Consider the following 72,089-nt stretch of genomic DNA (forward strand, 5'->3'; position numbering starts at 1 on the left):
ATTTTTTTCAACTTGCAGGCATCGCAATGACTCGATTGATTAGAAACGATGAACACATATCTGATGCGGCTAATAACGAGGTATGATTTTTTATTTTTTAATCACGAGTTCTATTTATTTAAAAAGTATATACGCAGTATATACAAATAAATTATGTTATCGTAATATTTTTCTGTAATTTAACACTATCAGGACTCGTTCCGAGTATTAAGGGGCCGTGTGAGTGTTTTAAATAAAGCTCCGGATGCACGATTGATGTCGTACTTGGAGCTAGTCGGATTTGGGTCAGTAGCATTGATCCGGTCTTCCGACTTGCGCTTTGATTTATTATCTGCGCTAGTGGAGCGGTGGTGCCCGGAGACCCACACTTTCCATTTTCCTTGCGGGGAGTGCACGGCATAAAATTTACATGGCTGAAAGCCAAAATTGGACAATTATCAACGACCGCCACTGAAGGTGAGTTGATGTGCGTTGCTCGAGCGTACATCATGCATATGGTAGGGGTAGTACTCATGCCTGATGCAAACGGTGATAGTGTGCATTTGATGTACTTGCCCCTGCTAGCTGATTTGTCCACTGCTAGGTCGTATAGCTGGGGTTCCGCCATCCTAGCAATGCTGTACCGGAAGCTTTGTCGGGCGACAAAGCCGGATGTTTCCGACATCGGCAGATGCCTCATACTGCTATAGTCCTGGGCGCTTTATCGGCTGCTGTTTTTGGCATTCGTTAGTCACCAACCGTATCTGTATCCATTGCCACTCAGGTGATAAAATATAAATTGTCATTATTTGTAGTCATAATATATTGACTAATGTTACCAACCCTAAACCCTATATTATTTTTTGTAGGTGGACTGTTCGTCCAGGCATCGGGAAGTCGTATGATGTCCCAATATACCGCCTCATGATTGAACAGCATGCCCGGGAAGGGGTAACCTGCTATTTTAATATTCATGACATCTATTCTATTTCTATATCTTACTCACATGTTATGGCTCTAACTCGTTACAATGTTATTAATCATACAGTTTATATGGATGCCATACCGGAGGCCGGAAATTACAAATGTTTTACCCTCGTCTGCATACGTTGATTCCCACATATGGTGCACTAACGCACCAATTATCAATTTCAACATAGTCGAGTAGTATCACGGAGACCAGGTGCTACGGCAGTTTGGATGCATCCAACCTATCTCGGATCCACCGTACCAGTTGGGGGAAGTTCACGGCATGAAAAAGAGAGGAAGATTTCAATTGGATTGGGGAATTCAGCATCGGAAATTTGTGGCACTGTGGAACGATAGATTGCGTCGAATACCTCAGATGGTTATGGCTACTGACCCGCAACCATCATTAGAGTACATACAATGGTATTATGGTTGCGGGAAGCCATATTTACTTGGAGGCCAATCTACTGTAATCCTCCCGCACGTGTAGTAACTTGGGGGATCGGACGCAGGGAGCCCGGTGGATCCAGATCCGATGGCATATTATCCTCCGCAACCAGCAGAGCTCGAGCAGGAGCCCCAGCCAGATCCTAAACAATCACAATCAAATGTGGATTCACACGGCTATCGTCCGGATTTGGCAGTCGGTAACTATTTTTCGAGCTTCGCAGAGGGCGAATACGCCTACGAGTATGAATTGTTTGGATCCTACCCACTGTAGTACGGTATGCTCGGCCCGTCTGACCTGTATCCGCAACATCATGGGACTCATTCTGGTTCAAGTTCGTTGACGGTAAACGAGCCACAGGATTTTTCCTCTATGTACGCCACACCCCCACCTGCGCCGAATGATGATGTTGGTCGTTGCCCAGGACGTGATCGTCGACCTCCGCGTAGGTATACCCCCAGGACAACACCATCGAACCATCAATTTTAGGGGTTTAATGCACTTTTTTTATAAATTTAATATTTCTAATTTAATTTTTTCTTACTTCTGAATTTTTTTGTATAAATAGAAATTATTCTATTTATTCTTGGCATTAAAGCTGAATCCAATTATGAATGCCTCAATTTTTGATATAATTTTAATAATTCCAAATGCGCACATGGTATTTTATAACTTAATTTGAATACAATTTGGATACAATTTAAGCATAAGCATAAGCCGAATAATACAAATTATTTCAAATCAATTATACTTTCTATAACAATATGCTTAAAAATTTTACAGCATTGGGTCAATTCCGACCCGATCCGGACGACTGTCCAACATGAAAGTTTTGGTTAGGGCATTTATTCTGACTATGACCACTTAACTTGCATATTCCACAACGCTTTCCGTCTGATTTCTCCCTAATGTCCATCTCATTACGGATTTTGCTTGACTGCGGACGACCCATTGGATTCCTCCGTAGCCCTCTGTCTGGGAGAAGCTCGAAAGTCATCGGCGGCACCTCCCACGTAGATAGGTCAGGCAGGACGGGGAACTCATTCTCTTAGACACGCAATGTGCGCTCCATCGTGTACACATCATCGACATATTGTTCAGCATCAAGGTTGACTTTAGCACACGCTGCCACGACATGCGCACAGGGATAATAAAGTGTTTCGAACCTCTTGCACTCGCACCATCTGTTCTGGAGATCAACTCCGTATGACGTAGTTGGATACCAGGTCGACGACTGATGGTCTCAGTAACTCGAAATGTTTCCAGACGTCGTGAATATATTTCCACGTTCATTGACCTCACCAACCGACGGTTTACGACCATTGCATCCTTGACATGTTCGACAAACACATGTCCCGCCTGAATCTGGTCGACTTGCTGCTGACCCATTCTTGGCATCAAAGTAGCCAGCTTGTAGAAAGTAGCAGAAAATACCGATGCAATCGGAAGATGACGTGTTTTCAACAAGATAACGTTGATACCCTCCACTAAGTTTGTGGTAATTTGGCCATAACGAAAGCCCTCGTCAAAACTTTGAGCCCACTGCCACGGCTCCATTGTGCCCAACCATTGTCAAAAAGATGTGTTTGTCTGCCCCTCCATGTCACTCTCAAGTCGGATCATTCTTTGCCAAAAAATATGTGGCTCTAACTCGTATGCTGCATACGTATTAAGGAAAAATAAGTTCTAGTAAGTCGATAACATCAAACATTACAACTTATATTGAAAAGATAAGGTTATCATTTATCCATTGCCATGACTTGTCTCTTCCAGTCTGCATTCTTATAATCTTTATAGAAGTTAGACGCAATGTGACGAATGCGAGAAGCGGATATCCACGGCTGCGGGCGCCTAATAGCTGCAATTAAACCCTTCCCTCTATCGGAGATGATGCAAATGTTATCGTTCCTAATAACAGACCTCCCCAGATTTGTGAGGAAGAATTCCCAAGACTCCATGTTCTCTTTATATACGATAGCAAATGCTATCGGGAGTACGTTTCTGTTACCGTTTTGAGCAACTGCAAGAAGTAGGATATGTGTATATTTTCCATACAGCCAGGTCCCATCCACCTGCACAAGTGGCTTGCACTGGGGAAATGCCCGCACACATGGATCGAACGTCCAGAACATCCGATGGAAAATCATTTTTGCCAGTTGTAACTAGTCATCCGGGCCGTAATATGGCATTGTCTGTAACTCAATCATAGTCCTCGGTACGTACTCTCGCATAGCAGCTATCCAACATTGAAGCTCGTTATACGATGAATCGTAATCCCCATACAGTTGCTCCATCGCCATCTGTTTAGCTATTCATGCCTTCCGATATGAGACTCGATACTGGAATCGTGCTTGAATTTCGGCAATCAGTACCAAAACTTTAATGGTCGGTATGTCCTTCACCATTGGCATGATACACGTACAAATAGTTTTCGAATCAAGTTTTCCATGATCTTCTGTCATACGTGTTGATGTGCATGTATGAGGACCAACAAATTTTTGTATCTCTCACATCTAAGAACTTCTAATGAATGCATCTCGTACCCGCCAATTGCAGCCTTCCACAGCCTTCCAACACTCCCCAACATATATTGTCGGAGTAGACACGGAGAATTTATAATCCACCGATATATTCATGCTGTACCGTTTAATGGCATATACGCACTCTTCTTCACAGCTGAATCTCTGGCCTATGAATAACTCCTCATCATCAGATGTTACGGCCAGCTCGCAAGGATGAACTATTTCAGGGTACTCCGGGAACTCAGCTACATACGCTACGTCGGGGTCTATGAGCGACATGTGTGGCCCAGGATTATTGTGTATCAAAATACGCCGCATCTGCTCCCCGACCGAAGAAGCGTTAATGCCTTCATCATCAATATCATCAGGTACATAAACCCTTCCCTCTATCGGAGATGATGCAAATGTTATCGTTCCTAATAACATACCTCCGCAGATTTGTGAGGAAGAATTCCCAAGACTCTATGTTCTCTTTATCTACGATAGCAAATGCTATCGAGTACGTCATTCTGCTTTTGCGATCGCAAGAAGTAGGATCTGTGTATATTTTCCATACAGCTAGGTCTCATCCACCTGCACAAGTGGCTTGCACTGGGGAAATGCCCGCACACATAGATCAAACGTCTAGAACATCCGATGGAAAATCCTTTTTGCCAGCTGTAACTGGTCATCCGGGCCGTAATATGGCCTTGTCTGCAACTCAATCATAGTCCTCGGTACATACCCCCGCATAGTAGCTATCCAACCTTGAAGCTCGTTATACGACGAATCGTAATCCCCATACAGTTGCTCCATCGCCATCTGTTTAGCTATCCATGCCTTCCGATATGAGACTCGATACTGGAATCGTGGTTGCATTTCGGTAATCAATACCGAAACTTTAATGGTCGGTATGTCCTTCACCATTGGCATGATACACGTACAAATAGTTTTCGAATCAAGTTTTCCATGATCTTCTGTCATACGTGTTGATGTGCATGTATGAGGACCAACAAATTTTTGTATCTCTCACATCTGAGAACTTCTAATGAATGCAGCTCGTACCCGCCAATTGCAGCCTTCCGCAACCTTCCAACACTCCCCAACATATATTGTCGGAGTAGACACAGAGACTTTATAATCCACCGATATATTCATGCTGTACCGTTTAATGGCATATATGCACTCTTCTTTACAGCTGAATCTCTGGCCTATGAATAACTCCTCATCATCAGATGTTACGGCCAGCCCGCAAGGATGAACTATTTCAGGGTACTCCGGGAACTCAGCTATATACGCTGCGTCGGGGTCTATGAGCGACATGTGTGGCCCAGGATTATTGTGTATCAAAATACACCGCATCTGCTCCCCGACCGAAGAAGCGTTAATGCCTTCATCAGGTACATCGTCTACATTGGGATCACCGTCACTATCGACCTCTTCATCCCAATGATCGCCACCACCTTCTTCTTCACCACCAACCATATCAACATTGCGTGTAATATTCAGGTCCATACTGATGCCACCCATAGTTGATTCACTATCAACGTATGATATTGGAGCCACCATCCACGGTTCTTCAGCCCCGTCTTCTTCATCAGATGCATTAACATCTTCATTTTGCTCCATACCGACTAACTCAGTAAATAATTAAATCAGTGCATTCTTCTCACTCCCATTCCCACAGTAGAGATCGACCATTGTCTCCACGTCTTCGTCGTCTACAAGTTTCATTTCGACGAATTTGATCGGATTTTTCGAAACTGGAAACTTGTAGAAAATTTTTGATATCCTTCTCCCACAACGTCTTAGAATTTTTGCATTAATCCTTGCATTCATTTCATCGAACGATACATTTCTATTAAATCTCATTGCTATTTGTTGTCGACATTCAAATACACATCCAACACTTGTTGTCAAGATGACTCCATCAAATGCATACAAGAAACTTAGCATCCATCTTCAATATTTAATCTGTCAAAAAAAATCTCATAAAAATTCTCGAACGGTAAATAAATTACTAATCCTAATAACTAACACAATAATAATATTAATAATTTTATACTCAAAATAATACACACTAAAATTATTAATTAGGGTTTTACTAAAAATAATAACTAACTAACTATAATAATAATACTAGTTTTTACTAACTAGTTTATATTGGTAAATAAAAATAATAATTAACAATAATAATAATACTAATTTTTACTAACAATAATACTACTAAGTTACATCTTAATACATTAATAACATATTAATACTAACAACAACAACAACAACAACAACAACTAAAACTATAACAACAATATAATCAACAATATAAACAATATAACAACAACAACAACAACAACAACAACAACAACAACAACAACAACAACAACAATAATAATAATAATAATAATAATAATAATAATACTAACTAAAACTATCAATTTGAGTTTTATTAATCTTAATAACTAACCTAAAACAAAAAATATTACAAAATATACAAAACAATAACAACAATATAATCAATTATTTTTTAAAAATTACCTTCTTTTTCTCTCTTTTCTCTTCTTTTCCGCAAGACATCTTTTCTTCTTTTTTTCTTCCGATTTTCTCCTTCAATTTGGACAGAGGTCATGTTTATAACACGAGTAGTGCTGCCAATCTGTATGGCCCCATTGGTGTCGCCAATGGCTTTGCTTTCATTGGTGCCGCCAATAACTTTAGCGCTTTGGTTTAAGCAATGCCATTGGCTTTGATCGACTCTTGTCATTTTGTGCGACTTTTTGCGGTTTTTTTATATATTTTGGTAAATAATAAAATAATTATAATATTTTGGTAAATAAAAAAGTTATAATATTTTGGTTATTTTTATTTTTTATAATATTATTGTAAAAACCCACTGTATGTCATTTGAGGCGATTGGATTTCATATATTTTAAGGGTAAATTACACTCAAGATTATTAAAATGTTAATAAATTTATATTTTGGCCATTCAACTTTAAAAAATTATAAAAATATCATTGAAGTATTCGAAAATTTTCGTTTAAATTACTTAACTATTTGAAAATTTTTATTTAATTCATAAGGCTGTTAAGTGTTTTTTTTAAAGTCTGACTAGTGAGCTTCAAGCGACGATTTGATAATAGATGCGGTGGATTAGTACTCATTGGCTACTAGAAGAACATACTTTAGGTCCAAGTCAATTTGACAGTCAATATCATAGATCAAAGAAAAAATTTGTTTAGATTTTGGTTTGCAGATTCGTGGCGTTCAAAACTGCTTTATGAAAAAAAACTGAAACGTAGAAAAGGAGGATAAGAGCTTTCTATTGGTGCATGCGGTGTGAACATAGAAGGCCATACAATAGCAGTTTTAACAACTCGGTGACTTAAATATATCTTTCTTCTCACATTGATACCTAAATTTTTTTGGTGCTAATTACATACTTAAAAGTTGTAAAAGAAATCGAGTGAAAGGCCATTGAGAAGAAGTCACGAATATGGCTTTTATATCTAACCATTTAATTATGAAATATATTGGGGAAATGGAAAAATAATGGGAAATGAAAAAAGTTATTGGAAAAGAAAAAGAAAATTAAAGCAAAATTAAATTTTCTGCAATAAAAATTCTAATCCAGAGAAATGATAGTGTAATTTCTTGATTTTGATCATTGAATTTGTATTTGACTCCCATAAATATCGGCACATAAAAAATTCGGTTTCTTGAAAATATAGAAAAGAAGTCAATAAATCTAAAATCATACTTTTAATTTGGTTAAATAAAAAATTCAATAGTTTTTAGGTTAGGGTTAGCTGAGGTATAGAAGATTTGGTAATTTTATTTTGTTTTAGTTGCTCTTGCATCTAAAAAGAGGGGCAGTGAGGGAGAGATGGAGATGAAGGAGATGTCAAATCCCTTTTATAATTAATTTTTGATAATTTTAAATGATTAAATATAGAAGCCACATACGTGGCATCCTCTCATTAGCGTGGTGCTTTTTTTTTTAACGGCAGTTTAATTTTTGACTAATTATAATTTTAAAAAATCTAATTAGCTCCCAAAAGAATTGAAGTATGAATGTGAGAAAAAAATTATACTTTGTAAAGTAAACCTTCTAAAACCCATGAATTTTATTTCTCTCTCTACACATAAAAGCAACCTGATAAATTAGAATGATCCCAACATTTTCCAAACCAAAATCTTAAAGTAATAATCAACCTACTGGCATCTCATTTCACAAAGTGCGGCCGCCGAAAATGTGCAGTGCATATATGAAACCTGATCCTTGTTTTATGATTTATGGGCAGTAACATCAGATAGGAGTTAGGACTGGCACAACGGCCTATTGCTTAGTTTTATTTAAAATTTATTGGCTACTTACTTTCCCACTTTCCAATTCCCCTGTATGGATACTCTGCTCTCAAAGCCTCCTTTTTTTTCTTATTTCTTTTGATGTAGCCATTCACCCTTATAAATATTATCAATAGAGTTGGCATTTGCTGGCCATTGGGTGGAACTGAATTAAAAAATGAATCGAAGAATTGAAGTAGGTGTAGGAATTTAGGGATTTATGTCAACTTTAAATATACTCTTTCTCAACACTTTATTGATTAACTTATATAATTTTAAAAGTGACACTAATTTATTTTATTAAAAAATTTACTTCTTCGTAAATGTTAGATTCATGGTGATACATTACTAACTTATTGGAAGGAAGGTTAAATAGGGTTTATTATCACTTATTAAGGATCCCTTTGTTTTATTTTGTTTATTGCTTTCTCTTTTCTTTTCTTTATATTATTTTTATCTTTAATTTTATATAAAAATCATTTTAGCACTTCATTTAAGTCCTCTTTTAGCCTTTGAATTTGTATATTTTATCAAATTATCCCAAAATAGATGGAAAAATTAACGTTTGTTAATATCGTGGATTGTCACACAAACATTTAATTGATTTTTAAATTTTAAAAACTTTAAAAACATTTTATTTTTAAAATAATTATTGCTAATGTGTTATCTCGCATAACAATCCATGTGTGTGCAATATTAACAAATTTAAGAAAATGCAAACTTTTCATTCATTTTGAATTGATTTAAAAAACACACAAATTAAAAAATTAAAGAAGATGAAAAAATATAAATCTAAATTTTTTAAAATTGGAGGAGAAAAAATCATTATGCCTCAATTAAAATCTCACTACTCTTGTTGAAGTGAGGCGTGAATAAAAAACAACATAAAAATATTGAAGATGAAATGTATCATTATTAGAGGTGAGTAAAATTCGATTTGAAAAATAAAAATAAAATCAAATTTTCAATTAATCTAATTGAGTTATTCGAATAAACTCGAATAAGTAATTCAAGTTTCAAGTTCAAATTGAGTTAAATTTTACAATTGAAATAACTCGAATAATTCAAATAATGATTGGTGTAAATGCCCTTTGGTCCTTATCAATTTTGAAAATGAGTAAATTTGTCTCTCTCAACAAAAATTACAAAATAATTTTCAAAATTTAAAATCATTTTAAAATTCAAAATATTTATATAGTTTTTAAAAATTATAATAATTTTAAAAATTCTAAAGAATATATAAAAAGTTAAAATTTTAAAATATTCTAAAATAATAATTTTGGGACCTAAATAAGTTAATTAATTATTTAAGTTTATCATACTAAAGTATCTTATTTATTATTATTATTATTATTATTATTATTATTTTGCTTTGAAAAACTTTTCAAATATATACGGTTTCAAATTTATGTGTTATAACATGAAATTAGTTATATTGTAACAATATTTTAATTTGACATGTTTAATTTTTTAATTTAACTCAAACAATTTCACTTGATTCGATTCGGCTCAATTCGGAAAATTTTCAAATCGAGTTAGGATGATAAAATAGGACTTGTCAACTCGATTAACTCGAATTTTTTTACTCAATTCAATCGAACGCTCACCCTTAATCGTTTTTAGTAAAGAAAGTGAGATTTTTTTTTATAAAAATAACATCAAAATATTAAATAATTACAAAAATGACATGGAGAAAAAATTATATATGAAATTACTCATTTGCTACAATAGAAGTCGGTGCCGCCTGACCAACTGGCTGCACCACTCCCCTTTTCCCCTTAATAATTACCCAATCATCAGTTTGTAAAAAAAAAAGAATTTTTTTGGTGTCGCTACTATGTCAGGCGGCACCCTATGTATTTTTCAAAATACCCATGAAAGATACGGGTATTCACGGTGGAGAAAAACAAAAAGAATTTTTTTAATAGGTGTTGTCAGTTTATTAGGCGGCACCGGTCAAATTCTTTTTTTAAAAAGTATTCTGTCAATGATAAAAGAAGAAGAAAAAATTAAAATTCTTTTTTGTGCCGCCGCCATGTTAGGCGGCATCGGTGGTTGTTAGGAAAAAAATTTTAATAGGTGTCGTCGGTCTATCAAGCGGCATCGGTAATTTTTTAAAAAAATATTTTTTAATTGGTGTTGCCATGCTGTCAGGCGGCACCACCCACTATATATACTTGATCCCTGATGCAAAATTTGTATATGTTAAAATGTTTGGTTTTTTTGTTGAAATATTTTTCTATTGAAGAGAAGGAAAAAAAAAAGGAAGAAAGACTTGTGGTCAATAGTAGTGGAAAAAAATATTAGTGTTCAATAGAAGGGGAGAAAACATAATTTTTTTGTGTTCAGTGTTCGAAATTGGGGGAGAAAGATTTATTTGTGTTGGTATTTTAGGGAGAAATTGTGATAGTTTTAAGCTATGTTTGAGTTCACGGTGATGTTGTAGCGCTCCGAGACCCACATATTTCATTTGACGTGTGGGCAGTGCACCATCACTTTAAAAGATGTCGCATTGGAACTTGGACTCCCAGTTGACGGTGGTTATGCGATCATAAGTTCAAGTATTGTGTTCAAACCTAAGCATGGAAAGCCTTACTAGTTGACGGTGATTATGCAGTAAAGTTTAATGCCACCAAAAGATGATGCTTTATAAACTCCATACATAAGTTTGAGATCATAATCAACGGAAAAAAAAGGGTTTAATCAACTTATTCTTTTTTCTCCATCAAAGTAGAATCCTTAACCTCATTGTCCAAAACTTGTGTTAGAGGTGTGGGCAGGGAGGGGGAGTGATTGTGACGGTGGAGAAAAGCTGAAACGCAACTTGGGGTGGCAGCGGTTGTAATTATTAAAGTGGTGCATGAAAGGAAGGGTAGGGTGAGAAAATAAATTTGAATAAAACACTAAGAAAAAAAAATAAAATATGGGGAGACCGTGACCGCCACAATGTCGTGTGATTATTCCAAATATAGTTAGTATCATTATCATACAACTTAAAATGCTAGTGGAGATTATATTTCGATCCATTATTTATGTAACTAAAATTACGATAACTATAAAAAAAAAATTCTAGTTCACTCAAATAAGAATGATCGTTGTTAAGTTCAAAAAAATGCTTTTTATTATCAAAATATATGGAATAACGGTCTTGACCGTTCAGTGAAACTTTCTTTTCACTATCACTATCACCACTATCAAGTTAAAATGTTTTTTTCTTCACTATCACTACTATCAAGTTAAAATTGTTTTAATAGGTGAGAAATATTTTAATGGGTATTCATGGTGGGAAAAAATGGGTTTAAGAAAAAAGCTAAGAGAGGAAAAAAATTGGGAAAAAAAGAATCGAAAATAAGAAAGAGAATTTGGAAAAAAAAATAAAGGGTGTGGATTTTCGACCCATATCGATGTTCCTCCATAATCACATTGCTCTGCTCATCCAACATTCAGATAAAAGTCAAACCTGTGTACAGACGATCGTCTATCAATAAATACTCTCAGAACCTACGTACATGGGTCTTCAACTCCATATTGTTGACTTAATTGAGTGACATTTTGAATTGGTTCCACATCCCTAACTCAGTAAACAACTGAACTAGTTAAACGTTCATGTTGCTACTCGAGCAATAAAGTGTGATCATTGTCTCCAAGTCTTCATTATCTACAAGTGATGTGTGTTTTTCGTACTAAGTAAAATTTATGACAAATGCAAGGGTACCTATCGAACAATAATATAGCTACGGTGAGTAGAGATATCATATCCAGGAGGACTAAAATTATTAGTAATTACTATTTTCTTATTATTTAGCCCACAATTTGGAGTGATGAGTTTTAATCTAAAATTACTAAACTAATTTAACTAAGAACGCATCAGAGAACGAATCAGGAAAATAATCGAAAGATAACTAATGAGAGAGACAATACCTAAGAAAGAATCCACCTAGACTCCTTATATTATTATTAATCTGATTTAAATGATTTATTCACTTGGTATCTTGATCTGTAGAAATCCCTAAATTATACTAATATCTCTTTTGAGAGTAGAAGCAACTGACTCTAGATTGATTAATAGAAATCTCTTTCTATTTAAAACCCTATTGTCGCATTGACTCGATCTATGGATTACCCTATTAGATTTGACTTTAATCCGATAGATTTATGTCATCCTATTTCTAGGATTGCATGCAACTCCACTCAAATATGCTAGATCTACTCTTAAACAGGGGCTTTTGCTCTATTGAATTAAGCACATTAAACATGAATTAATATCCCAGAAATATTAAAACAAGAAATAAACACATATAATTGAGAACAAAAATAAAGTATTTATCATGTAAAACAGAAATTAAATAATAGAATTCGTCATAAGTTTCATCCTCCCCAGGTATCTAGGGAATTAGTTCATAATTCTGAAATAAAACATCTCAAAGTCAGAAAAACCACAAGAAACAAAGAAACTCATAAAAACTTTAAAAGAAATTAAAAGGAGGTCTTTGATCTTGACGAAAATCTACTTCAGAAGTGGCTCCAATGGTGTTCCTTAAGTGTTTTCTTCAATCTTCCCTGATAGCTCCCATATCTCTTCTTCTATTTGACATATAGACTTTAGAATGCTCAGCAAGCCTAAAAATTATGTTTTTTCTGTGTGTTTGGGAAGCAAGGTACGAAATCAACATAGGTTGGCACATGGGCGTGTGTCCAGCCCGTGTGGCTTACATAGGCATGTGCCCAACCCTTGTGGGTTACATGGGCATGTGCCCAGCCCGTGTGGCTCTTGAAATCTACTCTTTTTCTCTAATTTTTGCTCATTTTGCTCCCAAATGCTCACCTAAGTATAAAATCATGAATTCGAAGGATTAGAAGCATCAAATTCACCAATTTGCAGAAATAATAATCCAAAAATGCATTAAGAATGAGATTAAAATATGTTAGTTTTGTCATTTGTCAAATATCCCCACATTTAAGCATTTGCTTGTCCTCAAGCAAGATCCTCAACTCTTATTAAAATTAATCTTTCTCAACTTATAATTCTCATCAATAATGTTTCAAAATAATTTGCAAATAATCATGCATTGACAATTCAACTAAAAGGGCATTAAATATTCAAACAATCCAAGTCGAAATTTAAAGCATGAAAACATAGGTATCTCCCATTATCTGAGTAATTACCTTTTACTCAAAATTGACAAGAATTGACATCCTCACTAAAGATTCACTCAAATCACTCAAAGTGTTTAAGGTTCAAGAATAAGCACTCAACAGTCGAACAAGAAATGTCATTACCATAAGCTTGCTTAAGAATCAAATCTCCACCACTATAAAATGATATGACACACAAATCAAAATGTCTTTAAGAGCTTGCAATGGGGCTTAGGTTAAGGGTGTGAAGAAAGGCCAAAAAAGTGGTTAAAATCAAGATCGAGTTGATAAATTACCAAACTAGAAAAAAAAAAAAACAAATGCTAAATTAAAAACAACTGCATCAATCAAGAATATTCAAGAACAAAAACAAGGTTCTTCTCAAAATATGAATTTAACTGTTCAAGCTCAATCAACATAGAACTAAATGATAATCAATATTTTTTTATTTTTTTTTTATTTTTTTAAGAACAATAAGAAATAATTCAGCAAATCAAACAGAAGCGCATAGCTAGGAAACTAACCAAATCAAATCTCAACAAAAAGGGAGTCAATAAAATGAGAAAAAGTCATAACAAACAAAAAAATAGATTATGGGTTAACATTAATGGGTTAATCAAGAAACGGTGTGTTAGGCTCAACGGGGACTACTAAGGGTTAATTAAAAAGATAGGCTTTTTATGGGATAAGTGGGTTAAAACCTAAGTGCCTTTATCATCTAGTATATCAAATCAAAGCTGTGACCTCAACATGCATAATCGAAGCAAGTTCTAGAATAACAAATGAAGTTGACATACTCATAACCAGTAATAGAATGAGCATGAAAAATGTATGCTCTATAGGCTCAAAATCTTACAAAAACTCATGGTTTTGATGTCAAACTTATAAATTTCAAACTTCAAGATAATACCTCAATTCAAGGAAACAACCAAAAATTTTTAATTTCTAAAAAAAACTTATCATGCTTGGTTTTCTTATGTCTTAAAGTTTAAATCAACCAATGCACAAATATCTGCAAATTAATCCAAAACACATCAACAAAAATCTCAAATCGACAAAAAATATTTTAATGGAAGTATGAGAAAATTAATTAAATACAAGAAATAATTGAGAATTTCTAATAATTATCTAAATAACCTCCCACACTTAAGATGTACATTGTCCTTAATGTACAAATAGATATAACCACAGTATAAGCAGAATATCATAAGAGAGGGAGAAAACTAAAATTATCCTGAATATTGGATAAAATCGCCAAAATGGTGAAAATCGAAATTGTAGGCAATTCTAAATATAGTGCATGATCCCGAGCAAACTAATAAGAAAATAAACACAAATAGTGAAGAAGATCAAAAGGTTACAACTCAATTAGAAACAACCATAAAAATAAAAATAAAAATAAAAATAAAAATAAAAATAAAAATAAAAATAAAAATAAAACTAAAACTAAAACTAAAACTAAAACTAAAAAAAAGAAAAAAAATAAAATCAATGATCCTCATCATCAGAGGCATTAGTATCGTGAGTTACCGGTGCTGAAGAGGATATATGGAGGTGCTGACAGATCTACTACAAGGTTACGTCAATACTGTCGAACCACTAAAGCAGCGCTACTCGAAGTAAGTGAACTGCTCGGAGAGTTTCGTTTAGGTGGTAGCAGATGTAACAGGATGGTGACTCTGAGATGGAGAATAAGGTGGATCCTCGTGGTGGAAGGGGACATCATCAGTGAAGTCTACATGCACATCCTGAGGGTCAGAATGAGATACTTGGCATTGAAGAGGATCTATTCCACGCAATTGCTTGATCATCCTCATGTGACTCATACTAGATAATCCCTGCAGAGACATATGTACAACTAGTGCAAGGGAGGAGAACTGCTCTGGTGTGTCGAGGAGACCGAAGTGACGTGCAAGTCGAGTCACGTAAGGGACTAAGTAGATAGGACCCTTCCTACTACACTCTGTTTGATGGCGGACAGCGAAGGCGATAAAATAGGCAAGATCAAAGGTACGCCCCGTGGCCATGCTCTACAAAAAATATGCGTTGGTTGCACCAATGACGCCAGTGCTCTCCCTCTTACCAGTTAAAGTATGAGCCAAGATGGCATGAATGTAGCACAAGGCTAGAGGAAGGGAAGTCGCATTCAACCTACTCGGTTCATAAAGCGTTGTACTCGCCGTGAGGCCTACCCAGCAAAGAGATGGCGAGTAGTGAATGTGCCGGTATAATCGGAGAAACCCATTGGTACCTATGAAGTACTCATTATAGAGTCCCAATGCAGCTCTAAACTCTCAGATGCTCATATAATGCGCTATACTACTAAGTCGAAAAGTAATAGCGCAGCTCGTCATTGGTTGACATCACCTACTGTAGGACAAAATGTCGAACAAAAATCTAAGGCCAGCTTTGAATATGTGGGTTCGATGATGGGAAAGAACCTATCCCAATGAGTTGTAACAATGATGGCACAGACATGATCAGCTAACTGGACCTGCTCTAAAGTAGCCCAATCAATACATTCCAAATGGCCTCAGCCGAAGATGCTGATATAAGTCCTTTTGGGGACCTTGTGGAATAGGGGTGACATGCATCGACGGAAACACCTGAAGAAGAGGTCGCACCAGGAGTATTCCATTTTTCAAAGCGGGGATGGCGACCTTAGATTTGTTGTGTGTGTTGGTCGTGGTGTATCTGCAATAAAAGTGGACCAAATAACAATTTAAATATTCAAGGTAAAAACACGAATCGACACAATTGATTAGTTCAAATAATCATAAAACTAAAGTCAATCGCGCTAAAATCCACAATCACAAGATCGAACACACAGCTAAATACTTGAATCCAACTTGCACATGAAATAAGCAACAAGAATATACAAAGAGTAATAATAATACTAATAAAATAATAATAAAAGAAAGCAAGACACGAACATAATAAAACAATAAGTCATCAACTACTAACATAACTACGAAATACCAAAATGATGCATAACTATAATAAGACTAAGTAATAAGAAGAAGAAATGAAAATAATAAAACAACCAAAACTAAAAGGAACAAAGTAATTTAAATCACTAAAACATAACTACATAGTTAAATAACATAACAATAATAAGAACAAAAATAATAAACATAATAATAAAACAAATAGAAAGAATAATAATAAAACAAATGATAATAAATAAAATAATAAATAATAAAACAAATAATAATTAAAATAAAATAAAAATAAAGAGCACGGGTAAAAGGGGAGGACCGACGGAGAGGCAGTGACGGTGATTGGAGGTGGGGTGGTTAGCGCGAGCTGGGCACGGGGTTGGGACACGGCGTGGGAGAAATCACGAATCGGGGGAAGGGGAAGGGGGCGTGTGCGTCGAAGGGAGAAGGAATAGGAATCGGGGATGGTTCGAGGTGCGACCCGACTGTGGGGGATGAGGGGAAAAGAGGTTCGGTTAGGGGAAAGTCGAGGAGGGGGGAGGTTGCGATGGGAGGGAGGGAAGATGGTGGTCTGACGAGGTGGTTCGGTGAGGGAAGAAGGGGGTTCGGTAAGGGTGGTGACTCGAAAGGTGATGAGAGGGGGGAGAAAAGAAGGTTCGGGGTTAGAAAGAAAAAGCGAGGGCGATGGCAACAAGGTTTAGCACGGAGGGTGCACGATGACGGTGGTCAGGCAATGAGAGGTAGATGTGGGTAAAGCGGCAACTAGGATTAGGAATTGAGGAAGAAGATAAAATGACAAAACAAACTAGGGTTTGGGCTAAAAAAAGGGAACACGATTGTGTAAAGGCTTGTGTTGGGCCACACGACTGTGTCACATGCCTGTGTGTCACTCTCTCAGCCCGTGTGTGATTTCATTCGCTTCTCCCTTGCCCATGTGTGAGGCCTTGTGGGGTACACAGTCTCACACATGCTCGTATGTCCCGGCCTTTTCTCGCACACGGTCGTGTCTCTTACCCGTGTAACTCATTGACTTTAAATTAAATTTAAAAAATTAGCTCCAGTACTCACACGGCCTAGGACACGCCCATGTGTCCAAGTCGTGTGTGCCACATGGCGGTGTGGACTATCTTAGGCCGTGTAGCCTTTGAAATTTGAAAAAAAAATTAAGTCTTAAGACTCATACGACCATGGACACGCCCATATGCTCAGGTCATGTGGGTTAAAAACACATTTTTTATTTAAGATTTTAAATTAGCATGCAATGGAATTAAAAAAATTAAAAAAAGTTAAACACTTAGTTGCCTCCCGAGAAGTGCTTATTTAGAGTCTAAGCTTGACTTACCTTGTATTCGCACTGTTACGGTGGTTTGTGGAGCCGAAGCTCCTCTTTCTCGTCAACAATGTTTTTACCAAAATAAGGTCTAAGTCGAGTATTGTTTACCTTAAATGGGCCGAATTTAGAATTAGTTACCTCTACTGTACTATATGGGAAGATGTTCAGTACCGTAAATGAGTTTGATCCATTTGATTCGAGTTCTGAAGGAGAGATTTGTGGATCCGTTTTGTTCAGCAGTACTTTTTCCCCAACCTTAAATTGATTTGTTCTCATCACGTGCTCATCATGGCGTCGCTTTGGCTCTTCATTGTGTTCTTTTAGTTTCTCATTAGCATGCATCCCCTATTCATCTAGTTCATCGATTTGCAATATTCGCTCTTCATAAGTTGTTCGATTTCTGTCACCTTGATTGTAGCATGGCTCAATTACGTTTTCTTGAGGGGTTCCCTGCAAAGAAGGTTGAGCCACATGGGCACTAACATTAACAGAACATTTAAAATCATCTCTATCAGTAGATGTTCTTATAGAATCACGTGTTTGGAGAGTAACCGTTTGGTTACCTACACAAAGTACGAGTTTACCTATACCAACATCTATTATAGTTCTAGCAGTTGCTAAAAAAGGTCGTCCTAAAATTAAAGGTACCTCACTACGCTCATCCATGTCTAATACAACAAATTAACGGGGATTATGAATTTATTAATTTTAACAAGCACATCCTTGATAACACCCCTAGGATATCTAATGGTTCTATCCGCTAATTGAATACTCATCCTAATTTTTTTGGGTTTCCCAAGACATAGTTGTTTAAACATTTTATAGGGCATGAAATTAATACTAGTTCTTAAATCAGCCAAAGCATTATCAACATTTAAGCTACCAATTAAACAAGGAATGGTAAAACTCCTTGGATCTTTCAGTTTGTTTGGTAGTTTATTTTGTAAGATGGTCGAGCAAACTGCATTGAGCTCCACAGTCGACGAATCGTTTAACTTCCGTTTGTTTGCCAACAACTCCTTTAAAAATTTGACATAATTGGGCATATGCGAAGGAGCTTCAACAAACGGTAAGTTAATATGTAATTTTTTAAGAGTTTAAGAAATTTACCAAATTCTTTGTTCGTGTGGTCTCTCTTCATTGTATTAAGATATGGCACTCGAGGTTTATATTCTTTGGCAACCAGCTTTTGCTCTTTCTGGCTTATCTCAACATTATCGTTATTCACCATAATTTCTTACCTCGATCTTGTTTAGATTCAACTAATCCTTCTTCACCTCAAACAATAATTGTATGAAGCTACTCCCTTGGGTTAGTTCCGGTATTTCTAGGCAAACTACCTTATGGTCTTTTTGAGATTAATTTAGCAAGTTGGCCTATTTGATTCTCGAGTCCTTGAATCGATGCTTGCTGATTTTTTAGTGCTGCCTCAGTCTTTTGAAAGCACATTTTTGACACTGAGATAAACTTGGTCAACATCTCCTTAAGGTTCGGCTTTTTCTCTTGCTGGTAAAGTTGTTGTTGGAAGCCTGGAGGGGGTTGTGCTTTTTGATTTCCTTGACCACCCCAAGAGAAATTGAGATGGTTCCTCCAACCTACATTATAGTTGTTACTATAAAGGTTATTTTGAGGCCTAAAATTATTACCCATATAATTGATTTGCTCGTTCTCTGTGCTAGGACCGAAGGGTAAACATTTTATATTATTTGTTGCACCTCCATTTGTATCGGATTGTATCATTGTATATACCTGCGTAGATATAAACCATCAATTTTCTTATTAAGTAAGTCTACCTGATTTGATAACATGGTGAGTGCATCTAAATTAAAAACATCGACTGCTTTCATTGGCTTTGTCTTCATGACTTGCCACTGATAATTATTCAGTGCCATCTCCTCAATACATTCATAAGCCACTTCGGGTGTTTTATTGTTCAGACTTTCACCAGCTGCTGTGTCGGTTAGCTGCCTAGTTGAGGGATTCAAACCGTTGTAGAAGATTTGAACTTGTAGCCAAAAAGGTAACCTATGGTGAGGACACCTTCTCAATAAGTCCATGTATCTCTCCCATGCATCATATAAAGTCTTTAAATTGATCTGAACAAAGGAAGAGATATCATTCCTCAACTTGGTTGTCTTAGCTGGTAGAAAGTACTTCAGAAGGAACTTCTTGGTCATTTGAACCCTGTAGTGATGAAACCTTGTGGTAAAGAGTTTAACCACTGTTTAGCTTTATTCCTCAATGAGAAGGGGAATAACTGTAAGTGAATTGCGTGATCAGTGGTGCCATTAATCTTGAAAGTATTGCAGATTTCCAAGAAATTGGCCAAATGAGTATTTAGATCTTCGTTTTGCAAACCATCGAACTGAAAAAACTGTTGTACCATCTGAATAGTGGTCGACTTCAGTTCAAAATTATTTTCAGCAATGATGGGTCGCACAATACTCGATTCAGCCCCAGTCAGAGTAGGCTTAGCATAATCGTACATAGTACGAGGAACAAGAGCTCCCGCAGCTATAGGAGGTAGCTGGATATTCTGATTATCGTCCATCTCCTCAGTAATAATGATGTCCTCTTGTTTGTCTACTATACTTTGTTGACTCTGCCTTGCTTCTCTACGATTTCTGCGAGATATACTTTCAATTTCACTATCAAATAGCAATGGTCCTGACGGGTTTCTTCTAGTCATAAACCAAAAGAACCTGCCAGAAGCAAACAGAAGAAAAAAATTAGAATGTAAAAATTAAACTAAAAACAATAAAATAAAATAAAATAAAATAAAATAAAATAAAATAAAAATGGCTAAATTAATAAAAATAAAGTGTTCCTAATATTTTAGTCCCCGACAACGGCGCCAAAAACATGATGTGTGTTTTCCGTACTAACTAAAATTTATGACAAATGCAAGCGCACTTATTGAACAATAGTATAGCTACAGTGAGTATAGATATCGTATCCACGAGGACTAAAATTATTAGTAATTACTGTTTTCTTATTATTTCGCCGACAATTTGGAGTGATGAGTTTTAATCTAAAATTACTAAACTAATTTAACTAAGAACGCAACAGAGAACGAATCAGGAAAATAATCGAAAGATAACCAATGAGAGACAATACCCAAGAAAGAATCCACCTAGACTCCTTATATTATTGTTAATCTGATTTAAACGATTTATTCACTTGGTGTCTTGATCCGTAGAAATCCCTAAATTATACTAATATCTCTTTTGAAAGTAGAAGCAATTGACTCTAGGTAGATTAATTGAAATATCTTTCTAATTAAAATTTTTATTGTTGCATTAACTCGATTTATAGATTCCTCTATTAGATTTTACTCTAATCCAGTAGATTTATGTCATCCTATTTCTAGGATTGCATGCAACTCCACTAAAATATGTTAGATCTACTCTTAAACAGGGACTTTTGCTCCACTGAATTAAGCACATTAAACATGAATTAATATCCTGGAAATATTAAAACAAGAAATAAGTACACATAATTGAGAACAAGAATAAAGTATTTATCATGTAAAACAAAAATTAGATAATAGAATTCGTTATAGGTTTCATCCTCCCTAGATATCTAGGGAATTAGTTCATAATTCTGAAATAACGCATCTTAAAGTTAGAAATACCACAAGAAACAAAGAAACTCATAAAAACTTTAGAAGAAATTAAAAGGAGGTCTTCAATCTTGAACGAAATCTGCTTCGGAAGTGGCTCCAATGGTGTTCCTTGAGTGTTTTCTTCGATCTTCTTTGATGGCTTCCATATCTCTTCTTCTATTTGATATTTATAGACTTTAAAATGCTCAAAAAGCCTAAAAATTGTTTTTTTCCGCGTGTTTGGGAAGCAAGGTAAAAAATCGACACGGGCTGGCACATGGGCGTGTGCCCAGCTCGTGTGGCTCCTGAAATCTACTATTTTTATCCGACTTTCACTCCTTTTGCTCCCAAATGCTCACCTAAGTATAAAGACATGAATTCAAATGATTAGGAGCATCAAATTCACCAATTTGCATAAATAATCATCCAAAAATGCATTAAGAATGAGATTAAAATATGTTAGTTTTATCATTTATCAACAAGTTCCATCTCCGTAAATTTGAATGGAATTGACGAAACTGGAAATTTGTAGAATAGTCTAGACATCCTCCTCCCACAACATCGAGCGATTTTTGCACTAATATTTTGTTTCATATCTTAGAGTTTTACATTCTTATTAAACTTCATTTCTATTTGTTGGTGAGATTTAAATATATAATCAACTGCTGTTTGTAAAATTACCTCCTCGAAATGAATGTATACGAAGAATTGATTATTCATCTTCGATACAATATCTGTAAAATAAATTAAAAATAAAAATGTAGTTTTTATTTAAAAAATAGTAGCTCCTACAAAAAATATAATTAAATACAAATAATTACAAACTAACCTTATAAACTCGAACTTGATTTTTAAAATTTAAAACACAAATCTTTCTTCTTCTTTTTGTTTGTTTTCTCCCCTCTTACTATACACATATCTTCATTTTTTTTCCTTTGTCTCTGAAACAGACACCAAAAACTTCAACGAAAACCAAAACATTCAACAGATACAATTTCTTGGCCAAGGTGGACTTATATAGTTCAGGTGGTGCTGCCTGACAGCGTGACGGGATCACTGGTGCCACCTGACACTTTGGCAGCACCACTAACAATTTTTTTTCTAGTCTCTTTTTTTCTTCACAGCTAGTTTTTTTTTTTTGTTGAAAAAATATTGTTGTCGCCAGACACACTGGGGACACCCATTAATTTTTTTTCTGACAATTTGGTGCTGCCTGATAGCATGACGACATAAATTAAATTTTTTTAAAAAAAATCATCAGTGCCACTTGACAGATCGACGACACCTATTAAAACTTTTTTCCTGATAGCCACTGGTGTCGCCTGACACGACAGCACAAAAAAATAATATTTTTTCTTCTTTTATCACTGACATAATATTTTTTTAAAAAAAAATTGACTTGTGCCGTCGATCTGATTAAAAAAAAATATCTTTTTCCTTTTTAAAAAAAAAAAGAGGTGGTACTTCTGATTTATTGGTACCAACTTTTACATTAACGAGTCATTTTATATATACTTATTTTTGAGCCATTTTCATAATTAATTAATATTTTAAAGTTATTTTATATAAAAAAAGAGCTGGCAATGTCAACAATTTGTATTGGCAACCTTATCAATCAAATTGATTGTATCTTTCATTAAAAAGTTTCACCACAATTGATTAATCATTAAAAAAAGGGTTCACTTACATAACTGTGGGTAATTAATAAATTATTTTAGTAAATTCATTTAAAATGGAAAGTTGGGGAGTCTGACAATCGTATAGCACCCCACAAAAATACATGTTCACGTTTGGCATTTCAATCTTATTTGTCACTTCTCTCGGCAATCACTAAGCTTTGGTCACACAGGAAAAAGGCAAAAAATGGAGTTTCAAACTCTAAACAACTTAGAAACAGAACTCCATGAGCCTCCTCAAGTTTTGTTTGAAGACTATGACAGCACCTGCTCCACACCTTATGTTAGTGCTCCTTCAAGCCCTGGTCGGGAACCAGGACCAGGATGGATCCATGGTGGGTTATTTTATAGTGCACCAGCTAGCCCCATCCACTTTACAATGACCTCATTAGCTTCAAAGGTATCATCAACTCGACCATCTTCACCTGATAACTCACCGCTGCCTCTTGGTTCCGAGTTTGAGTTTTCTGCAAGGTTTGGTTATACTGGGTCGGATCAAACAAGATCCATGACCTCAGCTGATGAACTTTTCTTAAATGGGAAGATCAGACCCTTGAAGCTATCAACTCATTTGGAAAGGCCTCAGGTTTTGGCTCCTTTACTGGATGTTGAACATGAAGATGATGATGGAAGTGAAGATGTAAGAGGCAGAGATGTGAAGGTGAGGGTGGATCAGAGAAGAGCAAGATCCATGTCCCCTTTAAGAAATGCTACTTTCGGCCTTAAAATCCATGACCAAAACATGTGCCTAGATAAAGATTTAGGCCATAAAACTGACAGCAACGACAATGAAACCATCAGTGATCCAATGTCAGCTTCTTCTTCTTCTTCTTCAGATGGAAGAAGATCAAAAAGATGGGTTTTTCTTAAAGGTTTTATAAGGAGCAAAAGTGAAGGGCGAAGCAACAATATTAAGTTATGGTCAACTATTTCATTCTCTCCATTGAAGGAAAAGAAAGCAGGGAACAAAAGCAATGCTGTGGTTCAGGAACCTAACCACAGGCCTGTGAATGGGATAGGGAAGAGGAGGGTTCCACCATCACCCCATGAATTGCATTACACAGCAAATAGAGCACAAGCTGAAGAAATGAGGAAGAAGACTTTTTTGCCTTACAGACAAGGCTTGCTTGGGTGTTTAGGGTTCAGCTCAAAAGGTTATGGTGCCATGAATGGCTTAGCTACAGCTCTAAATCCTGTTTCTTCCAGGTAACTGATCCACTTAATTAGGGGAATCAAAGAAATTATATGGATTAAAAAAAAAAAAAAACCCTTCTTAGCTTTTCATTAACAACTTTTATTATCATAAATTTATTTTATAGTTAGAACATGTAAAAATAATATGCAATACAATCTAATATCTATTTTCCATATCTCTTGTATTTTGCAGTGAAGATGCAATACAATCTAATATAGTACTTCCTCTGATAAATGTTTATCTATGAGCACATTATGTGTTTCATAAGATCAAATATTTGAGAATAAATTTTAATATGATGTTTTTAAAATTGTTCATACATCTAAACTGATTTTGAAATTTAATGAGCTTACTAAAGCAATGGGAATATTGTACCGATGTTGAAAAACAAATAATTAGAACAGCACCTGCCATTGTTGATGTATTTGTAATTAGATATTAAACTGAGATTATAAAAAGTTACCAGGTTTTCTTCTTTGGGGGACCTAAGCATGATCTATGTTTCATCATCATTAAACACTGTTCCTGTTAGATCATTGAAGCAATAATAATAACAATAATATCACACACATCGTTCAGTTGAGGGTTCTCAACTCTCAACTTCCCTGGTTTTCGAATCCGTGGCACCGCTAATGCCAAATGGTTACACCACATTAGCACTAGCACATCAGTTCGCTAGTCGCTTCTCTATATTATTAATAAATGATTTTTGTATTTGAATTTAGTTGAATTATTTAATGACATTTTAATATTTTTAATTCACAAAAAATATATGTGTAGTGTGAGATTTAAACTTACATTAGAAAGTTTTTAAATTTACAACTCAATCAAAATTTTATTTTGATTTACTTATAAATTTTAATTTTATTATGTATATTTTTATTTTCCAATTACGTAGTTTGATTTTTTCTTATTTATTATATGTTATTTTAAATATATATTTATATTTTAAATTTATAATTTCAATATACAAACGTATACACATATTATATCACTCATATAATTGTTTGTAGATAAACATAACTATTAAAAACTGTAATTTGAGACCATAACCTCAAACTATATTTTCGAAAACAATGATAAAAAACTACAAAAGTAGTCAGATGAGAAGACATGATGAGGTCCAGGGGCGGACCGATGCATGGGCGGGGGCGAATTTTAAATTTTTTCAATTGGTATATATAAATTTATATATGTATATCAAATTGACCCAACAACTTTTAAAATAAATATTATTATATATTAAATTAAATTATTAATCAAAATAAATTTGATAAATTTATCTATAATTTAATTGGGTCTTCATCAAATTTAAATCACATACGTGTAATTTTAAAATTATTTTATTTTATCTTTCTTAACAAGCTTTACTGAAAATTTCTCAATTTTTTCCCTCTTTCAAGCTTCAAGTTTCTTTCTCAGCAAATCTTATCCCAAAACAAAACTCTTTTAATTGAAGTTGAGGTTTGTAAATTTTTTTGAAATATTTTTATTTTTCATTTTATTTTTCTATTTAATTTCTAATTATATATATTTTTAGCGTAATAAACTCATTACAAGTTTTATGAGATTTCACGCATTTAAAACAAAGATAAAGTTCCACTTAAAAAGAAAAGAAAAAACGAGTACCAATAAGTTTGCCGTTCTTGGCACGGGTCTTTAGTCTGCCGGCTGGCACGAAAATCTTCCTTGTTTAGGGTTTTCTTTTAGGGTTTTTGTTTCCTGTCGCTTTGCGCCAGATTGTGGGATCAAGATGGAAGATGCGATGGGAAGTCTGAGATTGCTGGACGATGAAGAAGAAGCGATTCATGAAGTTGCAGGAGAGGAGAGTTTTGTTTATCAGTTTTGTATGGTGGGGCGATGCCTTACAGATAGTGTGGTCCATTTTCCGTCATTGCGCAACACCATGGCGGATCTTTGGCATCCAATCGGAGGGATTTGCATCACGGAGGTGGGGGAGAAAAGGTATCTGTTTCAATTTTTTAATGAGATTGATTTTGATAGGGTAAAAGTAGGAACACTGTGGTTTTTCAATATCCACTTACTTATTCTTCAAACAATTCTGGAAGGGGTAAATCCGGCAGTGGTGGAGTTAAAGTTTACGGAGTTTTGGATACAAGTCCATGATTTACCGCCTGGATCGATGAATGAGTCGATGGCAAAACAGTTTGGGAATTTCTACGGAAAATTCCTTGAGTACGATACGTCTATTCCTACATTGGGGACTCAGATTTTCTTACGAACCAGAGTTTACTTAGACGTTAATGCACCATTAAAACGGAAAAAAGGTCCTGTTTGGAAAGTCTCTGGTTGTGTATGCTAGATTTAAATATGAAAAGCTCAGTTTGTTTTGTTTTATTTGAGGAAGATTAGGACATGGGGAGGGTTTTTGCCCTCTTCGATTACAAATTGAACCTTCCAAAATTATATTTGGATAGGACCTATCCTTGCGTGCGGTGACAAGGCGCCGGAATATAACGGAGAGTAAATGGTTAAGGACAGATAATGGGTCAATGTACGTATCAGATAAGGCGAGAAACTCCAATCCGAATAGTCTGTTAACTGAGGAGAAAAGGTCAAGGTGGATTTCTAGGGGAGTGACTGGGAATCAAAATATAAATCCTAATTTCATTCAGTTGGGTACCAGAAATTATGATGGGAGTCGTAGAGATCGGTCGGGGTATGATGGTGGGGATGTCCGGATGGGGGCTGATGGAGCTGTGTATGGATCTCTAGAATTGGTCTCAAGTGAAGAAGATGATCTTATTGCCTTATTGGAAGGTAAGAAAAGGCAGTGAATGGGGGAGAGTTCCAGGATGCCATTGGAGACTATTGGTGGTTCAGGATTTAAGAATGTTTCGGCTAGCTCTGGTGATCAGAGCAGCTGAGCTCAATGAAAATTCTAAGCTGGAACGTTCGTGGGTTGGGGAGACCACGAACAATGCATAGGCTCAGGAATAAGTTAAGAGCCATAAATCCTCGGATTATGTTTCTTATGGAAACAAAATTGGATTCAAGAAGTGTGGAGAGGGTACGGTTGAAGTATGGTTTTGTCAATGGTATTGATGTTGGGGCTCTTGGCACGAAAGGGGGTCTATCGTTGGGCTGGAAAGGTAATGCACTGGTGCAACTCATAAGTTTTTCATTGTTTCATATAGATGTGGAAATTAACGATGTTGAAGGTGGTGATACATGGAGGTTTACAGGGTTTTATGGACATCCGGCTGGAAGAAATAGAAACGCATCATGGAATCTCCTTCGCCAGTTAAGTCATGACCAATCTATTCCTTGGGTGGTAGTGGGAGATTTTAATGAAATCACAAATTCTTTTGAAAAAAAGGGTGGGCGTCTTCGTTCAGATCGACAAATGAATGAGTTTCGTGAGGCATTGGAGGATTGCAATCTCTTGGATTTGGGATTTACGGGCAGATGGTTCACATGGGAACGTAGGCGCTTTGCCTCGACAAACATAAGGGAACAGCTGGATCGGGGAGTGGCAATGTCGAGTTGGTTGAATCGATTCCCTAGGTATAGGATTGAACATTTGAGCCATTCTTTTTCTGACCATTGTCCCATTCTCCTCGATTCTGTGGGTGTTAAAAGGAATAATGAGGGCAGCTATGGGAATGAGTTTCGGTTTGAAGCCAAGTGGTGTTTAGATAAATCCTGTGAAGAGATGATTAAAAAATGGTGGGGTGAAAACTCTGGCAATGTTCTGGGTAAACTAGAAAAACTGGGCGGTCAATTACTTCGTTGGGGGCGGTTGAATAGTAGGGAGGATAAGAAGAAAAGGCTGGCTTTAGAAGATAGATTGTCTATGTTGTATAAGCAGGATATTTCAGATGAGGTCCTGACGGAGATCACGAAGGTTCAGATAGGACTAAACTTGGAAGCGGATAAAGAAGAACTTTTTTGGGAACAACGTGCGCGTGCAAATTGGATAAAGAATGGGGACCGAAATACTAAATTTTTTCATAAGATGGTTGTGCAACGTCACCTCCGAGGTAGAATCATGGAGCTGCGGGATGATAATGGAAGGCCAGCAAACTCGAACGAAGAACTTGTTCAGATTGCCTCTAACTATTTCGGCAAATTATTTTTATCATCAGAGGTGGGCTCGGATGACAGAGTATTTGGGTTAGTTGAGGAAAGAGTAACGGAGAGCATGAATGAGAGTTGCTAAAGGAGTTTATTGAGGAAGAAATTGTGCAAGCTGTGAAGCAGATGGCGCCTTTGAAGGCACCTGGCGTTGATGGGTTTCATGCAATGTTTTTTCAACGATTCTGGCATATTGTTGGCCCGGAAGTTTCCCAATTCTGTTTAGCGGTGCTGAATGGAGAAGCTGAGTTTGGTGAAATCAATAAAACACGCATCATATTAATTCCTAAAGTTGATAAACCAAAAGACATGTCAGAATTCAGGCCCATAAGTCTTTGTACTGTGATCTACAAAATTATAGCGAAAGTGCTGGTGATTCAAATGAGCAGCAAGTTGGGACAATGTATAAACGAAGCCCAAGGGGCTTTTATTCTAGGTCGGTTAATTTTAGATAATGTTTTAATTGCTTATGAAGTCTTGCATTCTTTAAAGATGAAGAAACGTGGCAAAAAAGGTCATTTTGCGCTTAAATTGGATATGAGCAAGGTGTATGATCATGTTGAGTGGGATTTTCTAGCAGGGATGATGAAGCATTTGGGGTTTCACAATGATTGGATTGTCCTAATTATGCGTTGCATTTGCTCTGTGTCATACTCGGTTTGTCTAAATGGCTATCATGGCGACTGGTTTTCCCCTTACGAGGGTTAAGGCAAGGAGATCTGCTTAGCCTTTATCTGTTTCTGATATGTGCAAAGGGTTTTTCAGCTCTCATTAATGATGCAAGAAACAAAAGGAGGTTACTGGGAGCAACGATTGGGAGGGAAAGATTTATGGTGAACCATTTATTCTTCGCGGACGATTGTCTTTTATTTGGAGATGCTTCTTCTGAGGGAGCGAGAATTGTTCGGGAGGTTATTTATGAGTACGAAAGGGCGTCAGGTCAACGGGTGAATTTTGACAAATCGCTTATCTATTTTGGCGCTAGTGTGCAAGATGGGGAGAAGGAGGCTATTGTCAATCAGCTCAGAGTTCGGGTGGCTTCAAATCCAGAAAAGTATCTAGGATTGCCGATGATGGTGGGAAGTACGAAAAAGTGGGCTTTCGCCAATTATATGGATAGATTCAGGAAAAGGGTTGATGGATGGAGTGTGCGATATTTGTCAATAGGGGGGAAGGAGGTTTTGATTAAGTCGGTATTGCAGGCTACGTCAATTTATGTGATGCAATGTTTTCTTTTACCAAGGACTGTCTGTCAAAAACTTGAAGGAATCATGAATAGATTTTGGTGGACTAATAATAAAACGTCAAAGGGGATTCATTGGAGTACTTGGGAATCGCTTTGCAGACAAAAATGTCTAGAGGGAATGGGGTTCAAAGATTTGTTTCTGTTCAATAAAGCTTTGTTAGCTAAATAGGTTTGGCGTATTCTGACTAGTCCCAACTGCCTTTTAGCTAAAGTGTTTAAAGCACGTTATTTTCCGTTTTCAGACATTTTATCAGCCAAGGTCGGTTCTTACCCTTCATTTACCTGGAGAAGCATTTGCAGTGCTCGTAATGTGATTCGAGATGGGCTGGTGTGGAGGGTGGGGAATGGGGCCCACATTAATCTTTGGAATGACCCCTAGTTACCTGGGAAGGAAAACAACAGAATTAAAGGTCACGATATTAGAACTAGCTGGATAACGGTTGATCAACTTATTGAGGGTAGTACCTGGAACAGAGAACTTATCCATAAGCTAGTTGATAGTGAAACAGAAAACAGAATTCTCACTATCCCTATTTCTGATAGTAGACCAGAAGATATAAGAGTCTGGAAGTTCGAAGGCACGGGTGAATAAACGGTCAAGAGCGGTTACCGAGCCCTTGTTACAGAATTATTACAAAATAAGCCTAATTTATCCCCTAAAACCGAGGAGTACAGAAGGTTCTATCAGGGACTGTGGAAACTTGATATTCCGGCAAAAATTAAAATACATATGTGGAGGTTGTTTCACTACTCTGTGCGAAGAAGTAGTGTGCCCACTGTGCAAAACTGAGCTGGAAACCTCTGACCATCTCTTGTGGGCGTGTGTTATCTTGCAGGACATCTGGGATGCTTTAAAAGTGCAGATCTCCCCTTCTGATGGTTCACTGGGGCATAAAGAAAAATTTGTAAGAACTTTTTCGGAAGTAGATAACAGTCAAAAAAAGTTTATAGCTATTTCGCTGTGGAGTCTCTGGCATCGCAGAAATAAGTTAGTGCATGAATGAGTTAGTTTTTCAAAGCAGGAAGTTCTCGGTTTCATTCGTGGCTATGTACAAGAGTTAAGTTTACATAATGTGAATTCCAGCGCCGTTATTGGATTTGTTGTGAATGAATGTTGGAGACCACCGGATGATGGTCTCATTAAAATTAATTTTGATGCAGTGTTTTCACAGGATACGGGGTTGGCCACAACAGCAGTTCTAGCTAGAGGCTATAAAGGAGAGGTTGTTGGAGGGGAGACTTATCTGGTTCTAAATGTTGCAGATTCGTTCATGGCAGAGGCACGGGCTTGTGATAGGGCTTTGGTATTTGCGCACAAGATGGGATTTCGGCGGTTGGAGGTGGAAGTGGACGCACTATTTATGATAAAAAACATCAGAAGCAGGGAGGTAGGGAAATCGATTCTCAGACCGATCATTTTCCATATACATCAGTTAAGAAGGAAGTTCGAAGCAGTTACCTTCAATTTCGTGCCTCGGAAAGTGAATGAAGCGGCGCATGCCTTGGCTATTGAGGGCCGGAGGAAAGGGGTTGGTCAGATCTGGACTAACGATGTACCGGAGCTGGTTCAGATGGTGGTAAGGAAGGATAGGATTGTGTGGAACAGCAGATTGAGGGCTCGCTGAAAGTTGGCTTTGATTTTGGAGAAGGTTCTGTTGAATCTCCGAGGGTTCGTCTTCAAAGCTCTGTGTTTTCTTTTGTGGGTACAAGGGCAGTTTTTCAGAGAAAACACTTTGGCTGATTATGGGATGGTAAAGAGACACTGCATGTTTATTTATGATTCTTTGTCTTTTCAAGTTTTTTTTTTGTGTTATGTGGGACAGCTGGATATTTTGTCTTTTCTGGAGACTCCTTAGCTTCTTTTGTTTAGCAGTGTGCTATAAAATCAGCCTATATTTTACTAAAAAAAAACAAATATAAAGGAAAGAGACAAGAATTCTTTAGAAACTATGTAAGTTGATTTTTTTTTATCATATTTTTATTTGTCATTTTCTATTTTTCATGATCCACTTAACTCAAGAAAATAACAAATAAGCGTAAATTTCATAAAATATTTTTTATTTTTTAATAATTTTAAATTTTAAATAAAAGTAAATAGACTAAAAATATTATGAGTTCTTTACTAAAAGCATTATTCCAAAGGGTGTTTCTTTGATGATTAATGAGTTTTAGCTTTACACAATAGTAGGTGTATATATGTAATTTATCCCATAAAACTAATAATGTAGTGGATTATATGTAGCGGTATGTAGGTGTATATATACACACATACAAATGTAAATTTTATATCTTACAAACTTATAGTGTAGTGGGCCGATGTTATATTTCTGTTGGAAGCAAAATAAGAAATATAAATTTAATCTAATATATATGTGATTATAGGCTCTGCAAATTTATTGTTCATTAGAAAGGAAAAAATATTGAACTCTTTTTTTTTTTTGAGAGAAAGATGTTGATACCATAGAAAGTAGCATACCACCCAAATTTTCTAGGCTTGATTATCAAAGTTGTACTCAATCTTCTCTAAAATCTCTGTCTGTCGATGTTAAAGAAGTTAACTATCCTCTAATAAAACACGATTCAGGATTACATTGACCAATGATTAATAAAAAATGCTTGCAATCCTTTCCGTTCCTCGCACATATTGCTAGCCTCATCATAATCTTGTCTACGAATATTTTGAATATCAAAATTATGATGAAAAATAATAGCACATATTTCGTTCTTAAGAATTAATGATGGTGCTATGAGAAAGGTAAAGAAAAGAAAACTCCCTAATAAAGCCATCTTTACCAGCAAATCTCAAAACAAGATCCATTTCTTCTCTTTTCTATTCATCACGAGCTTCATCAATAATGATGCAAAATTTTAAGTCTCCAATATCTTCATGAATCTTCTTTTGCACTTTATTAGCAAGAACATGCAAAATCTCCTTTTGAATTGAAACAGAGACATATTTAGTTGTTTTAGGAGCATTTTCCAACACATCGTTCTTAATGTCACCATTATAGGAAGTTAAAAGTTGAATCAACTCAATAAAATTACCACGATTTTTAGAATCAAGTGTCTCATCATGACATCTAAAAGTACAAGCTTGAAATCCAAGTCAAGAACAACATCTATAGATGTCTTAACTTGTAACCTATTATTCAAAATTTGTTGCAAACTTTGTTGGTGCATTACTTTATAAATATACCGAGATTTCTTTATCAAATCCGCACAAGATTTCAAGGCATTATTATGTGGTGAACAAGGATCATCTTCAATATGATTAAGAATGCACAAATTTTCTTAGAATTAAATTTTTTCCAACTTCTAAATCCTTTAATAGTGAATACGTTCCAACTAAATCATCGAAGTTTCATCTTAAAAAGGTTCATGGTAAACGATATAGGACATCCTTAGTTGGAGAATATTCAAGCTAAGAAGAAAATTGAGTAAATCGAGAATATTGAAAACGCCTAGGATGTTCTTTTAGTGAATATAGATAACTAAATAGATGAATTTGATAGGGACATGCTCTCAAGTAAGCATGTCGAACTTCATGTCATTGATTAACTACATATTCCCGCATTGGTCGATGTTGTTGGATTTGGTGCCCTAAGTGTAGTATATTCATTTTGTATACTTTTTTTTTGAACAAATTGGTTTAACATGTATTTTTTGAACAAATTAGTTTAACAATAACATCCATTAATTACATTAATACCCTTTATATATTTTCCTCAATGTTTTTCCATGCAAAAAAAAAAAAAATAGAGACAAATATTGACTTACTAGTTATCTAACACTTAACTAATTCCAAGCAAAATTACATGGTTGGATCGTAATATAGAAAGACAACTTGTATTAGTAGATGAACCTAAAAATGTCTTTAGCCTAATCGAAAATGAGCAAATTGATTGAAAGACTAATATGTCATCTATCAAGTCCAATTGGGGAGATACTTTGTCTTGAGCATCGAAACGAATGACCCCCAGAAGATAGAGACATAGATGTGACTAGCTGGACTGATATTACATCGGACATGACCCAAGTGGAATAGATCCTGGATCTATTTATGGATTTATTCACTTGTGGCATTCATAGTGTGACATACCTTAATCTTGAGTGCATGATGGACTATGTATGTGTGACTCATATAATTTGATGTAAGCAAAAATTTGATTTCAAATAGATAAGGAACCGAAAGTTGATGTGTTGGGTATACGACTTTTGCAATACGTAGCATCATTCACAATAGTGGAATTCATAACTCAACTAATGGGTAAATGATATCCTATCATTGGTATTACATGATAGATGAAAAGTAAACGTGGTCATAGGTCATTTGTCTTTGTGATAAATGACATGATTACAGTTCGATAGTGATTGACTTTTTCAAGAAAGAAGATGTAATGGTTACCATGAGATAAAATAAGATCATATTAGGAGAACATATTTATCCCAAAGAGATTAATGATATCCTATGACGGTAAAATACTGATGACAAGGTCATTGGACGAGCATTGATTAAGTAGCTTTCATAATGATATGTAATTAGGGAGAACTCAGTCACGATACTATAGTGGAATGACATTGTGACAAAATAAGTTTATAATTAATAGGCAAAAAGTTAGAACTTATTTATAAATTATTTGAGTCCTAATTACATATGTCTAGTCAATCCTTTCGCTAGTTCGTTGAAACCAGAAATGAATTGCATGTAGAACCAAATTAACATAAATAAATAGAAATGATGAAGTTAGAAAAATGAGTTGCATTCACAATACGTTTTCTCACTGAGTATAGAAATGACATGAGAATAAATTGAAGGTTTTCAAATTATTATTTAATTAATTATAATTAAATTCAAAATAGAATTAAATTAATTAGTAGTCATGAATTCATTGAATATGAAAATTAAATATATTTCCTCATAAATTATTTTACAAGAAAGTCGTTAAGACTTTAACGAAATTAGAATTGGGTTGAGAAAATTATTTAATCGAGAGTTTAATTTACTTACTTAATTAATTAATACTTATTTTGGAAAATAGAAAAAACAAATATCGGATTGGATTAAATTATGAAGTGTTGGGTGAAAGTCCAGGAAGCACATATAATTAGACACAATATATGGGATGTCTAGTCTACCTCAAATAAATATGTGAGGGGTGGAAACTCTAAGGGAATTGAGAGAGTGTGTCGCCCCTCTCTTCTAGTTAGACTAGAAGACTGTTTTTTATTAAATAAATATTATTTTTGTTATATTTATTCAACCATGATTCTCTTATCTCTCTATATAAATAAATGACACTGATAGTGCCACCAACACAAGTTTTTATACATAAGTTTCATATATTGTCATTTTGTTAGAAAGTAGTGAGAATTAATTTTCATAGAATAAATTTTATTTTTTGGGAAAAATAATTTCTACTGGTTTCTATTTGAGAGAAATACTTTCCTACTAGAAGTAATAAATTTTTTTTGGTCCTTGTTGTTTGAGGCCACACTCGACGCAATTCGAGGTACGAAGATAGTAAAGAAGACAATTCAATTGAAAGCGAGGAATGTTTCAAATTTGTCTTGCAAAAAACACAAGTAATTTTTAGGAAAAAGTTTATTACTATAAATATCACAAAACGGTTCAATTTTCAAAATTTAAATTTTCCACTAAAGCGCAATCTTTTTCTAAATTGAATTTTTATAAAATTGGTATCGAACCGATTATGCTATGTTTATAGTATAAATCAAACCTAATTTTCTATCTTCTTTATGTTTGGTTAATTTTGACAAGATGTCATATTCTTGTAATTATATGCATGTTTTTAGGTTATGTATGTGAATAAATATATTTTATTATTTTATATATGATAAAGTAATTTTGTCAAAGTTGTGATTCTTAGAAATTAAATTGGGAGTAAATTTAGGTTTTATTAAATTTTTAGGATTTGTAGTTAAATCATGGGCAATCATCTCCACATAGTTTTATTTATTTTAGAATAATACATGTGAGTTGGAAACATACTAAAGTGTTTTTAACGAAAATATTTGATGAATCACAGAAAATCGAGATATATCCAAAATTAATTGAGAGATGCAATCCCAGCCTAGCCAACTGAAAAAAGACCGACAGTAGGCCAACCGACGAAAGCCTGTGGTAGCCAGGGGTGGTTGGAGGAGGTTGGCGATGGTCGAAAAGTGGTCAATAGTGGTTGTTGGACGGTTGGCGGTGCTCAACAACAACATCAGTAACCTGTGGTGGTGACGATGGTTTGACGGTAGATTCTTTCGGTGAATTTCTCAAAGTTTTGAGAAACCTAAAAACCAAGATATTTGAATTGACTACAAAGTATGTGCATGCATATATATGATAAACATGCCATATAGTTTAGGAAAAGAATGTCACATGTATTTGTCATGACATTTTAATTATTCATAATTGAAACCTAAAATAAAAACCTTCCATGTTTTCTAAAAGATAAAGTGGGAGAAAGTCCTTAAATAATACTTACGGCCTCTATCAATGGTCTCTTGTGATGGCGTGAAAATTTTTTGGCCCTAAGTTAGGTATTGTCATGTAGATTCCACTGAGGAGATTTCCTTAAAAGAGATATGTAACACCCCTCACTTGGTCCGGTCATCGGACCCGAGCTATAGGATGCTACAACAATTAACAAAGCATACCACATACAATTTCAGCTTTAAACATTAAATTAAGCAATAAACATTCTATAACCAGAGCATAACATGATTTATAAACAAAACCAAGTCTTAAACAAGCTTACGAAAGCTTTCAAACCAACCCGGAATCAAATGGGGACTTAATTGAAAACTTAACAAAAAATAGGGAAATTTCAAGAAAAAAAGGGTCACACGACCTTGTGCCTAGGCTGTGTGAAAAACTGAAACCATATGGAAGGGAGTCACATAGTTGTGTAGCTAGGTCGTGTAATTAATTGAAGTCGTGTGGACCTAAATGCAAAATTTTCAACTTAAAGTCACACGACTGTGTACCTAGACCGTGTAACAAACTGAGGTTGAGTGCAAAATTTAATGATCATATGAACAGCTCCACACAAGCGTCTGGCCAGCCCATATGACTGATATGCTGTAATTGGGTGTAGTAGATTAAGCTAGTTTTCGCACTTTAAGAGCTCGAACGCAAGCATTTTGGTTAAGTTTTAATTATGTTTTCGTAAGTTTAGTTAAATTCAATAAAGTGTGTAATTTGAGTCTTTTATTAACCTTAAAGGCTAAATGAGACCTAAGGGTGAGCTAATATACTTTGTGAGCATGCAGAAGACCATTAGAAGACATTCTAACTCGATACTGGTTGCTATGTTAAAACATGGAGCATTGGATGTTACAACATAGGGGGCAAAATAGAAGAATTCCAAGACTGCCATCAATGTCACAACATAGCTTGAGGATGTCGCGACATACCTCTGAAAACACCCTGAAGATAAGTATATTGCCCTTAATGTCACGACACAAGTCCTGATGTGCTGCGACATCACCGCTGTATGGGAAATAATTACGAGCTAGGGGCATTTTTGTCCATATAATGAAACGTTAAGCATGAGGAAGACAACTAATGTAGGGTTAAGGACGATAGCCACCCTAAAGTCTATAAATAGACTCATTTAACACATGTAATGTACACCTTTTTGTAGTTTATAATTTTCTCTTTAAATTTAGTCTTTAGTTTTTCTCTTTTATTAGGTTTTAGGTTTTAGATTTTATTTTCATTTTTATTATTTACTTTTGTGGGGGAAATCAGATTTGGGAGATACTGTTAAACTCTGTGAGTATTCTACTCTTAAGATTAATACAAATCAAGCTTCTTGTAAAATTTATTCTCTTGAATTGTTCTTTAGGTTTATTCTTTCTATCAATTTTATATTTTTTATTAGATCCATGAGGAACTAGTCCTCCTGTTGGGGATTAACGAGTGGATGTATGATTAGTTAACTATTCTGTAGGGATTTCTTAGTGGATCAGCTGTTCAGGTGAGGAAAAACCTAAACCCTAGGCCTGACAACCCTAGGAATTTATTAAGGTAGGGATTAACCTAAATTTGGTATGGCGTATTTGTGAACACCTTAACCCTGAACTGGTCTGGACTGTGAGGTCGAGAGATAAGTAGTTCTTGCCAACTCAGTATTTTAATAGAAGATCGAAAGACCTTGTTGGGGTATTGACTAGTTGGTTGAAGAAGAGAACCCAAAACGATAGTTGGTTATGATTACTGAAGCAAGCTAATCATGCATGATCAGATTTGATATATTTTACTCTTTGATCTTTGGTGTTTATTTATTTACTTACTTTCTTTTATTATTATTAGTATAGATCACCAAAAACTTTCTTTTTATTCTTCGTAATATAATTCAACTAAATTACTAATTAGATATATTTATGTTTAGATTAGAATTAATTTAGTGCTCACCTCCCTTGGGTACGATCCTCAAAGTACTTATCTACTCCGTTGTAACTATATTATAACCTAACTTGTATAGTTGCAGATACTGCCTTTAATATCTTTTGTGGAGGATTTTTACTCGAGACGTTGGTACGTCTGGAGGCGGTCAATTTGTTGGCGCCGTTTACGGGGAGGCAACGTCACTATATTGATTTTAATTTTTGCATATTAATAGAATAATTAGGAAATTTTTAGATTATAATTACAAATTTATTTTTCTTATTTTCTACTAATCTTATCTTTTTGAGTTTAGTGTATGACTTGTAGTAGAGGAACACCCATAGAGCCAATCACATATCTAGGAAAACTAATCTGAAGAAATTGTCGAAAGCAACAATAACAACAACAACAACAGTTAGTGCAGAATTAGTTACCTGCTGGAGGGAATTTACCACCATGTAAGAATCCACTGTTCGGAAAGGCTAACAATAACAATCTAGATGATCCAACACCACCACCACCACAACTACCCGCAAATATAAATATGGCACGTAGCGAGAGAACTCTGAAGGAATATGCACTACCAATTTTGGATATGGTTCAAGGAAATATAAAAAGGCCAACTATCAAGGGCAGTAATTTCGAGATTAAGCCAACTATGATCCAAGTGATCTAGAATAATTTGCAGTTTTGAGGAACAATGACAGAAGAACCAAGTCAACATTTAAAACGATTCCTCCAGCTTTGTGATACCTTCAAATACAACGGGGTCACTGATGACGATATTCTTCTTCGGTTGTTCCCCTTTTTATTAATCGATAACGCCTTTTGTTGGTTAGATTCGGAGGCACTAGGATTAATCACGACATGGGATGAACTTGTAGGAAGGTTCCTACAAAAGTTCTTTCCCATTAGAAAGACGGTCCAGCTAAGAAGAGAAATATCTATGTTCAAACAATTAGAGGGAGAAAGTTTTCACGAAGCATGGTAGTGTTTTAAGATTTTGATTCAGAAATGCCTACATCATAGATTGCCTAAGTGGTTACGACTGTTAATATTTTACAATGGGTTGGATGTACAGGTAAGGTCAAGATTAGGTGGAGCCGCAAGAGATGCCTTAATGAACCGAACGTGCGGAGATGCGTATGAATTAATAGAAAATATGGCGATTAACTCCTGTTAGTGGCCAACTGAACGACACACATATGGCTAGAGACCATCTACGGTAAAGGCTGTCTAGGAGGACGATAGATACCAACAACTAGTGGACAGACTTAATTGCATTGAGTCTTCAAATAGTACACCATCTATATATGGAGGAGATAAACCACTCTTCCATTACATTAATAATCCTACCAAGGATGTGAACTACATAGGGAATATGAGTGGAAACCTTTATTCAAATAATTATAATCCCGAATGGAGAGATAACCTCAACCTGAGATGAGGAGGAAATCAATGAGGAGGTAATAATTCGAACCAAGTTAAAAATACTAACTATCAACCTCCTTATTTGCAGAAACCTCAAGAAAGGACCAACTCTAATGACCATACTATATGTGATCAACATCTGGATCAAATCGAAGGGGAAATGCAGTCAATGAGGATAGACATAAAATAGGTGCAATATGAGTGCAGCAATTCAACAAGAACATTGACTAAGCTCGAAGATGAAATGAGCCAATTAATGAGCAAGATGGGAGATATAAAGGCAAATTGGCACAGGTATTCCTAGTAATACCGAAAATAATCCTCATAGATAAGGGAAAGAGCATGTGAAAGCAATAGCACTCCAATCGGGTAAGGTTTTAAGTAGCATAGAGAACCTAACTCAAGAGGTAAATATGGAGAATACTGATGATCTTCAGGAAGAACCCTTAAAAGTTGATATTGAACCGGAGTTAGAGGAAGTAGTTATACCGAAAGTTGAACAAAAAAAGAGACAATTAAAGACCCTGTTATGGTAAAGATACTGTTCTCTTCAAGGCTAGAAGAAAAAGTAAAAATGGGATGAAGACAAGTTTGTAATTTTTCTAAACTTGTTCAGGACATTAAATGTCAACCTACCTTTGATTGAACTAATCGAGAAAGTTCCTAAGTATGCCAAAATTTTAAAGGAAATCATATCTAGGCATAGGAAAATTAAGGTAGGAGAACAAGTTAACATGAGTGCTTCCTATAGTGCTATTATTTTTAGACAGGTTCCCCAAAAGTTGAAAGACCCAGCCCATAGAGATAGGGAGCATTTATTTCAATAGAGCTCTATGTGACTTAGGAGCTAGTATGAAACTAATGACTCTTTCAATATGTGAAAAACTCAGGTTAGGGGACCTTCAAAACACCCAAATAACACTACAGTTGGCTAACAAATCTTCAGTACATCTGAAAAGAATACTAGAATATGTGTTAGACAAATTGCGTGACTTTATCATCCTGATAGAATTTGTAGTTCTAGATTTTGAAGAGGACCGTGAGATACCTATTCTGTTGGGGAGACCCTTTTTAGCAACGTTAAGATCCACCATTGATATGGAGAAAATGAATTAACAATGAAGATCAATGGCGAGACAGAAAATTTTAAATGTGGTCATCAATAGAGTGGGGAAAATGAAAGGGATTTAAGGGATTATTGTAATGAATTATCTATTGTTAACCCTAATAATCCCGAATCAAGGGACATACTTCCTACAGTTAATACAGGATAAAAGAATAGGTTCAGGGAAAGAGATAAATAGAAGAAGGTGGAGTGGCACAATAAGTGATGGACTAATACTGAAAGAATCAAAAAATCATCCTTATATGAATTAATGGTGCTACCGGATGAATTAGACAGTAAAACTTGATTACTTAAATTGATATTTAAATCTTTGTAAATTATTGTATATTTAACTAACTGTGTAGTCTAGATTCTAATTTCTATCAAATTTATGTTTTATAAAAACCATGACATTCTATAAATTGGAAATTTGGGTAAAAACAGAGCCAATGTTGCAACACGAAAACTCCGTGTCGCAAGACCAAAGGAAGAATCAATGAAATTGAGAAAATCATCTTTATGTTGTGACATAGACTTTGCGTGTCGCAACACCGAAGCCAATATACCAATAAATCCAAAATTCTAGAGTGTGTCGTGACATCAAACCCCGACATCGTGAAAATGACAAATTGATAGGGATGTCGTGACATGGAGCCCCTGTATCGTGGCACCGCTACAATTTTCTACTGCGTTGATCCAACCCATTCGCGCAACCTAGTAGATTAATCCCTAATTATACCCGATTTTAAGCCCAAAAATCTTTATTTTAAAACTCCAAAACACTATTAACCATTATTTAAAACCTTTTTTACTTCTAATTCTTTCAAAATCCTCTAAAGTCCTAAAACCTTAAAATTTTTAAAACCTAAAAATCTCCTTTTTTCTCATGATCTTTGTTTTGCAGCTCTTATTTTTAGAATAGACTCATTTAGTGCAAGGATTGGAAGACGGAACAAACAGGATTTTGCAAGGGAATCGGATGAATTTCCATTTAAGGTTAAGGGTTCCTAACTCCTATTTTTACTGTCCCATTAGAAAATTTGCTTACTAGTTCATTAGTTTTTGAGTGTCAACAATATTCAAAATGCCTCCAAAAAGATCAGAAAAACTAATAAGCCAGAACCTTGGACAGTTTTGAACTCTAATTTTTCAATTCCAAATGTTGAAAACTATTTTGTAGAACTACAAGGAAAAACGTTTATGCAAGTGAGGGGATTTGAACCATCGATGGTTCTCTGTCAGAAGATGTGACCTTTAGTTGGATTTCATAGATAAGAACATTTTTGTTCGATCCCAAAAGACTCTGATGTGGTCCCTGTAGTTCAGGAATTTTATGCATCTTTACGGGACGAGGAGTATAGAAAAACTGAAGGTCGTACACAGGAATTAATTCCTGTGTGACGGAAAGATGTTTGAATCACCCCTTTGGTTATTTGTGAATTTTATAATGCTCCATTCTATGAAAAAGATTTTATAGAACAAACTGATTTGGAATATTTTTGAGACATAGATATGGGTTACATTATAAACTTCCTAACAGAGGGAATGGGTGAATGGAAATGTCGCCCAAGTACTGATATTCCATCCTCGTTTAATCAAGAAATAATTTTTCTTGAAGAAAAAATGTGGATCCAGTTTTTGTGCACTAGAATAGCTCTAACTTTGAATGTTTCTAATGTCAATACTTTTCGAGCAATTTTTCTTTATGCTATTTTGCAAAAAAAAAAAGCATCGAAACGTGGATTTACCAAAATATGAAACGATGTGTTAGTGGCCAGAGAATGGGGGTCTTCCTTCCTCACTTAGCGATGGCCTTAAATAAGAGAGCAAGCATTCTGTTGCAGTTATGGAGCAATCAATGAAGCCATCTCAAAGCATAATTGGCAACACTCTATATATATAGTACACTAAGTTGCGAGCTAAACAAATTAATGAGTGGAACAAATGCTAGCAAGAGATGATGGCCACTCCATCTTTGTCCCAAAGAAAAGAAAAACTGACTGTTCAATAGGAAATTGGCAAGAGCAGTCATCCCAAGTTAGACTGTGTAACACCCCAAATTTGGGCCCTAGAAGAAATAGGTTTTGAACAAGGGAACAGTTAGGAGACTGCACATAAATATTTAGTTGTGCAAGGAAGTGACATAAATGAATGTCTGCTTTAATGGTTAAGTGATTTAGGAGTGTTTGGGAGTGTGTAAGAAGTCTTGGGTTCAAGCCTTGGCTTGGGCAAAATTTTTGTTTTTAATTGAATAAATCCCTATCTCTAGCCAGTAGACTTAAAAATAAATGTTGATAAAATATGTTAGAATGGGTCTGTTGGTCTGGTTGTTAAGTGGAGTGTTGGTTATGTTTGAGGTCCTGAGTTCGAACCTTTGTGCAAATAAGGGATTTATTTTGCTGCTTGCGTCGTGTGAGCGTTTGAGTTCGGCTAAAATTCTGAGTAGTGGGAAGGTTGGAGTGATTTTTGGAGGAAATTAAGGGATAATGGGAGTATTTCGTGGGATTGAGGAGCAAAATAAGGGAATTCTCATATTATCAGATTATTTTTTATTTTATTTTGATTCTAGTGATTCTTTTTTTTCAAAAAAACAATCGGTTCCCTATATTGTTCCCAAAATTTTTTACGTTAGTTCTTTTTTCCCTCTAGTCTACCGTTTGTCATTTTGCTCCTCCCTTTGCCAAATTTTGCTTGGTAAATTGCTGCTGTATCTTTTGTTCTTTTTCGGCTTTTCACATTTCTCTTCCCATCGTTTTCTTTTTCTACTTCTCGTCGTCACCTCCTCTGTTTTTCCTCTTTTAGTCATTGATTCCCCTTTGTAGTTTTTCTACGCTTGCGTTACTATATTGAACTCTGCTCTATCGTCAGTTTCGTAAGTGATTCAGATGTTTTGTTGTCTCATATTATAAGTTACTGAATGAAGGGTTATATTTGTACTCTTGGGGTTTTTAATTGATTGTGTTTCTTTTCAATTTCCTCTCCTCCCAGCAAGGGAAATATCGACTCCTCCCTTACACTCTTCTTCTCTGGTTCTTTTCAGCTGGGGTTTTTCTCTAACAACAGTCGGTTGTGCTTGATCGGTAAGTATGGTTTAAGTGAAGTTTAAAGTGAAAGTCGACTAAGGGTTTAACGAGAAGGTTTGCGACTCTTGTTTTAGGTGGAGACCAAGAGTTAGTTGGTGCATCTTCAAGGAATTGGGTGGGCGATTTTGGTGGATTTCAGTTTTGAAGTTTTAGGAGTGTGGTTTAATTACTAGCGGAATCAGGTGGGTAAACAACCCACTGTAACTATAGAACGGCAAAAGCTGAAAAACCGAGAATACGGCATTTGAGTCCACACGAGCGTGCGATCGCCCATGTGGTAAGCCAAACCCATGAATCATGGGCGATAGACTGTGGAGGCTTCCATGAGCATTTTCATTGGCTTAGGCCGTAACGGGCCACGTTGGGCCGAAATGGGCCGTGTGGGCTCAATGGGCTTGTGGGCCCTCACGGATGAAATCAACGATTTTGGAAAATACTGGACTGGGCTATGTAGATCTCATAACCGTAACGGAATCTAGGCTGAATGGGCCGCACGAGCGTCTGGGCCCACTTGGTCCGAGTAATGGGTCTTGGGCCCATTTACACTGTTATGACCATTTAGGTTACCTTAGTCGCTCGAGGCGACTGCGGACCTTTCAAGAGGTCGATATCTGCACTGAGACCCTAAAATAGGTAAAATGACTGAAATACCCCTATAGGGTAAAATAACCGAAATATCCCCATAGGGTAAAATGACTAAAATGCCCCCATAGGGTAAAATGAACAAAATACCCCTATAGGGTAAAATGATCGAAGTACCCCTATATGGTAAAATGACCTAAATACCCCTATAGGATAAAATGACCGAAATACCCTTATAGGGTAAAATGACCGAAATACCCCCATAAGGTAAAATGATCGAAATACCCCATAGGGTAAGATGACTATTATACCCTTAGGAGATGAAATGACTGTTATGTTATGTATGACTTATTTGCTCTATGATATGTTTGACTATGATTGAGCATGACATTTTGAATACACGTATGATATTATGTCACGATATATTGCATGGGGATGGGTTGTTATATTTGGAGGAAGTGTACCGTACTAATAAGGTTATACGGGTTGCCCAAGATGATTGTGGACCTACTGATGGCTATATGCCATTTATTTTACTTGCAGCTTTGCTGCAATACTGTTTAGCGCCGCAACCGGTGCTAATCTTGGTGTGTCTGGCTGGGTGGGTCGATTTTATCCCCACATGGTGTGTTTGGTGGGACGGAGTGGTGTGTAGAGGCTGGATTGGGTAGGATGTCTAACTGCATATCTGCATTGATTAATGATTTTGTACTGTTACAACATCGATTAATGATATTACATATTGTTCACTGCATGACTGATATCTGTTACTGTTATGGGCCAACGCCCCACTGATGCTATTACTAAAATTGGGCAGAGGCCCTATTGATTACTGGCATTGTGATGGGCTCAAGCCCAATCGTTTACTGTTACGGGAAAGGGCTTAGGCCCACACCGAATCGGATTATTCTTTATGTGAGCTCAGCCCAAACTACATTTATTTACTGTTTAATTGACTGTTTTCTTGTTAGGGTATTACACACTGAGTTTTCAAAAACTCACCCCTCTTTTTAACTGTACATGTAATAGGTGGGTCGGTGCTGCGAGGGACTCGATGATGGCCACACAATCACATCAGCTTTTTTTTTAGCCTTTTATTTATAAGTAACTGAATATATGTATTTTTATGTAAAAAGGCCTCTTTAAAGTTATAAACTTTAAATTGGGGTTTTTATTTATTTAGTTTGATATAAACTGCTAGTTGTAGAAAAGAATGGGTTTTCAAAAGGTAACTATTCTCAAAGACACCACGTTTTCGCAATATTTCCAAAAAAAAACTTCAGCAATAAATGAGATTTTGGAAAATTTATAACGTATTAAAAGTGATTAGCTATTAGTGATGCACGCTTGGAAATGAACAACCTGTTTTGGAATCACCGTTTAATAATAAAATGATTAATTGATTTTAAAGATTTCAACGACAACAAGTTTTACGCTAAACACCTCAATGTGACACCACCAGATTCGGCCATAACTCCTAGGCCGGGTTTAGGGTGTTACAAACTGGATAATACACTGGATGCAGGAGTTAGGCTCAATCTTTCAGGATTTCGCATAGTAAAATAATATTAGGGTACCGAATTATACGCCGGATACGTTTGGGCCGACATGTTCAGAGCAGCAAGAAGAGAAACAAGAGAGTGAAGAAGAAGAAGGAGCCAAAAAGGGAGAGGAAGATGATGAGATGGATATTATAAAAGGATGATTGAACTTTTAGTTTTTGTTTTTAAAGATTATATTATTTTTGATGATTTTTCATTTATTTAAAATTGTTAGGAGTAGAAGTAGATAATAGACTAGTAGTTGTTTTTTGTTTTAATTTTCTATACAGGAACTCCACATGGGAGAAACACAACGATTTTGAGCTATCAATGATCAAAGGGGGAGGTACCCCCTAAAAGCTTATGAAACTATCATGATCAATTGGGTAACTTGTTTCCCTTATTTTTTTTACAAGGGCTACACATTGAGGATAATGCATTATCTAAAGTGTGGGGAGGTAACATAGAAATTTTTTTAAAAAAATTTTATGCTTTTTCTTGTCAATTGTATGCTTGAGCTTGTAGAAATACAAGTGATTGGTTAGGAGCATGTACATAGGTTGATTGTATTTACAATAAATTTGACATGAGAATAGGTGATTTTAAGTTTTAGATTATTAGACTACTAAGTTCTATATAGTACACTATAAATAGGTTTTAAGCAATCGAATGTACCAAATGATATAGAGAATACAAGGAAATGAGCATGCTAGTATGAATGATAAATTGTTGAAATCTATGATTATTTGGTTGACTAAATTTGTGAATGTTGAGATACCTAAGGATGACCTAAGGCATTGATTGGTATACACCCAGAGCAAAAAAGCTAACCATATTTATTCGTCTTTAGTACCTATTTTGAGCTAGAAAACCCTTCTTGATGAACCTCTATACAAAACCCGAGCTAAGAATGATAATTTGAACTTACCCTTTTCTTTGGTCCTGAACTACATGATTATAGACGTTTGGCCTTACATATTGAGGGATAAGTAGATACATTATAGTGGTTTTGTAAAAACAAGAGTGATAGGAAAGATTAGTAGAATATAGTGATTGTAGGTTAGCTTAAAAGTGAAAAAAGTAAATAAATCAAAAAGAAAAGTTAATGAGTAGAAGAAGTACATGAAAAGTAAAAACAATTGTAAGTGAGGTACCATGAAATGAAAGAAAAAAGTGACAAGCTCATAGCTATAGAAAAAATCGGTCATCATTGTATAAAAACTCGTGAGCTAACCGTAGTTACTATATAATATTTAGATTTCCTGTAAAGGAGATAAAAGGAAGGTGAGAGAAGGAGAAATAAGATGGTGAGCGAGAATGGGCCACTAAAGGGGAGAATAGGGGATAATATGTTGTGCCAAACTATTTTCGTGCTTGAAACCATTTTGATGCTTACTATTTTTGAATTCTATACCTGTCCTAAGCCTCAGAACATTAGAAGCCAAAAATCCTTATGTGAACTAGATAGATTTATTCGCAATTTGAAATCATTCTGAATAATTGCATATTATGAATGTTTGTATTCTACTAGGATAATCAAATTACTTGTATAGTTTATTAATGGACTTATACATTTGAGACCCTTAATGCTTGTATGCTTTGTAATATACTGAACTTAGGTGTTTGATATCAAAAGTGGTAAGTATATTATATATCATGCCAAGATTATATGTGAATATGGAACGCCTATTCATGTGCTCTAAAGCTATTAAACTAGTTTTGTTTATGTTTCTTGAGGATAAGCAATGAATTAAGTGTGGGGGAGTTTGATCTGCCATAATTCGGTGTAGAAGATTAAACTAGTTTTCGCACTTTAAGATCTCGAACGCAAGCATTTTGGTTAAGTTTTAATTATGCTTTCGTAAGTTTAGTTAAATTTAATAAAGTGTGTAATTTGATTCTTTTTTAACCTTAGAGGCCAAATGAGGCCTAAAGGTGAGCTAATATACTTTGTCCGCATGCAAGAGACCATTAGAAGGCGTTCTAACTTGATACTAGTCACTATGTTGCAACACTGAACATTGGATGTCACCACATAGGGAGCAGAATTGAAGAATTCCAAAAAGGCCTTCAATGTTGCGACACAGCTTGAGGAAGTCGCGACATACCCCTAAAGACATCCTAAAGATAAGCATACTTCCCTCAATGTTATGACACAAGACCTGGTGTGTCGCGACATTGCCTCTGTACGGGAAATAATTACGAGCCGGGAGCATTTTGGTCTGTACAGTCAAATGTTAAACATGAGGATGACATCTAATCTAGGGTTAAGGACGAAGGCCACCCTAAAGTCTACAAATAGGCTCATTTAACACATTTGATGTACACCTTTTCATAGTGTATAATTTTCTCTTTAACTTTAGTCTTTCGCTTTTCTCTTTTCTTATGGTTTAGATTTTATTTTCGTTTTTGTTATTTACTTTTGTGGGGGAAATCAGATTTGGGAGATACTGTTAAACTCTGAGGATTTTGCGCTTAAGATTAATACAAATTAGGCTTATTCTAAACTCTATTATCTTGAATTGTTCTTTATATTTGTTCTTTCTATCAAGTTTATATTCTTTATTAGATCCATGCGGAGCTAATCCTCATATAGTGGATTAACGAGTGGAGGTATGATTAGTTAACTGTTCTGTAGGGATTTCTCATCGGATCATTTGTTCAGGAGACGAAGAAGCTAAACCCTAGGCCTAACAAACCTAGGAAGTTATTAAGGTGGGGATTAACCCAAATTTGGTATGGCCTATCCGTGAACACCTCTGGACTGTGAAGTCGAGAGATAAGTAGTTCTTGTTGACTTAGTATTTTAGTAGAAGATTGGAAGACCATATTGGGGTATTGACTAGTTGATTGAAGAAGAAAACCCAAAACGACAATTGGTTGTGATTACTGAAGCAAGCTAATCACCCATGATCAGATTTGATATATCTACTCTTTTTATTCTTCGTAATATAATCCAACTAAAGTACTAATTAAATCTATTTATGTTTAGATTAGAATTAATTTAGTGCTTGCCTCCCTTGGGTACGATCCTCGGAGTACTTACCTACTCCGTTGTAACTATATTACAACCTTACCCGTATACTTACGGATACCGCCTTTAATATATTTTGTGTAGGATTTTTACTTTGGGCATTGGTACGTTTGGAGGTGGCCAGTGACATTCTGTAACCGTGTGGTGTTCATGCTATTAAAATTCTAACGAGCACACGGCCATCTCATTAGCCTTGTCACATGACCGTGTATCAAACTGTGTAGGGAATAAATGGGTTTTGAAATGCACAATTCAAACCAGCCATTAAGGGGATCTGTAGTGCACATTTCAACCAATAAATACCTCTTCAAAACATCCACATTTCATACCAAAAACACAACTTATAAAATCACCCTAAATGCCCAACCAATATGCCACAATTGATATCGCAATACAATAACTCTCAACTAAACCATTTACTATCAAATATACCATAACATTACCTAAACTGTCATCACATTAACATGATTTCAAAGTGTCAAGTTCATCAAATAGGGTAAGCAAAAACTATCAAATGTATATGAGCATATTCTTGATGCAAACCAACCAAAGCAATAACAACACATTGAAGCATTGCAATTATATTCACATCAACATAGCCAACTCATAAGGTTCAACTACATATATATACATAACCATGAACACCTATTTACATGCCACTTATAACCGAGACAAAATGTTTGAAAGTTTATCGAAGAGATTTGTGGGTAGTGTGAGCTCCGAAAATGATCCAATCGACAACACGATTTTTGATAATCACAAGGAAGAAAAACGAAACAAAGGTAAGCTTACTCAAAGCTTAGTATGTTCGTATGAATTTAAATACAACATAACTGACATTTCATATCTTAATAATTAAAATAACATACAAATATGGTATTCCTTATCACCGTACACAATCCATGCCATAACCAACTTGGTTAGTACATTATCACATAATGATCAACACACACACACATATATATATATAAATAACATAGTAACCATAATAGCCATATTCAATTCATGGTTAACATTTCCATTCAAATATTCTTTCATCTTAATTTGGTTTCATAACTCAGTTTCACCTGGAGAACTATAGTAAATTAACCTCGAATACTCGGGATAGCTTTTCTCACACGATATGTAAATAGGGACATTAACATTACTCGATATTGCTCACACGAGTTGTGGAGAATCCGTAAAAATGCTGGATCTCAGCCATCAGTAGGACTGTAACACCCCAAACTTGATTCGATAAATCGAACCTGAATATTGGGGGTCACGCCTTAATACAAATGTAACTTAACTCTTTTTCTTAGATGAAAATTTCTATTTATGACTATTGCATAGTTACGCTTCGAATTGAATTGTTTAGATATGTACTATAACCGATTACAAGTTCAATGCATGACAATAATAATAAACAAATAAGAATGCTATTTATATTTTTTATTTTTCATGCCATACAAACGTAAGTACTGAACACGCTAATCTGCAATCATAGGCCTGTTCCCTTGTTCACGCCACTTAACTCGCTTTGTATGCATAATAACTCATCTTGTCGCTCCTTTGGCGCAACCTTGGCATCATCTCTCTAGGCGCAAACTCATATCAGCTAACTTGAAAACACAATATACTAAAGTAAGTTCATAAGAACTTAGTGTAGCAAACATCCTTTACCTGAATTGCATTTGACACTTCCTTTTTTGACCTCCATATACTTATTCTTCAACTTAACTCGGGCATATATCATTGTAGGTTTTTCCTTCTTCATACTGTGGTGTTGTGCCTTACTCTGACATCATACCTTACATCTGTTCCTTTCCGTATTCAATACTCGTGTTCATCACTTCACCTTCTCATGTTCTTCCTTAAACATACTCATTTCAGAAATCTATTTAGGCAGAGTACTATTGTTTTTACGTTCCTATTTTAAAGCATCATTTCCTTAACTATTCATGTAGTTCATAGACACTCATGGATCTTTCATTCCTTACCTTGCCAGACATCGCCCTTACTAGCCTTAGTCCTTCAATATTAAATGACTCAATATTTTGTGTTCGCCAAATATTCTGGCGAATACTCACTTAATTACTTTATTTATTCCTTGTTAGAGATCTATTCGCCCAAAAATTTACCATTTCAACATTCATTAACCACTGGTTTTCATCTCATCAAAACTCTTTAACAATTATTCGTAGTTATTTAATACTCATTAAAGTTAACTGATTTAAGATCCTTTATTGAAATTACGCTCCCATAAGTTAGCTTATAACTCATCTATCTCTTTTCAATCCATTATCCTCATGAAGCAATCTAGTATTCTACTTTACCGAAGTGCATTGATTCTAAATCATGGAATTCATACATTACTCTTATGAGTCTTACTAGTCGTGCCATATCCATTTATTTTGTGGCTTACTACAAGATTCGACCCTTAAGACTTTGTCGTACATACAGTTTCTCTCAAACTCGCCATAGCAGCTTTTCTTTCATACTATGCCATAAAAACTTCTCTTCTTATGGTACACTACAGAGTCTTTCATTTCATATTATGCCTCAAATACGATTCTTTTCAAAGTTTCCACCCAAACTTTCCTTTTAGACTGCGCCACTAAGGCATTTCCTCTCATTAATCACCATAGAGGTTTTCTTTTAGATACCCGACAAAGGTTTTCCTTTTAGATATTTTCCACAAAGGAATCCTTTTCTTTCAGTATTCACCACAAAAGCTTTCTTTTTGGATATTCGCCAGAAACACATCCTTTTCTTTCAATACTCGCCATAAAGGCTTTCCATTAAAAAATTTTCTATAAAGGCATCCTTTTCATTTAGTACTCGCCACAAAGGCTTTCCTTTTAGAGATTTTCAATAAAGGAATCATTTTCTTTCAGTACTCGACACAAAGGCATCCTTCGTCTGGCTTATTTACGATAGAGATTTGCCTAAACTCACCTTACGTGAGGTTTGCCCCTTATGGCCTAGGGTCACACAGAGAACCTTATTAGGTAATAAGCTACCTTTAATTCTTTCCAAATGATGCCATAACACACCAGTTATGGTCTTACACGATATGGTCTTTCCATATGATTTCATAGGCTACCAGCTACAATCTTACACGATATGGTGCCATGGAATTTTCTTTTTAGAGGATCGTGTTTAAAATCCCGACGGACTATTTCAATATTTAGATTCCTATTACACACTTAGACTATCAGATTTCATGCAATCTATACACACAAGTCCATAATTCGTACATTTCTCATCAAAATCATCACATCATACTTTCTTACCTTGAATCTCATGGTTTTATCTATTTTTACTGAAGTTTCTAGAACAAATATCACACATGCAAGAGTCAGTTTAGGGACTCACCTGATGGCTTCGATGGACAGGTTAGACTCCAAATCCTACACTCAACAAGATATTGTAGCAACCATTTGACATGGAGAAAAATCACTTAGTAAATATCAAAATTTCAGATCCAGATTAAACAAGAAAAATACTTCTTATTTGCTCCAGCTTTAGATTTTAATACCTTAGATAAAAGAGGGCAGAAGATATCTCTCTTTAACCAAACCATAGTACTCTTTTAACTTAACCCAAGTCTCTATTGGAACTTGGTAAGTGTCACATCCATACTGAGTTATCTTATAAAAAATCTTCCACTTCCAAGAAACCCACTCAATTATTTTCTTCGCTTTTAACTTTTCATAGTTTACGTTCAGTTAATCCTTAACCATCTTACCTCACAAATTAATTGGCACAAGACCGCAATTGTTATAGGGTGTATTATTACAATGATGTGAAAACATATCCTAAAAATAATTTTACGTAACCACGAATCTCATTTCATTACTCATAGTAATTTGACATGAAATCATTATTTCGCTTATTTTCATATTGGAGTCCGCCCATCTTAAACGCAAAAAACTGTATTTAGGCAAATACTATTTCGCCTATCATAGTTCTTTATGACAATGCGCAATATCCATATATATATATTCATACAATTATTCCGTGATTTTTCATACTTACCATTCATCAAAGTTAGCCATAAGCTTCATTCTTTCAGAAACCGCCAGATCAGGGCGTTATAGGCCCACTCGAAAAGTTCTTACACAGAATCAAATCTTAACGTTGGATGCTTAAAACTTACTCCTTAAGCCTTATTTCAATAAAAGATGTTTCATAATTTGCAATTCATTACTTTCAATGTCAAACTTCGTAATTCATACAACTCAACCAGAGGTAATATATACATGTATAATACAACACAAACTAGTTTAGTCAAAATGAATATTATACGAACTTACCTAACCAAAACAAGAACGAACACAACACAAACGACTATTCAATAATTTTTCCTTTCCCGCGTTTATTGACATGTTGCTATGTTTCTTGATCTATATAATATGTAATGACTCGATAGTCACGGGTGTTGAAAAGTGCATTCCCGAGACCTCGTTCCCGTAAATTGGACTTGTAAATATTTATTAAAAAAATTTACGAAGCTAGTTGTATAGTTAATTAGGTTTTGGTTAAGTGAATTTGCATGAATTAAGAGTAATAAGGTATAAGGACTAAATTACATATAGGGTGAAAGATGAATTATAGATTAAAGAATAATTAAAGGGACTAAAGAAGCAGTTATACCATTGCTTCTTTAGTAGGACGACATTAGGTAAATTAGGTGTAAATTTATTATATATATTATAATAACTAAAGTTAAAAATATATTATAATATGTTTACTTAATATTTAAGTAAATATATATTATATAATAGAACAAAATAAGTAATAAAAGAAATAAAGAAAGAGAAAAGCTAAACGAATTAGAAGGAAAAGAAAGAAAGAAAGAAAAAGAGAATGAAGAAAAAGAAAGAGAACCTACGGCTTAGGGTTTCAAATTGTTCAAAGTTCAATTGGTTAATCAATTTAGTCCTTTTTCTTGTAATTTTTACGTTTTTGGAATCCCGGTGTTAAGTATTACTTGACCCATGTTGAAATTTTAGCATTGGTTGAGTTTTTAAAATGTTTTTAATGTTGAATAATTTTAGTATTAAGGATTAAATTGATAGATTTTTAAGCTAGAAGTGAAAAAGGATTAAATTGTAGAATAAATTGTAAATTTTGAGTAATAGGGACTAAATAGTAAAAAAATTGAAATTTAGGGATTTAAGTGAAAATAAGGAGTTAAATTTAGTTTAAAGTTAAATTTGTGTAAAAATATAAGATTAATTTGGAACAATAAAAATTAGTCTCGGTTTAGGGACTAAATTGAAATTTAGGCAAATATTAAGTTAAAATTTAAAATATTCAATATGAAATTGAATTATGTTATATTGATGAATTTTAATTGTTTTAATTCTGTAGCTAACGTCGTACCAGAATCCTCGACTAAAAATGGGAAAGATAAAGTTGACGTCCAATAGCTCGAAATTCCTGGTTTGTATTTCTATAATCCGAACCTAGTTGTTAATTATTGTATTTTGATTTAATGTATATGGTAAATGGTTGAGGTGAGTATTTCACACTTTGACTATTGAATTGATTTCATGTGTATATGGGATTATATGAAAAATATATTTGGTACTTTGATATTGAATTGAATTAAAGTTGATTGAATTGGATTGAATTGATATATATATTATGAATATATATATATATATATATGTAAATGTGATAATGTGCTAATATGATAATTGGATATTAGTTGTATTTGAAAAGTGAATTGGAACCCTGTTAACTGTATCGGGCTGAGTCGGATATAAATGGCATGCTATAGGATAGGAAGAGTTCAGGGATTTCTTTGACTTTGAGTCAATGAGGTACTGGGTGTTAATTTACTTTGGTTTAACCGTGAGACACTGGGTGTCAAATTTATATAGCTTTGGGTACATTTATTACTTCAAGTTTATCTGATGAGGCACTGGGTGCCAAACTGGTGTGTTGGTTGGATCCGTGTATCCGACTGAGTTCGAGTCATGTTAATAGGGATAAATAAATAATAAATTTCTATAATTGATATTGAAATAGCATGGTATGAGAAATGGAATTGATATAGTGAATTGAAAATAAAATGTGAAATATGTTGTAAATATTTGGAATATTGTGAAACAAATGAAATATGATAGCATGTGTAAGTTGAATATAGTATGAAATGATATGCTATTATGTATAAATTCAAAGGGTTGACATATGGTAGTAGTGATTTTTAAATATTAATATGTGCTTATAATTTTATTATGCATATGATATTATCTTGTCTTTAATATTTCGATTATTGAATTACCATTGAGTTTTACTCAGCGTACGGTTTTGTTTTCCATGCGCAGGTTAGGTACTTAACTTTTGATCGCTGGTTGAGCATCCAACAACGATTCCGAACTCAAATGTGATGATGTTTATCTTTTGTGTCAGCATGTAATTAGGATGTCTAAATGATAATTATTTTGCAGATGGATTGTAAATAAGGTTATAAGTGTAATGTTGGTTTGGTATATACATATAAAAATGTGTTTGTGTTTAAAGCCATATTATGGCATGGTAAATTGAACCAAATCTAGATAGGTGCATGTGAATTTAAGTTGACGTTTAAGTGGTCATGAACTAGGCAAAATGAATTAAATTTTATATGTTTATAGTTTGGATGTAAGTGATGCTTTGATGATATGAATTGAGGATATAAATGTGGTACCAATGAAGGTACATTGGTTAGGCACCTAGGATGATTGTTTTGACATGTTTTGATTGTATTTGATCGTGTTTTGAACTGGTTAACCGAATGGTTTTTGAATTGTTTAATGTCCAAACTTGTAGGTAATGGTAAATTATTGTTTAAGGCACCTTTTACGTCCACACGGCCAGACACACGGGCGTGCGAGGCCATTTCAAAGGGTACACGGCCTGGCATACGGGTGTGTGGCTTGGCCGTGTGACCCAAGTCGGAGAGTTACATGGACATGGACACAGACATAGGTTGGGGCACAGCCGTGTGTCCCTACTTTGAATGCCCACATGGCCAGGCACACGGGTGTGTGACTTGGCTGTGTGAGTCACACAGCCTGATCACACGAACTTGTGAACCCTTTAGCTAAAAATTTTCTAACTTTTTCTAAAAAATTTCAAATGTTCCCGATTTAATCTCAAATTATTTCTATAGTGTTTTCAAACCCTTAAGGACTTAATAAGTGACTTTATGCATGTTAATGATGAATCATTTTATGATTTTTGAAATGTTTGAAATGAATTATTAGATTATGATTACTCGGTAATGCCCCAAAACCCTATTCTGGCGACGGATACGGATTAGGGGTGTTAAATAATAATTTAACTTAATTAAAAACTCCAAATACCTTATAATGTATAAATATATGCATATGAACCTTTAATAACATTTTGCAACATTTCCCTAGAATTTTATCTTTTTTCAATTTAGTCCATAAAACCAAACTTACATATCTTTTATTTTAAGCTCTGTTTTCATTACATTTTCAATACCATCCTTCAATAACTCTCTAGAATAAAAATTATAGAATTTTATACTAAATTTGCATCATTACGTTTTATTCCCTAAACTTAAAACTATCAAAACCACTTTACAAAATAGTCCTATTCCATAAGAAAGCTTCAAACTCTACCATTTAAAATCCAAAAGCTTCAAAAAAACAATGTTATCTTTTAAATTCTTTAACAATTTTACAATTTAGTACCTAGTTTAGCTAAATTAAGCTAGAATGATCTCAGAAACATAAAATTTACGAAAAACAGACTTAAAATCAACTTACATATAAGAGTTGAATGGTTTGAGCATTAAAAAATGGTGGTTTGGCTCTTTTCCCTTTGAATTTCTAGTGGAAGAGAAAACAAAATAAGATGATGACTAATTCATGCTTATTTTAATGTTTTATCATTTTACCTTAAAAATAACCTAAATTTTAATACTAAATTCATTAAAGTCTAATACTAATCATCCACCAACATGGAAAAAATGTCTAATTGCCATTCCAACCCTTAAAAATTACTAATTAAGCCTTTTAACTAATAAAAATAATAGCGATTAAGTTTTACAGCTTTTACGATTTAGTCTGTTACTCTAATTAACCATTCAATCACCAAAATTATTGGGCCAAAAATCTAATATAATATCATAATTGACTATTGTTAATATTTACTGACTTGATCATCAAAAAATAGGGTTCCAAAACCATCGTTTTTGGTTCTACTAAAAACAAGCTGTTATAAGATAAGTATCTTGTGATAACATATAATAATTTGTTGGCATGAGGTAGGTATTACATGTGGAATTCACTAAAGAAGTTTTTTTTATAGATGAAAACTAGTCAATACATGTTACTCGGTGAGATTATCCTAGATGACTATTTCATGGTACATGTTATGATAGATGTTGAGTTGATGGTTATACACTGAAGAATATTCTAGTTAAGTAAGTGCCCACGAAGCCCTACTTAAGTTAGGATGATGGCCAAATGTGAGTCAATTATTAGTACGTGTGAATACCTAAGGGATTAGGTTCACGTATTAATTGTATGGAAATCCATGTTCTTACTAGTTGATGAAGATTTCCCCAAGGTGACTTAATTCAATGGGTGTAGGAATTATCGTTGCAACGACTTACAAATGTTTTCAAGATTTAATGTAAGATGCATGTATCTTCTTAGTGCATATTGAATTTTTCAAAAATTTTATTTGCCTAATACAATGATAATAATGAATGGATTTTTTATTTCCAGTTTGAAAATGACACTTACACCCTTATCGGGCATACTTACTGAGAACAAATTGAACAAAAATAACTATAAGGAATAGACAAAGAACCTCATGATTGTCTAGAGCTGTAACAAACTCAAAATGGTTTTTGGTAATAAAGGCTCTCTGGCCACTCAAGCTGAGATTAGAAAATGCTGGGAAGAGTCTAATGAGATAGCTTGTTGCTAAATGATGACAAGTGTGACTAGCACCCTTTATAAGCAACTAAAGAGCTATAAGATTTCAATAATAATTTTAGACAAACTAAAGGGCATGTTTAGAGGCCAAGCTACCTTGTCTTGACAATCGACTATAACTAGTTTGATGAATACCGAATAGAAACCTGATACTTCGGTCAAACACTATACGATTACTTTGATGACCTACTTTACCCAATGATCGCACCCCGATGTATGTGCACTGAGGCTATGAATCAACACAAATACAATTATAACTATAAAGGTGTACTACAAGTGTGACAGGTTAGTTGTAATATTTTTAAGTGTTACAATGGAACACTTCAAGTATTCCAAAGATCGAACCCAAAAGAGTTCAGGGACAAAGTGATTAATGTGAAATAAGCATGCAAACAAGAAGTCTAGCTAACTACACATTAAGTATCATATTACGATAAATCATATTGAAGGGATAATTAAACCAATTAACTATCTAACACTAAGAAAGACTAAATAGCAAAATAGTGGAAATTACACAATTAACAATTTAATGAACACAAGTAGTTGGTTGACTTCCATGTTGCTGATTAGTGTTTGTATTAGGGATCTAAAAAGCTTTAACTTTTAATTGGTTAAATTTTTCCTTTCAATCACCATTTTAGCAAATTAGAAAATTTAGTCTAGTTTATATCTCAACCTCACCGAACTAACTTGGGACAACCAAATTGATTCTCGATAGGATTTCTTCTCGGTCTCACTTACCTAAATATTCACCTAGAGTCGTCAACTCTAAGTTTTGAAGTTTATTCGATTTAGTACAATTTTTACGATTTAGTCACTATACGAAAAACTAACCAAGCAACATTTCCATCAACCAACCACCATAGACTTAGTTAACACTCATAATCATTATGCATATAAAACTCAAACACATACTCAAATAGTTCATTAACATAAACACAACAATAAGGTTAGAAAAAGCTTAGGAATTTCTTGAATAAAGCTTTCAAGAAGATGATGACAACAACAATAGAGGTGGAAATATAACTAATGTTGAGTTTTTTATGCTTTAGAAATTAAACATAACTTAAATTTATTGAAGGATTTCAAGTAATATAAATTGCAAAGGAAATGAAAAAGTTGTAGTAAAGACTAACTAACCTAATAAGCATACCAACTAAACTCAGAGAAGTAAATGACCTAAACCTAAAACTATGGAGAAGACAACTAACTACTAAGCTACAAAGATGAAAGAAAAGTTGGCTCTCTTAGTTGACAGTTAAAAAAAAATCTTTAAACAACTGAGAATTCAACTTTAACATTGACAAAAATGCCCTTAAAAAGTGTGTGTCGACTTGAGTTGGTTTTGGAAAAAAGACTACCCTTACAATAATTGTCACTTTGTCAAGCAGGGGTGTCGCGACATTCAGGCTTCAGTATCGTGACATCGTTGAAAGTAGGCAAAATTTTTCTTTGGGGGTTCCCGATGTTGCAACATCCTTATTGGTACCCACAATTTCTCCACTTTAGCAACCTTCAGTGATATCGCATCTTGGAAGCTTGGTGCCGCAACTTTGGGCTCAATGTCGCGCCACCACAACCTCATTGTCATGACTCTATCAATAGTCCACTCACAAATTGATTTCTCATTGAAGTTTTACAGTATTGAGGCAAGGGAACTCTATGTCACGACTTCCATTAAATTAATGTTGTGACACCCACCTTGAATGTTGTTTTGCTCAAGGTCGGGCCCTTGTTGTCTCCCTATACCAACTTGAACACATCATTTGGTTCTCCATGACACCATTTTTTCATTTTGGGTCTTGAAAGTAGTAAAACTAAACAAAGATGATTATTAATGATAAAAACTAAAAGTTAAAAAAAATATGTAAAAGACTCGTAAATTACTTGGGAATAAGCTTCTCGAGTGTGAAGAAGAGCCTAGTTTGATGTACCAAGTTTCACAAGATCAAACTCCCCCATACTTAAGTTTTTCCTTGTCAGCAAGCAAACACCTATACATTAACACATGCAACATAGACGAATGTTGAAAAATGGAGAGGCTTAACAGTTAATTGACGGGTATGTACAGTGTAACCAATTCTTCAATAATATAACCTAATAATGATGTATTATAAATTTAAAATTTTGGAAGCATATCAATGTATTCCACACAGTTATAGAGTGAATAAACATAGAGGCGATACCAAAAAAGCATTATTCTTCACATTATTCCATCAAAATATGTCATGTAAATATGATGTATCTAACCTGCCAGCAAATGTGATGGTAGTTTTGGTACATTTCAGCACTTTAGGAGCTTGTTTCCTAAGCACTTTAGGATTAATTATTTTATTGTCAGCACTAGTAGTTGATTTGCCGTAATTCAGTGTAGCAGATTAAACTAGTGTTCACATTTAAGTCAATTGAATACAAGTATTTTCATTATGTTTTAAGTAAATTTATTTAGTTTTACTTACATCCAATAAAATGTGCACATTGAGTCTTTTATTGAACTTAAGGGTTGAATGAGGCCTAAAGGAGAGATAACATACTTTGTACGTGTACAGGAGACCATTAGAAGGTATTTTAGACCAATACTGGACGTTATGCAGCATCATGGGAGATGGGATGTCGCAACATAGAGGACATAATGGAGAAAGTAAGTAATTTCCTTAAATGTCGTGACACAGGCTGAGGGTGTCGTGACATACCCCTGAAGATGGCTATAGAGGAGGATATTGGCTGCTATTTCGCGACACAAGTCTTGGTGTGTTGTGACATCAACTCAGTGATGAGAATAAAACATGAAGCATAAGCGGTTTGGTCTGCACAATGAAACTTAAAGCTTAGAACGTCAGCTAACCTAGGGTTAAAGATGACGGCTACATAAAAGTTATAAATAGGCTCATTTGGCACACATTATAGGAGGCACCTCATTAGCTTAGATTTTTTCTTATGATTTAAGGTTTTATTTTCTTTCGTTTTTTAGGTTTTCATAGTTTTAGTTATTTGTTTTCTTAAAGAGATTTGATTCTAAAGGAGATCAACTCCCATGGATTCAGACTATTCATCAATATCAATCAGACTTTTTTAAACTCTCTATTTCAATCCATTCCCTATGATTAATTCTTCCATTCTTTCTATGTTGTTTATGAAAGTCATGAGGAACTAATCCTTCTTTGGGGGATTAGCGAGTAAAGGCATGATCTCTTATCTATTTTGTAGGGTTACTCAACGGATCAACTGTTTGGAAAAGGAAGAACGTGAAACAAAACCTAGGCCTGAAAATCTTGGGAAGTCATCAAGGTGGGAATTAACCCAAAATTGGTATTGCCCATTCGCGAACACCTTTACCCCAAGCCAATGTGGACTGCGAAGTCAAAAGATAAGTAGTTCTTGCTGACTCATTATGTTAGTGGAAGATCGGGAGATCCTGCTAGGGTAGTGACTAGTTGGTTGACGAGGAACCCAAGGCAGCAGTTAATTGGAATTGCTGAAGCGAGCTAACCACCCATCCTCAGATTTGATTTACTTTATTTATCTCTATCTCTTGTAGTTTTAATTTATTTTTATGATTTTTTATTTCATTATTTTACAAACCATAGAAATACTTCTTATTATACTATTGTACTATAACTGACTTAAAGTATTAATTAGATCTTTAATTGTTTAGGTTCAGATTGATTTAGTACTCGCCTCTCTTGGGTACGATCCTCGGAGTACTCATCTACTTCGTTGTAAAATCTATATTACAACTCGATCTGTATACTTGCGGATACCACCTTATTACTCTTAATTTTATAAAAATATTTACACTCTTGACGTTAGTATATTCGGAGACAGTTAAGTTGTTGGCACCATTGCGGGGGAGGCAACGTCACTAGGTGAATTTTAATTTTTGCGATTTAATGGAATAATTAAGAAATTTGTAAGTTATAGATACAATTGTATTCCATTTATTGCTGCTAACCTCTTTTTTTGTGTTTAGTGTATGACTCACAGTAGGGGCACACCGATTGTAGCAGCCATAGATCTAGAGAAAATAATCCGAAGGAATCACCGTCAGTAACAACAGTAGCAGGAACTTCAGATGCAAGAACAACCACCACTTGCTATAAGTAACGTCGCACAGGACTATCAATTGTTCAGCGACGTTGACGATAACGCCCTAAGAGACCAAACAGCACTACAGCTACCTACAAATGTGCATATGAATTAAAATGAGAGAACTTTAAGGGACTATGCCTACCAAGTCTAGACATGGTTTAAGAAAGTATAACAAGACCGAAAATTACAACTATTAATTTCGAGATCAAATCGGCAATGATGCAAATGATTCACAATAATCTGTAATTTAGGGGCACTATGATAGAGGACCTTAATCAACATTTGAAAAAGTTTTTTCGACTCTGTGATACTTTTAAGTATAACAGGGTCACTGATGATGCTATTTGTCTTTGGTTGTTCCCCTTTTCATTGATTTATAAAGTTTTTTCTTGGTTAGACTCATAGGCACCAGGGTCTATCACGACATGGGATGAACTCACTGGAAAGTTCTTACAAAAATTTTTCCCAATTAGTAAAGCAATCCAACTAAGAAGAGAGATTGTTGTCTTCAGACAGATGGAAGGAGAAAGTTTTTATGAGGCATGGGAATAATTCAAGATGTTGATTTAAAAATGCCCGCACCACGGATTTCTAGAGTGAATGCGATTGCATGTATTTTATAACGGGTTGTATCCAAACGCACGATCTGGATTAGACGGAGTAGCAGGAAGAGCCCTTTTAAATAGGACATACGAGGACACGTACGAAAATATGGAAAATATTGCATTAAACTCTTGTCAATGGCCAACTGAATGATTCATATATGGTCAGAAACCCACTACGGTCAAAGTTATTCAAGAGGATGATAAGTATCAACAAATAGTGGATAGACTCAACCGTATCGAATCTGCTTCTACACCATCTATGCATGAAGGAGACAAGCCACTCTTCCATTATATCAACAATCTTGATGAGGATATAAATTATATTGGGAATAAGGGTGGAAACCCTTATTCAAATACATACAATCTCGGTTGGAGAGACCACCTAAATTTGAGATGGGAAGGAAAGCAATGAGGAGGTAACAATTCAAATCAAGTTAAGAAATACTAATTACCGACCTTATTCCTTGCAGAAAGCTCAAGATGGAACCAACCCTAGTGACCATACTGCATGTGGTCAACGTCTGGATAGAATTGAGGGAGAGATGCAGTGAATGAGAACAGATGTGAAACAGATGCAATCTAAGTGCACTAACTCAATAAGAACATTGACTAAGCTCAAAGATCAAATGAGCCAATTGATGAGCATGATGGGAAACATTAAAAGACAAATTGGCACAGGTATCCCAAGCAATATAGAAGATAATCCACGGAGGGAAGGTAAAGAGCATGTGAAAGCTATAGCACTCCGATTAGGCAAAGTACTAAGTAGGCCAGAAATACCTACCCAGAGGTAACTATGGACAATATTCATGAACCGCAAGATAACTCCCTAGAAGTAGAAAATAGACCTGAACTAGAGGAGGAGAATGCACTAAAGATCAAGACAGGAAAATAGACACTTAAAGATGCCGGAATCACAAAAGTTCCATCCCCATCAAGACTAGAATAAAAGCAAAAGTGAGACAAAGATGAATTTGTAAGTTTTTTAAACTTGTTTAAAACATTAAACGTTAACCTACCTTTAATCGAGTTAATTGAAAAGTTTCCAAGTATGCCAAGTTTTTAAAGGTGATGATAGCAAGGCGTAAGAAAATCAAGGTAGGAGAACAAGTTAATTTAAGTACTTTCTGTAGCATGATTATTTCAAGACAGGTACCTCAAAAGTTGAAAGACTCGGGAAGTTTTACTATTCCCATAGAGATAGGGAGTATTCAATTTAATAGAGCTTTACATGATTTAGGAGCTAGTATCAATTTAATGCCCTTATCAATTTTTGAAAAACTTGGGTTAGGGAATCTTAAAAAAACTCATATAACATTACAATTGGCTAATAGTTCATTGGTACATCCAAAGGGAGTGCTAGAAGATATGCTAGCCAAAGTGAGAAGTTTTATTATGCCCACGAATTTTGTAGTGCTTGATTTTGAATAAGATCATGAAATATCGATCTTATTAGGGATACCCTTTCTAGCCACGTCTAGATCTACCATTGATTTAGAGAAAAGTGAATTAACTATGAAGATTAATGGTGAGATTGAAACCTTTAAATGTGGCCATCAACCGAGCGAGGAAGATAGGGGAGCAATATAAAAAGATATTTATTCCTAATGTCCCCGAGTCAATGGACACACTTCCTTTTATGTATGCAGAAATAATATATAGGTTCAAGGAAAGGGACAAACGGGAAAGGGTGGAATGGCATGATAGACGATGGACCAATATTGATAGAATAAAAAGATCATCCACGGGTGAATTGACAATACTGTTGGATAAATCAAGCAGTATAACGTAAAATTTGTGAATTGCTGCATGATATTTGTAAATTACTGTATACTTAACTAACCATATAGTTTAGATTTTAACTTTTATTTGATGTATGTTTATCCTTATATTGAAACATCCTTAAGATGGAGTTTTGGGCCAAAACAGAGTCGGTGTCGCGACATGACAATAGCAATTCACGATGTAGCAGACAATCCCTGCAGATCTCCAAACTAACAGATGTGTTGCGACACAGAACCCCTGTGTCGCAACATCGATATTCTACTAGGGATGTTGCGACATGGAACCCTGGTGTCATGACATAATTGCAAATTTTTGCAGGGTTGATCTGACCCATTGTGCAACCCGGCGGCTTAAACATCAATTTTAGCTGATTTTTAACCCTTTAAAACCCTAATTTTATAACCTAAAACTATATTTACTACTAATTAAAACACTGTTTCACCCTTTCTCCCTCAAACTCTCTCAAATATCTCAATACCTCTAAAACCTTAAACCCTTAATTTTTTAAATTTCCTTTCACAAACTCCTTTATCATCTTCAGAACAATAAGGATTGGGGACACAGCAAGCAAGGAATTCAAATGAACGTCGACTATATATTAGAGTTAAAGGTTCCTAAACTCAAAATTTTTATTGTTCCATTGAATCATTTATTTAGTAAATTATTAGGATTGAAACATCATGCCTCCTAAGAAAGTTAGGCGAACAATGGAAACGAAGTCATCGATGGTTCAAAATCCCTTAACTTTTCTAAGTCTAAATATTGAAAAGTATTTTAATGAACTTCAAGGAAAAACATTCATCCAAGAGAGAGGATTTGATCCATCGATGATTTTGTGTAAAGAAATTTGGTCTCTGGTTAGATATCATCGATGGGAACGTTTTTGGATTATCCTAAAGGATAATGCCATGGTCCCCATTATCCAAAATTTTTATGCATCTCTAATGGACCACGAGTCCAGAAATACAGAAGGTCATATATGGCATACAATACTTTTGCTGGGGAAACAGGTGCAAGTAACCCCTAGAATAATTTGCGACTTTAATAATGTTCCATAGTATGAGAATGATTTCATTGAGGAAACTGACTTAGAATATTTTAGAGACATAGATATGGGTAATATTATAAACTTTTTAACTAAAGGAAGGGGCGAATGGAAGTATCACACATGTACCAATATCCCAGTATATTTCCATCAAGCTATTATGTTTCCTGAAGCTAAGATGTGGATTCAATTTGTTTGCACACGAATTGTACCTACTTTAAATGTTTCTAATGTTAACAAATTTAGAGCAGTTTTACTCTATGCCATTTTGCATAAAAAGCAGGAATGTGTTGGCAAATGGATCCACCAGAACATGGGAAGATGCATTAGTAGCTAGAAGGTGCGAGTATTCTTTTCCCATCTAGTGAAAACTTTATACAAAAAGGCAAGTGTACCTATGACATCTACTGAACAGTCGTTGAAACCATCCCAAAGCATTATCAGGGACACCTTGTTCCAACAATAAACTGAGCTACGAGTCAAACAGATAAAAGACTACAAGAAGTGACAATAAGAAATGATAGCTACACCCATTTTGTCAAAAAGGTTGGCACAAGCTCAACAAGACATTGGTGAGGAGGATGACGGGGATAAAGAGATGGACGATGATCCAATGGATGTAAGAATCGGGACCAATTTTTCAAGAGATTGCTAGGCGAAATAACATTCGAGTCCTCAATTATACTCCAGATATGTTTAGTTCGACGAGTATGGCACAAGAAGAAAAAGCAGCAGGAAGAAAAAATGAAGGAGAAGAAGAGGAGGATGACGGGATGAAGAAATGGACGATGAGGAGAATGATTGAACTATTTTTAATTTTATAAAGATTTGTATTAATTTTTGGGATAATTTTACTTTAGAATTTGTAGGAGTAGGATTAATAAGTAAATTTTAGTACGTTGTAGTCTTGTTAAATTTTCTATGTAGGAACCCAACATGAAGGAGACACAAAAAATTCGAGCTAACATGATCAAAGGAGGAAGCACCCACTATTAGCAATTGAAGTGACTACGATCAATTAGGTAACTTCCTTCCTTATCTATTATTGGGCTAAATATTGAAGTCAAGGTGTCAACTAAAGTGTGGGGGGTAACATAGAAAATTTGCTTCAAATTTTTAATTTTCTTTGGTTTTTCTTGTCTATTGTGTGCTTGAGCTTGTAGAAATAAAAGTGATTCGTTAGGAGCATGTACATAGGTTGCTTGTGTTTATGAATAAATCTGGCATAATGATAATTGATTTTAAACTTTTGATTATTAGACTACTAAAGTTTTATATGTTACATTGTAAATAGGTATTAAGCTATCATTTGTACCAAGTGATATAGAAAATACAAGGAAACGAGCATGCTAGTATGAATGATAAATGGTTGAATTTGTGTTTGTTTGGTTGATTAAATTTGTGCATTATGAGATATTTAGGGAGGACCTAAGGCATTGTTTGGAACACATCTAGATCCAAAAAGCTATCCTATTTATCTTCACATTTAGTACCAATTTGGAGCCTTTTGACACTTCTTGATGAACCACATTACAAACCCCGAGCTTGAAAATGTTAATTTTTATATGCCATATTTCTTTGGTCCTATACTGCACGATTATAGACATCTAGCCATACATATTGTGGGTCAAGTAGATACATCAAGGTGGAGTTTGTAAAATTAGAGCGAAATAGAAAAGATTGGTGTATAGGAACTATAAGTTAGCCTAATGTGCGAAACAGAAAGAAAAATCCAAAAAGAGAATTGGTATGAGTAGAAAAAAGTCTTAAATTAGCGAAAAAGTATTTATGAGTGAGATGTATTGAAAAAGAGAAAATTCACAAAGTCACAAAAGAAAGAAAAACTCGTTCATTAGTGTACAAAAAACTTGTAAGGTTAGCCATAGTTACTGTGTCATGCTATGACTTCCTGTAAATGTAGAGACAAGGAAGGTGAGAGAAGGAGAAATAAGGCGGTGAGCGGGTAAGGGTAACTAATGGGGGAAGAATAAGGATCAATACGATGTGCCAAACTATTTTCGTGTTTATAACCTTTTGATGCTTACTATTTTTGAATTTCATACCTGTCCTAAGCCTCAGAGCGTTACAAGCCGAAAAGCCCTATGTGACCTAAGTATCATTATACATGAATGAACAACATACTAAACATTGACATAAATATCTATTTTTATTCTGCTCTGACAATCAAAGTACTTGTATGATTTGTTGATGGGTTCCTATAGATGAGAACTTTAATACTTGTATATTTTGTAACATACTGAACTTAGATGTTTGTGATGAAAAGTGGTAAGTCAACTCCATGTCATGTCGAAATTGTTAGTAAACATGAAAGACCTAAGTCATATGATCCAAAATCAATACTTGTACCATACTTGCTCAAGGCTCGTCATTTTTATTTGTCATCTTTGTTTATGATTGCTTGAGGACAAGCAATGACTTAAGTATAGGGGAGTTTGATCTGCTGTAATTTGGTGTAGCAGATTAAACTAGTTTTCACATTTAAGGAGCTTTAATACAAGCATTTTCTTTATGTTTTAAGTAAGTTTCTTTAGTTTTACTTACATCCAATAAAACATGCGCATTGAGTATTTTATTGACCTTAAGGGCTGAATAAGGCCTAAAACAGAGCTAGTTTACTTTTTAAGTGTACATGAGACCATTAGAAGGCCTTTTGGACCAATACTAGACACCATGTTGCAATATGGAAGATACGACGTCACAACATAGAGGACAAAATGGAGAAAGTAAGAAACTGCCTTCAATGTCATGACACAGGCTAAGGGTGTCATGACATACCCCTAAATATGGTTGCAAAGGAGCATATTGGCAGCTATGTCACGACACAGGTCCTAGTATGTCGCGACATCGACACTGTGACGAGAATAAAACACGAAGCATGAGCGTTTCGGTCCGGACAATCAAACTTAAAGCTCGAGAATGTTAGCTAACCTAGGGTTAAGGACGACGACCATTTGAAGGCTATAAATAAATGATATTGGGCAAAAATAAAAAATTTAAAGTAAAGAATAAACTCTAAATCGTTTTTGGTAGGTCTTTGAAGCACAACTCGCTTGCTCCTTCCTTTGCTCTTCCTTTCTTGCCACACAATCAAGCTAAAAAGCTCTCAATGTGGCCGAATAAGGCTGCTCTCATACCTTGCAAACACTCTTTCGAGACGAAGAAGTATAGGGGATGGAAAATGAGAGAAAAAAGAGAACAAATAGAGAGGAAATGAAGAGTTATAGATGAGTGAGTTGAGTGATGAATGAATGGAAAAGTGAGGGATGAATAAAATAGGATTTTGGAGCCTTGATTTTCTCTCCCCATGTGGCCGGCCCTTGAATGAAAGAAGAATGAGTTGATGACTTGCCATTTTTAGCTTGGAGCATGAGAGAAAAAACTAGAAAAGAGGAGGGGTTTGAACAATTATGTGAAGGAGTCTTGGGGATGAATTTTAATTAATTAAAATCATAGTTATATGGCTGATTTGGGTTGTATCATGGACGGTTTGGGCCTCTCTCCTTCAGTGGATAATTTCAAGCTCTTTTCTCCTTAGTAGATTGTCCAATTTCCCTGCCCAATTTCTGATCTAGGTTGAACATATCCTTGACACATTAATCCTTTATTTAGGGCATCCAAGGCTGATTGTTAATTAGCTTTTCTCTACATGGCTTGTGCTATAAGGATGCTACAACATTTTGAGCTCCAAAAAGGTGACTTCCAAAATTGTCTTTTCTTCAAGTGCACCAAATTGCTTCAAATTAACAGAATTTTATAAGTTTAGCATATAAATAATTAAAAGTAAATATTTGTATTTAATTTTTCAAACTTAGATATTCTATAATGAAATTACAAGAATATGTTAAAAAGAAGTCAGAATTGGCAAGATTTACCAGTTAGAAAGTGCAGAAAAGCCTATATATTTTCAAGTTACCCAAGGTCGGGATATAAGTAGTTCCTATCAACTAGTTAATTTAGTTGGAGGTCGAGAGGTAAAAATTACGTTAATTACTAGTTAAATGATTATAACCCTAAATCGATAGTTAATTATGAATACTAAAACAAGTTAGTCTTCCATTTGTTAGTCGAGTGATTTACGAGTACTTTTGCTATTTTCTTATTTTGCATGTTTTATTTCAAAATATTTATATTCACAATTTTTCATACTATGATTTTGATTGAGTACTTTCTAGACTTGTTAGTGTAAGAGTTAATTGCTAGCTAATCAAGCCTCTGTTGGGTACGATCCTCGGAACACTCCACACTTCATTGTAAAAATTATATTACAACTTGACTGATACACTTGCGAACACCGCCTAATTCCAGATATTTAGTTGCAATATTTACACTCTCGAAGTTTGCACATCGAAAGGTGGTCAAGTAATTTTTGTCATTACTGGGGAGGCTTCAGCATTAGATTAGTTTTTAATTTCTGCAATTAGTAAGCTAAATAGGAAAATTTTAGGTAATAGATACAACATTTATTTTATTATTTATAATTTTTGTTGTTTACTAAATACTTTAGTTTTCTCTAATATCATTGTATGACTCAGAGCAGGGGCACCCTTATCAAGCTAATCACCAATCCGAAGAGAATAATTAGATGTAATTGTAAGCAGCAGCAACAACAAATCCAAAATAACCCACCTGCTGTAGTTGACCCACCATGCGAGAACCCACTTTACGAAGATCCACCAGAACAAAATCCACCACCAGAACCACCTATACTTATAGAGCCATTGATGGCTCAAGAAGAACGAACTCTGCCTGACTATGCGCTATTGAATCTAGATGTTGTGCGAAACAACATCGAGAGGCTAACAATCAATGCTAATAATTTCAAAACTTAAGTCATCCGTGATTTAGATGATTCAAAATAATTTTCAATTTCGCGGTACAATGAAGGAGGACCCGAACCAAAACTTAAAATGGCTTCTCCAACTTTACGATACATTCAAATTTAATGGGGTCACCGATGACGCTATTCATCTTTAGTTGTTCCCTTTTTATTCGTTGATAATGCTTTGTCTTGGTTAGATGTGCAAGCTTTAGGTTCAATAATGACATGGGATGAGCTTGTAGGTAGATTCTTACACAACTTTTTTCATATCTATAAGACCATCCAACTGAGGTGTGATATTGCTGATTTTAAACATATCAAGGGGAAGAGCTTCTATGATGCATGGGAACATTTCAAACTGTTGCTGAGAAAGTTTCCACACCATAATATGTAGGAAAGGCTGCAACTGAAAATTTCTTATAATGGTCTAGAAGAAAATCTGAGGTTCGAGTTAGATGGAGCTTTAGGAGGGGCCTGTATGAACAACACATACGAACAAGCCTCTCAGTTGATTGAGGACATGGCTATGAACTTGTATATAAGGCCCAATGAGAGATTTACATACAATCTGATGCCACCAATAGTTAAAACTGTCCATGAGGAGGACAAGTATTAGCAAATTCTTGAACTTTGGTATTTCCTCCATTCTCTCCTTCACTTAAGCATAAATATAAACTTATTATTGACTTAATAATTCACAAATCCAATGACCATTATTAAACCATGTTTAAGCGAGTGGGAATTGATGGCCAAGATCATTCTATGCCACTAACTGTGTTTTAAACATGTTTTAATCACAGTTAGGTCCTTAGAAAAATTACCCCTTAAGGGTTTTCTTAAATCCTTAATCTAATCTTACTTGTTTAGTTACATTGTAATGTAGTCTTTGTGCTATAATAAACAACTTATCTCATTTAATCACTTAGTATTTCAAGCTTGTAATTTCATATATGATACGTGAACTCATTGAATAAGATTCTCGGGTTAGCTTGACTTAGAAGATTTGGCCTCAAAATTGACTTTTTTGACTTTAACAAAAATCAGGTTGTTACAATTCATCTAACCGATTCAAATGTAAACCATCTATTAATTACAACATTATTTAGTCATAGAGTTATTCCATTAAAGTATCATGACTAAGCTCCCGCTGCTATATATCATTAAGAAATCTATTTATCAAGTGTTCATACGATGACCTTATTATATGTGTATTACCCTCATAGGATATCCATGATCTCTTTAGGTTAAATTTGTTCTCCCAATTTGATCCTATTTTATCTCATGGCAACCATTACATCTTCCTCCATGAAAAAGTTAGTTACTAACACATAGTAATTAAATCATTCATCCTATAAAAATGATTTGTGGCTATGTTACTTTTACACATATCATGTAATGTCAATAAAAGGATATCATTTACCCTTTGTTGGACTACGAATTCCAGTATTGTAAGTGAAGTCATGTCATGCAGAAGTTGTATATCCAACGTACCAACTTTCGACTCTATTACCAATTGAACTTAGGTTTTCAATACATCAAGGCATACAAGTCATGCACATGTAGTCCATATTTACCCAAGATTGAGGTAAGTCACACTATGAATGTCACAAGTGAATAAATCCATAAATAGATCTATGATTTATTTAACTTGGGTCATGTCCGATGTATTATCTATCTAGAAAATCACATCTGTGTCTTTAGCTTCTGGGAGTCATCCACTTCTATATCTAAGAAAGGTATCTCCTAATCAAACTTGATAGACGACACAATAGTCTTTTAACTGATTTGCTCAATTCCGAGTAGACTATGGACCATTTAGATTACCTACTAATATAAGTTGTCTTCTCACTTTATAATCCAGCTACATAATGCAACTTAATATTAGTTGAACATTAGGTAATCAATGAGTCAATATTTGCTTGTTCATTTAGCTTTGTATGAAAAAACCATTGAGAAAAAAATAAAAATGATGTTAATGTAAATGATGGAATTTTATTAAACCAGTCTATTCAAAAATTACAATTACATATGAAGAAAAACTACACTAAAGGCATTAGATCCTAACAATGCTAACAACCCCTTATCCTAGTGGCAAGAGTATTATGTTGTGAAACATGACAACTTGGGT

The 72,089-nt window shown here is 34.9% G+C and overlaps 1 protein-coding gene and 4 non-coding genes across 5 annotated transcripts; 2 read left to right on the forward strand and 3 right to left on the reverse strand.

Moving 5' to 3' along the window:
- The first annotated feature begins 19,669 nt into the window (after nucleotides 1-19,669).
- On the forward strand, nucleotides 19,670-19,776 carry LOC128036299 (small nucleolar RNA R71). The gene has a single exon (XR_008193097.1). It is a non-coding gene; the product is annotated as a small nucleolar RNA R71 (small nucleolar RNA).
- Nucleotides 19,777-23,045: 3,269 nt separating this feature from the next.
- Nucleotides 23,046-24,289, forward strand: LOC105781175 (uncharacterized). The gene has a single exon (XM_012605728.2). It carries the CDS (start codon nucleotides 23,115-23,117, stop codon nucleotides 24,135-24,137), a length of 1,023 nt encoding a protein of 340 aa, XP_012461182.1. The 5' UTR covers nucleotides 23,046-23,114; the 3' UTR covers nucleotides 24,138-24,289.
- A 14,507-nt stretch (nucleotides 24,290-38,796) lies between these two features.
- On the reverse strand, nucleotides 38,797-38,902 carry LOC128036483 (small nucleolar RNA R71). The gene has a single exon (XR_008193278.1). It is a non-coding gene; the product is annotated as a small nucleolar RNA R71 (small nucleolar RNA).
- Nucleotides 38,903-62,169: 23,267 nt separating this feature from the next.
- LOC128036493 (small nucleolar RNA R71) lies at nucleotides 62,170-62,276 on the reverse strand. The gene has a single exon (XR_008193288.1). It is a non-coding gene; the product is annotated as a small nucleolar RNA R71 (small nucleolar RNA).
- A 7,968-nt stretch (nucleotides 62,277-70,244) lies between these two features.
- On the reverse strand, nucleotides 70,245-70,351 carry LOC128036377 (small nucleolar RNA R71). Its single transcript, XR_008193174.1, has one exon. It is a non-coding gene; the product is annotated as a small nucleolar RNA R71 (small nucleolar RNA).
- Nucleotides 70,352-72,089: the final 1,738 nt, after the last annotated feature.

Source organism: Gossypium raimondii, chromosome 13 (assembly GCF_025698545.1).
Source record: "Gossypium raimondii isolate GPD5lz chromosome 13, ASM2569854v1, whole genome shotgun sequence".
Lineage (NCBI taxonomy): Eukaryota > Viridiplantae > Streptophyta > Magnoliopsida > Malvales > Malvaceae > Gossypium > Gossypium raimondii.

What these genes read in the sequence shown, in the direction of transcription:
- LOC105781175 (XM_012605728.2), top strand. Translation starts at nt 23,115, where the DNA reads ATGGAGTTTCAAACTCTAAACAACTTAGAAACAGAACTCCATGAGCCT.